At 36.3% G+C, this 72,089-nt stretch overlaps 1 protein-coding gene across 1 annotated transcript; it reads left to right on the forward strand.

The window, feature by feature from the left end:
- The first annotated feature begins 20,007 nt into the window (after positions 1–20,007).
- LOC125870217 (ATP-dependent RNA helicase DBP2-like) lies at positions 20,008–48,437 on the forward strand. The gene is made up of 14 exons (XM_049550593.1): positions 20,008–20,373; positions 20,923–21,015; positions 21,116–21,280; positions 21,402–21,497; positions 22,204–22,278; positions 22,491–22,652; positions 23,367–23,447; positions 24,128–24,226; positions 34,905–35,000; positions 43,292–43,423; positions 46,949–47,023; positions 47,468–47,557; positions 47,652–47,726; positions 47,862–48,437. Exons 1-14 carry the CDS (start codon positions 20,110–20,112, stop codon positions 48,033–48,035), a joined length of 1,677 nt encoding a protein of 558 aa, XP_049406550.1. The 5' UTR covers positions 20,008–20,109; the 3' UTR covers positions 48,036–48,437.
- The last annotated feature ends 23,652 nt before the right edge of the window (positions 48,438–72,089 follow it).

Consider the following 72,089-nt stretch of genomic DNA (forward strand, 5'->3'; position numbering starts at 1 on the left):
ATTCTTGCAAAGACTGTGAATGCCAATAGAACGGACTGGTCAAGGAGGCTTGATGATGCTCTATGGGCCTATCGCACCGCATTCAAGACTCACATAGGTATGTCCCCCTACCAACTTGTATATGGGAAGCCATGTCATTTGCCGGTAGAGCTAGAGCATAAGGCCATGTGGGCGCAAAAAATTTGAATTTGGATTGGGGCACCGCATCGAGTCAAAGAGTGAATGACATAAATGAGCTTGATGAGTTTCGCCTAAAAGCGTATGAAATTTCAGCCTTGTACAAGAAGAAGATGAAGAAGTATCATGATCAAAATATTAAAAAGCGTGAATTTTTGTGGGTGATCTGGGGCTTCTATTCAACTCAAGGTTGCGCTTGTTTCCTGGCAAATTCAAGTCCAAGTGGACCGGGCCATTCATAGTCACTCAAGTGTTCCCACATGGAGTGGTCGTGCTCGAGAACAATGAGGGAACAAGGTTCAAGGTGAATGGGCAAAGGATCAAAGTATACAAAGGGAAGTTGGAGAGTGTGCAAGAAGTGATTGAGGCCTACTACCTTGATGAAGTCTGAGAAATCAAGAGGCCTACGTCGTGCCGCGACGTTAAATCAAGCTTCGCTTGGGAGGCAACCCAAGATGTACAATCTAGCCAACTATAGGTTTTTCTCTTCGATTTAGGAGTTTTCTTCTTTTATTTTAATTTTGTAATTCTTTAGATAGGTGTATTATTTTTGTATTAGTGTTGGCTAGATATAGAAGAGGGTCTGTGTCTAGAAAATGTTTAAAAAAAAGGAGTCCTAATGGTTGCTATGTGTGCAGGGGCGAAAAGCTGAATCTGCAAAAAAAGCCCGCAACTCAGCCTCCACTTGAGGCTACACTAGTTCAGGGCTTTTTTGTGGACATCTCCGAGATCATCCTCCGCAGGTTCATCTATGGCCCGGATAGAACTTTGCCCATCAATACAACAGAGCTAGACTATCGCAAGGGCATCATCCGGAGTAGGGCATTTCAGAGGAATGTCGAGAAGCGAGAGTCACTTATTATGTGGCTAGCAAGACATCTTGCTTCTAATAAAGAGCGTGCCGAGTGGGTCCAGACCCCGAGTTTGGGTATTAAGAAGGCGACCCTAACCTTTGTCGTTAAATTTTTCTGGTTGCTGGTGCATAATCGAGTATCCCAAACTTAGGCGGATAATTTGCTCACATGGGACCGAGCAGTGATAGTTGTAGCCATGGTAGTGGGAGTTGAGGTTGATTTTGTCTATATACTGATCGAGGTGATCCATGAGAGGGCCTTCAAGGCCACCAACACTTTGCCTTTCCCTTGTCTCATCTTCCAGCTTTGCAGGGACTCCGGTCTACCAGTTTGGCATTGTGACCGGTTGCTTCAAGCAACCAAGACTTTTGATTTAAGCCTTATTTGGGATGAGGCCAATGCAGCTGCACCTCACAGGGAACCACAAGTTAAGGTGCCACCATTGGGTGATGATCTTGTAGCGGATGTGGATCAGATGCAAGACGATGACACTACTCCTCCAGCCACTACCACAGATGCCTAGGCTTCTCTGTCTCCGGCCACCAGCCAGGCCCCTACCTCGTCCAGAGCCACCCACTCTTCCGGTTCCACTGCCATCCCTTTAGCTCGAGTACAAAGGCTAGAGGCACATATGGCCACTCTGCTTCAGCATGTGAGGCCATGGATGCAGCGTGCTATAGCGGAATCTGAGGTTAGGGTTGAGCAGCGGATGGAGGTATGATGGACCAGAAGGTCCAGGCCATTCCTTAGTGCATGGATGCCTTTGAGTTGAGAGTCCTAGATAGGTCGGCCCCGACTATTGATCTGACCACTCTCCAAAAAGAGATAGAGAGGCTCTGTGTTGATGTCATTGTACATCTCTCTCCACCAAAGATTGAGCCAGAGTCTACCCCTATGGCACATGTTGATGATACGGTGTTAAGTGCCCTATTCGAAGATGGTATGCCGCTGCCAGATTCTTCCCGTACTGCTGGGAAAATCCCCCACTCCGGTCATACTTCTGATGACACTGAGGATGGGAGAGCTAGCAAGAGGGAGTGCCAGCAGACTAAGGTGGCCTAGAAGGCATCCATAGTTGACAAGGAGATGCGACAACAACGGTCTAGGGAGAAAGGTGTTGGTGCCTCTAGCAATTTGAGCACTACTGATGGTACGGTAAGAGTTTATGATAGCACTACTGAAGGTGTTGAGAGGGTAGATGGGAGTGCTACTGATGGCGTTCCGAGTGTTGATCCAGTGGGCTCGGGGAAACTGGACCCACCCGTTGCTTGAGTGGTCTTCGGCGCATATGCGCCACACATTTGCTTCACTCTATCCTTTACTTTGTATTTTTTTTGCATTGGATACAATCTCACTTTATTTTGTTGGGGGGTGTGGTAAACAGATTGTGAGTGATAGGGTGAAGTCTGAGTAAACCCAACTCATAATCCTCTCTTGGGGTTTTCTTGCCTGTGTTATTTTCCCCCGAAGATACTGTTTTAATTTTTGTTGAACCGGCATGTTTAGGAATGTATGTGTAGGAGTAAGTAGAAAAATGAAAGCATGATGGCATGAATAGCATGAGAAAAATGATCTTTGTCCAAAAATGTTCAATTATGCTAGATTTATAGTCTTGATGAGTTGAATGTGTTAGATCTCAATGTGACATGATAAGAACCGATTTGACCTCATGACTTAAGCTTAAACTTGAACTGGGTAATCTGATAATGAAACAATGTGCCAAGAGTGTGTGAGAAAAGTTGAATGTTCAGACAGTTTGTGCCAATCTAGAACTTGCCATGTTGGTCCTGCTAAGATGATCTAGGCTAGAAGTTGGGAAGTGATCATAGGCCCTTGTTCAAATTAGTCCACTTAAGACTAAAATGATCCAACCAAATGAAATCAATGTTCCCTTTGATCCAAATGTTTGAGCCTTAAATAGACCATTTCTTTTGATTCACCTAACTCACCTTCCCTAAAATAATTGCCTTGGCCCCGGTCCCTCCTTGGACATGTGCACCTTGACTTAGGCCAAAAGCCTAAGTTAAGGGTGACTAATGCAAAAAAAATTACCTCAATCTTGGCCCTGGTCCGACATCGGATATTATGCACCTCAACTAACGTAAAATCCATAAGTTGAGGGTGGTTATGAAAGAGGAAACCGAAAGAAAAAGAGGTATGAATAGAGTTTTGTGTTGAAAAGAGAAAAAGAAAAAGATAGAAGGGGATGTGACTTAGTGCAAAAGAAGCAAAAAGATGATAAAACAATTGCTGAAAAAAATTAAGTGAAAGAAAAAAAAAAGTGAAAATTAAGAGCCGCAAAATCAAAAGTCACATCCATGTTGAAAAGAGTCAAGGGAAAGAAAGTAAAAGGAAAGTATGTCAAAATAGGTTGAGAAAAGAGGTAAAAGCCAATGTAATATCAAGGAGGGAAGAAAGTCACTAAAATGTACCCAAATGTACCACACCTGACCCTGAGCCTACGTTACAAGCTAAAGAAAGTCCTATAGCTATCCTAGCAAATAATTTGGAGATTCTAAGCAGTGAAAATAAGGGCAAGCCTATGGTATTGAGCACTAACTGTACTTTAAGTCACTTCTGAGCCTGAGTGTTGCATGAATCCTAAAAAAACTCAAAATTCATATATTCTGTGTGAAAAGGATTTTGTTTGAAGTGAGGGCACTAGTTACATTGTCAGAAAGTTGGTACATTGGTGATTGTGAAAAGTGTATGTTTTGGTGTCTATTGGTCGATCTTAGTCATATCTTGATCTGCATGAGTTAGCTTGTTGAGTCTAAGAGAAAAAGATTTGCACTAAGAAAATGGAGTGGATTGAAATGGCCATGTGATTGCTTGAATTTGTATTGCTGCTTCTACAGAAGTGTCGTTTAAAGTGTTAGTGTGTCGCTTGAGGATAAAAAACATGTTTAAGTTGAGGGTGTTGATATACTGTGAGTTTACGGTATTTTTAATACATTTCACTTAAGAGTTGTGTGTGTCTAGGGCCATTTTGTATTAGAAATAATGGGTTTTGTATCATGTTTGCAGGAAATAGGCTTGGACGTGGTAAAGTGAGATGACAACTGAAAATCTGCAGAAGTGGCCACCCACGGAGGGACCTACAGACCGTAGGTCCTATGACGATCTGTCAATGGTGGGCGTAGATAGGAGCTTCAGGGAAGTCTGACCAAGTGTGGAACAACAAAGCAACCTACGGACCGGAGGTCGACCTACAGGCCGTCCTGCACATCCGTAGAAGATGAACTAGGAGTCGAAGTTCCAATACTTGATGAAAATCCTAAGTGTGGAGCCACGGAAGAGGACCCACAGACGGTCCGTCCTGCACGTCCGTCAGTGATGAACTGGGAGTTGAAGGTTCCAGGTCTTCCAGAAAAAGTCTAAGTGTTGACCAACGGAAGGGACCTACGGACCGTAGGTCGACCCACGGTCCATAGGTCGAGTCGTCGATCAAAGCCGCGTCGAGAAAGTTTATTTCCTTATTTTGTTTCCTTTTTGTTTAAGACATGTTTTTTTATAAATAGGGTATGTAAACCTCATTTTTTGGGGTTAGACACTATTGTTTACTTTTAGTCCTTGGTATTTTCTTGGGAATTAACTTGCAAACTTTAGCAATTTGATTTTCGGATTTCGGTTTATAAGATTTTTGCTACGAAATTCAATTGGAGATTACGAGTTTCTTCTACTCTAAACGTAAGTTCATGAATTCTCTTTATCAAAATATGAATTGTGTTCTTTCAAGCATGAGTAACTAAATCCACAACTAGGGTTGTGGTGAGCAATTAACAACGTATGAATAGTAACTAAGTAATTCTTGAATAATGTTTATGCATGTATTGGTAATTCTTTCGCTTAGAAGTCTTTTTAACAAGTGCACGCGTTAGAACTCGCCTTGTTGCTACTTGTCGGACCAAGGAGGTAGTTAATAAGAAAAGAATTATCAACAGAGATTTAGTGTGATACTATCTAATAGTCTAATGTCAATTGGTGTGAGGGTGAAAACTAAGTCATACATTGATGTGATGTCTAATATGAAGTAAATGTAAGGGTTATAGTACAAGAAAAACAGCCTAAGGAAGGGATATATGGTCCCAGAAAGTCCAATTCTGGTCCCAAATAGTCTTTTGAGACGGGAAATGGCTGGTCGCCACCCATCCTAAAATGCATCTTCGCTAAAGTCAATTGGGAAGGGTCTCTTTAACTAGTCGCTAAATGTTTTTAAAGACGGAATCAAAGCAGGTCGCCAAAACATTTTTAGAGACTAGATATCTCGTCCCAAATAGATAATTTTATTCTTTGAAAACTAGTCATTTTTGGTCATTAAATCCCTTTAGAGACTAGCAACGAACTCGTCCTAGATTACTCTTTAGGGATGAGCAACTACCTCATCCTAGATTACTTTTTCTTGACGTGCAACCACGTCGTCCTAGACTATTTTTTGCGACAAGTAACACCTCGTCCTAGTTGAACCTTTAGGGACAAGTAGTTGTCTCATCCTAGATTAAACTTTTAGAGACAAGAAAATATCTCGTCTTAGATGAACTTTCAGAGACGAGCAAAAGTTTTGGTCTTTAATTGACCACCAATGATTCTGGATCTTCATTTCACAAATGTATTATATGTTCTACCAATAAATATAAGATTTCTACGTTAAATCTCCATAAAAAAGGCTGATATTAATATAAAAATAGGTAAAAACCCTATGGTGTAAGTTTCAATATTTAATTAACAAAATAAAACTTAGCAAATTAACAATATCCCGAGCTAGACTATGATTAAATGTTTCACACAACTTTCCTAGCAAAATAATAATGGTCGTGTGCGTCTTCTAAACTGGCATCTTGAGTTGTAGCTTGAATCTTCAAAAAAGAACTCTAAAGTACATCAGGGGCTATCTAGAAATATCAACAAGTTGCAAGAGCATAAGAAAAATTGATTAAGAAAACTTTGAAATGCATTCACAAGGAATCCAAATCTATATCGGAAGCACAAATTCAGTGACATAAGCTAGTACAAATGGAGAAAATCTCCACCAAAAAGATTTATATTTTGTTTTAGGGGAAACAAGTTGTTGTGGAGGAGGAACTAAACAAGTATGATATCGGTGTTTCAGGAAGACACGAGCAGGTTATTATTGTAGCAAGGGAAACAAACAAGTTATCATTGTTTTCTTCTTATCATTAATCCTTGTAGGAGCCAAAGAATCTCAAACTGTGTGCCTGCAATTGTACGTGTAGAAAATGAAAAACAGAGATAAAGAAGGCAATAATATTTTAAACAATTCTAATGATACATGTTTTGTTCTAGACTGTTAAGGAATTTAGTTTCGTAACTTGGTGCTTTTGTAGAAACTCTACATGGACAAGATGAGTGTAATAACATAACTGTTAAAGTACCTACATTGGCTACCAAGATCTAATAGCCCTATTGTCTAGCAAGCTAATATTACAAATCAAGAAACTCGTTTAGGTAGTCAAAACTTAGTTAAACAAGAAACATATTAGCCGGCACATCAGAATGAGCTCCAATCTAACTGTTATAATTCACTTAAAGGCTAAAGCTGAATACATATCAATTTTTCAATTTCTGACTGGAGAAGAAACAACACAAACAGTAAAATAACTTGGAACAGCTGAAGCATTTCAGATGTGGTAGCTATTACTACTGTTATAGCTGCTATTGTTACACATTTCTCAACAATATCTGTAACATAATTCAGTTTCCTCGAATTTTTTCATGTTTTATCAACGAAATCAGCTCTATCCCAACATTTGTATCAAGATTCATAAGCGACATAGCATTATTGAATGCGTATCAGTTTTCCAATTTCTGACTGGAGAAGAAACAACACAAACAGTAAAATAACTTGGAACAACTGAAGCATTTTAGATGCGGTAGCTTTTACTACTATTATAGCTGTTATTGTTACGCATTTCTCAACAATATTTGCAACATAATTCAGTTTGCTCGATTTTTTTCTTGTTTTATCAACGAAATCAGCTCTATCCCAACATCTGTATCAAGATTCATAAGTGACATAGCATTATTGAATGTGTCATCTATATATGAACACCTTGGAGATGTCCAATATCTAAACCATTTTCCATTATCAATCCAACAAACAAAAAATTTCCCAATCCATATAATGAATCATAATAGAAAAACCTCAAGCTATAAAGCGTTTGTCCAGTAACTGAGGGACGAAGTTTATAAACTATTAATTCCATTAATGATCATTAATATTTATATTGAGCATCACTTTGTATATAGGTGATCAAACAGCCACTGACTAAGAGAAAAAAATCACCCAACAAAGAACCTCAGAAGTGAAGAAATTCCTTTAAACACGATCAGTCATCTTATTCTTGTAAGCATGACAGTAATATAAGAGTTCATACATACACTAAATGCTTAAACGACTATCCACAAATAGAATTTGGTATATTTTTACTTACTTGGTCGGCAAAAAAAAGTCAGTGGTCATTCAAATGATACTGGTGATGTCATATGCGGGTCATGCGAATGTTGAGCAGTAAAAAATTCCTTCATTTTTCTTATTTCTTTCAGCTCATCTTCTATGGTAGACAAGCGATCATTCAACAATTTGTTTTCCTCATTCAACTATTAAAACGTATTAGAGGTAATTTGCATCAGTTCTATTACTTCTTTTATCTTTCATGAGCTTGAGTAAATTTCATCGTGAACATATGATCAATTCTTTAGGCACACACTATAAACTATGATATAAGAAGAAAACAATCAACAAATCAAATTTAAAGAAGAAAAAAATAACACGTCAAAGAGGAGGAATAACATAGATACTAGAAGACAGAAATCAGAGAACCAGTTAGAAAAAAATAGTTGAATGTTTAAGCATCTGTTAGAATGTATCTTCTTGAAAGATATTGAGTTATCAAAGTTTAAGACCCAGACGAAACTATCACTTTTTGAACCTTCAATGTGCAGCACCACATGAGGTCATTTGCATCAATTCTATTCCTTTTGACATATTTTATCAGTTTCAAAACCAAACGAATATATAACTTTTTCACTTTTCAAGCTGTAACATATTGTATTCACTTTTCTCTCAGGCTCTTTCAGTCTTAAAAGTTGTACAATAGTTCACATATAATTCATAATGGATTTCTCAACTTGAACGCCACTCTATTTATATTATCTTTGAATATTGTTTTACCTAATTGAGTTCTTAGTGCCTCTTTCCAAGTGAAAGAACTTATGCAAATGACTAGCAACTATTAAAAAAAAGAGCTGATGCAAATGACCACCAACTATAAAACTGAATCTTTCTAAAAAAATGATTAGAAGCTATAACTCAAGTAGCTATTAAAAAAAGAGCTAATGCAAATGACCAGCAACTATAACACTGAATCTTTGTAAAAAAAATGATCAGCAACTATAACTCAAGCAGTTATTACAAAAAAAAAAAAAGAACTAATGCAAATGACTAGCAACTATAAAACTGAATCTTTCTAAAAAAACTATCAGCAGCGATAACTCAAGCAGTTATTACAAAAAAGAGCTGATGCAAATGACCAGCAACTATAAAATTGAATCTTTCTAAGAAAAACATCAGCAGTTATAACTCAAACCAGAAGATCTATAATTCGAACAACACAAACAACAAATCGACTTTATAGAAAGAAACAAAAAAACTCACAGAAGTGGATGCATACCTGAGACTCGATTGAATAGAAGATATAGATTGAGTTGAGATCGCTACTAAGCCTTTGCTTTCTATGTTCTGAGAAAACACAGCTTAAACACTAAGACCTGGGCTTTCGTTTGTTGTTATAGACAGACCTGTTCTTTCTCTGTTTTGAAAAAATACAAATTTTCAGTGGAGAGTATACACTGAGATGTGTACGTAAAGATCAATTTTAGGAAAAATCTTGCTAGGGTTGTCTGATTCTCAAGATGAGTTTTGAGAAATAAAGCGTCTTTTATTTTTTGTTTTCCTTTTAGAATTTTAAACAAAGAAGAGGAGACAAATGCTAATGAATACACAGTCCTTAAGAATTCACAAGGAAATAGTTTTTAAACTTCAATGGCTAAGGATTCAGCTGATAAGCCATTCAAGCATAGGAAGCTTGTGCGTCCAGCATTTGATGAGAACAACCGTAGAAGTGATTTAAATCACCAACTTCCTTGTCAAACACTTGACACGGGCAATGATAAATCTTGAGAAAAATTACATATGCTCAGTAACTATACTATGAAGATCTGGGAAAAAGATAGATAGTTTCTTTTTCTGGAAATCGTGTCTGTTATATGATTAGAAGATTCATTAGATCAAACATGTTAAGTTTTAAGCCTGCTTTGGTGGTTAACACAGATTAATTACTTAAACAAAAATTGACTTATCAATCGTCGAGCATAAAACATAGTAATCACTATCTTTAATTCACTCGTCAAAGACTCCAAATACAAGTGAATCACTCAAGTTAAAATATTTATCGATTCACGACCCGCAACACATAAATAAAAGAAAACAATTACTTGTGTTGTAGTATATAGAAAATAATTAGTTTTGTTACTACAAGTTGATAAAGACTTCAATATGAAAAATCTTTGTGTTTTCTAATCATCAACTAATTAAACTTTCAATTAGAATCTGGACTCAACAAAACAAGATAATAGGGCAAAGTTGAGTGACATATCAGTAAACATGAAGAAGAGGAAGAGACATCATACTCGAAATTCGTAGTTGAGAGAATGAAACAAAGACGTTGTTGCTGCGAATATGTACAAAGGATTTGAGGCAGAGCTAAATAATCCTAGGTCGCTGTTGATCAAAATGAAAAATAGATGTTTCTGTTGAGTTGAGCAAAAGATCAGTAAACAGGAAGAAGAAGAAGGGACATCATACCTTAAATTCGCAGTTGTGAAAAGGAAATAAATATATTGCTGCTAAGAATAGTACAGAGGATTAGAGGCAGAGCTGAAAAAATCTAGGTCGTTGTTAATCAACATGAAAACGAGATACTGCTATTGAGTTGAGCGAAAGATCATCAATAAACAGGAAGAAGAAGAGACATCATACCTTAGATTCACAGTTTAGAGAACGTTGCTAATGAGAATACGTTCAGAGGATTTGAGGTAGAGGTGAATAGCCCTAAGTCGCAGTTGATCGAGATGAAAAAGAGATACTTCTGGGCTTGAGAATACGTATAGGGCAAAGTTGTGACAAATGGATTTTGAGAGAAAAAAGATCTTTTTTTAGATTTTTAGAAAATAGTGTTTCTTTTTGGCGCCTACTTTTCATATTATTATTTTTTTGGCATTCTAGTAAATTTTTTAGCTATGTTTTGGCTCTCCTGCTAAGTCTCTCAATTACAATTCGAACGAGTTATTAGTTTTCTTAGGGACGAGATTTTTTGCCTTCCCAAAAACATATAACATTTAGGACCGAAATATAATCTCGTCTCAATTATATACTTTTTGTGATGGGATTTTTAACTCATCCCTACATGTTGGTCTAAACTGGACCTTTTTCTTGTAGTGTTAGTAAATTATACACATGTAGCCGGACCAATGTGCGGGGTGAAATTCTCTATTTGGAGGACCAATCACTTAGAGATATCTATCTTACCAACTTTGCATGTAAAACACTAGGAAAGGATTACTATTATTAGGATTACAGCGTTAAGAGCTTATGGTGAACACATACACCCTAGTTTGTCTCTCTCATTGATAACAACAAAGTTTGAATCTTGCTCTCCTGTTATTTAAACATCAATTAGTTATTTGTTACACAAATACCCCCCCCCCCTTTTACTTACTTGTCTCAAAAATAACTTGACTAAACAAATATAATAGTGAGTTAAGTTTAAGTCTAAACCATATTCCTCGTGGGATCGACCCCAACCTCCAAGTTGGGTTCTTTACTTGATAACGATCGCTTATACTTATTTAGGGTGGTGTAATTTGAGCGTATCATGACCTGACCTACGGTCCGTAGGTCCGGCCGTGGGTTGATACTTAGATGAATTTCTGGGGGTTTCTGGAGAAGGGTCGCAGGTAGCCATCCACGGACCAACAACACGGGTCATGGGTCACTTTACGGTCCATGAGTGGCAACCGTGGGTTGCACCTGCAAATCTGAAATCTACATTTTGGTATGTTCTAACATACAGGGTGTTACAATGTATTAGTTTACGGTGGAGCTGGGGCAACTGCATGCTGATTGACCTGAGCGATCATGGCTTGAGCAAGCACTTGGAAAACTGCCCCAAACTCGACATGCGTGACTTTCTCACTCATGAGTCTATTGGAGCTGCTGGCTAATTCCTTGCATTAGCTCTTTTGGAAGGCATTTTCCAAAATGCGAAGAGCAGGAGTTAGAAGGAGATTAGATAGAGTTCATACTTTATAGCACGAGTTGGAAAAGAAAGAAGGGAAGTTTTTCTTAGAACACTTAGTATACTCCCTCTTATATGTGTGGCACGCTTCACACTCCTGAAAGAGACTCTACATAGTTCGGTATCCAGACATCCCATGACTCTTGAACCTAATGCTTTGATACCAAGTTTGTCACGCCCCGAGGCTACCCCCTAGACGTAACATGTGAACTAGGATCACTAGTGACCCCAATCTAACCCTGAGTCTGGCATATATCAAGCATACTGAGAATAACTAAGTAAAACATGTACTATGCGGAAGCTAAAACAGTGGAAATCTAAAATGGGTAATAACCCAACTAGTCTAAAAATAAATATAAATAATAAAACTTTAGTGATGACTGAAACAACTACTTAACAACTTGAGCTGAATGTACTACTATGTCTAAAAAGCGTCTAACTGAATTGAGTTGTTTGGACATGCCCCCAGCTAACACTAAAAAATCTGAAAAATCAAAGTACAGACTAAAATAGAAAGCATATCTATTGTCCTCCAAGTATGAGGACTCACCACTGAAGTTGTTGAAGTCGAATTAAGAATCGATCTAAGCATGATTTGGAAGCTGAGTGCCTAAACCTACATCATAAAATGATGTAGCGCAAAGTATGCATCAATACTTGGAATGTACTGAGCATGCAGGATATAGATATGATAAGTTGAACAAAGTATATAAGTTGATTGAACAAAGTATATAAGTTGAACAATGTATAACTAAGCAATGATATAATATGAACAAGGATATATATATATATATATATACTAAAGTATAACTTAAAACTGAATTGAATGCAATGACCAAGTACTAATCGTGAAGGTAGCATGTTGAACTGTATACATATGTAAATGTTGAATTTATAAATTTTGCTTCTACTTGAGAAAGATATATGAAATTGGGTGAATCTTCAATAGTGAGAATTTAAGGTTGAAATATCGTTTAAGAGCTCAAGCGAGAGATAGTTCATGCCTACTCAAGCAAATATTTGGTTGTTCATTAATTGTGATTTTGGGTTTGAGAAAATCCAAAATAGGCACACTTTTAGGTTGAGAAACCTTGAATGTTAGCTAAAATCAAAGTTATTCATGCGATAATTCCTTCTAAGGCATTTAGTTAATACCTATCAAAAACTTTACTCTATCGAATGTACACCCTTGGTCACTCTAATCTTGGTATCTAATTGTGTTACTTTGTTACGATTGGAAACTTAAATCGATTACTTCTTCAAATCATTCCCTTATTTACTTTACATTTATACAATATATTTGCTCTTGTGAATTTATTTACACTTTTGGTGCATCTAGCCTTTGATCTTTGGAATTTGACCTTGACTCTTATTGGGTAATTTATTTTGCATACGACTACTAGCACCTTTTTGATCAGAGAGTTATTTTGGATGTTACCAACATTCAATGTACATACATCAAAAGGTATTTATCTATTGACATAATTTAATGTCTACATCATATTTTTTTTATTATATTAATAAAACTTCTAATTCATAAACCAACCCCAAATAGTCATGATCATCACAATAACCAACCATACTTTCCATACAAAATCAATATACATAAAGCATATGTTTAAAAATTGTAAATAAAATAAAATAAATATTGCATACATATATTTTTTTAATCATTCGTGCATCAACAACATCTGAGAACTCCTACATAAGTTTATGCGCCGCTAGGACTATAATGCTTGAATTCACGAGGTTGTTTTTAACATGCTTAATCGACAATGAATTCAATTTACAAAGGTCAAATTCAATAAAAAAAATTGTGACTATTTTACATTAACAAAATATATGTTTCTGGTCCTTCGATGATCTGCAGATTTTTTCTCTATTGTGAACCAAATTGACCCAGTAAGGGCTTACGGGCTATTAGAGAGTTTTATTTGGGATCCAGGCCCATTTAGCTATTGTTAAAAAGGTCTAGCGATTAGAAAGAACGGTTATGGAAATTATGTCGAAGCCTTGGCTTTCAGTCATCTCTCATCCCCTTTCTTCGTTCTAGTATCTCATCCCCTTCTAGTTACCTTCTTCTATGTTAATCTCTCCTTAGTTAGCATGTTATTACTTTGTTGAGCGTATTATACGTTGTAACTTGTATTTAGTGATAACAATTTATATCAGTGTTTGTATTGGAAATCGGGTTTGTTACATTAGTGCTTTCATCCAGAGGTCTTCAATGGAGGACCAAAAATTACAAACTCCTTACGATTCAATTAACCCCAAGAAGGATTTGTGGTCAAATGAGATGTCTGAAATTCGTTCAATATTACAGGGGTTGGTCGGAAAAATTGCAACTGCTACGCCCCAAAACAAAGTTCTGATATATGAGAATAGAGATTTGTCTTCGGCACCACCGATGTGTCGTCATAAGTACGCATCCATAAACTTTGGACGGTTCTATGGTGATAACCCAGAGGCATGGATTTTCCAGGCTGAACACTACTTTGAATTCTATGAAATCGCAGAAAAGTATAAGTTATCTCTCGCGTCATTGTATCTCGATGGGAAAGCATTGGAGTGGTATCAATGGCTTTTTCAGAAAAAACAATTATCAGATTGGAAACACTTTACAACGAAGGTAATGATTTGATTTCGTAAACAACATCTCGAATCACAAAGATGTCACTTGCTCAATAATCAGGTAACCTCCGTGATTGACTACCAAAGTTGTTTTGAGGATGTCTCGTCGGGATATGGTGACTTTAATGTACTCACGTTGGATATTGCATATGTTTCTCCGCAATGGAGCGATATAATCAACTCACCTTTGTCGCAATACTATGACGAACAATCTGAAGGCAACAGCAAAACCACTACGCCCAAGGTGTTTGATGACTTGTCTGAAAGACCCATAGATGCAAATTCCATTAATATATCATGTAAGCTTAGTCAACTTGAAGTTGAGGATCCCCACAAGGTGTGTAAGTTGACAATAAGAGATACAATTGAGGCAATTTTTTCTTATGATCTGGCATATTATGTCTCTCCTACTGCTGAGGCAACTGATTGTGAAAATGATGTTAAAAGTGAAGACAAGAATGATGATGAAGAAATTGTTACCATCAGAAATGGAAAGGTTTACCCTCAACATGGACTCGGGATTGCTCAATGCTGGAAGAAGATGTCTTCAATTCCTTCAACTTGCAGTTATCCTAACCTTATAACTAGAGGTATAACCAATAGACTTGGCCATGATGTGATTATCTTGATTTTGAATCTTTTTCCACCTGATCAATTTGGCTTAGAGTTTCCATTTGATCCTTGCTCTAGTTTACATACTATGTATAATTTGGTATTATGTGTTGCCTCGAGTGACTTGGATCAGGATAAGTTTATTATATCAACCTTGAGAAATTCTTGCAACTGGGTAGATACTGGGCAAAGGAGAAATATTTATGATTTCTTATTGTCTAAATTGAGAAAGAATGTTATGGAGGAGAAAGTGCAGAGAATGCTTCATGAATTTGTTGGAAGTTACTCCAAGCAGTCACCAAATATTCCGGTCAATAGAGTTGTTAAACTCTTGTGTGCTATGTTTAGTCTAATTCATAAATCAAGGACTGTTCGCGACATATTCACTTTAATTCTGGTCAGTTTCTTGATTGTGGTGATAGTGTGTTAAATCATTTCATGGTCTCTCTTTGGGTACAAACTTTTCAACCTCGGCTGCCACAACCACTTCCAAAGCCACCTTTCTCAGTTTCTTTATTGAATTTTCTAGCCCAAATTGAGAAATTTGTTCAAATAGAATCGAAATTTGACTTCAATGGGCTTGTCATAATTGGTGAGGTTGATTCCAAGACAATTGTTCATCTATACGCTGCAAATTTAAGTAGTAAAATGTAGTGGAAGGTACTAAAGTTACGAAATAGATATAAGGTGAAGCTTCAAGTTGTGCACCTTACTGGTTACACAATTTATGGTGCTATAGAGAGGGTAGATTTGGTTGTGCTCCATATATTACTTTATGACTTAATTGCAATGAAGAGACATGGGGAAGAAGGAGCTTCTAAAATTGTTCGTCGGTATTTGAAGGTGGACAATTTTATCTTTGACGGGTTGGAGTATGTTAAGAAGTATCATTTGCATCATATATCAAATTGATAGAAAAGGAATTGATGTTGAAAACAAATGGAACGAGGACATCGCAGAATTTGTAAGCTATATCAATGAGTTTCTGTTAGTTAATAAGTTACTTGTTCCTTGTGTTGCTGCCAGTAACATTTCTAAGATAAAAATCATGATATATGGAAGTTTGAATGACATCATTAGGTGGTTTACTCTTTTGGACACATCTCAAACTATTATACATCTTTGCCATGCTATCTTTTACAAAGTGATGAAGGTTCAGAAGCTAAGCAAGAGTGATGGAGTTAATTCTGCAATCCTCAAAACTGCCAAAAAAATCATCATAATGGTTTTCACCTGTAACAGACAAGGCAATTATAATACTCCAAACTGCCGAATGAAGTTTCCTCACATGAACCTTGAGGACAAGGTTCTTTTTGAGGGTGGGATTATTGTTGTGAACCAAATTGACCCAGTAAGGGCTTACAGGCTATTAGAGAGTTTTATTTGGGATCTAGGCCAATTTAGCTATTGTTAAAAAGGTCTAGCGATTAGAAAGAACAGTTATGGAAATTATGTCGAAGCCTTTGCTTTCAGTCATCTCTCATCCCCTTTCTCTGTTCTAATATCTCATTCCTTTCTAATTACCTTCTTCTATGTTAATCTCTCCTTAGTTAGCATGTTATTACTTTGTTGAGCGTATTATACGTTGTAACTTGTATTTAGTGATAACAATATATATCAGTGTTTGTATTGGAAATCGAATTTGTTACATTTTCACTATCACATGGCTACAAAAATAGAACACTAGAGAGATCATGTTCATACTCAATAAACCTCATTCATTTTATAGATAGATCAACTACAAGATTAATAACAATATTTATCGCTCTCACATGAATATCTGATGACACCTTACTAACCCAAGGCTAGAGGTAGCATCCTCCGAAGAAAGAGCAATAATAGAATCCTTAACATCAACAACTTTTGCAAACATATCATTTGCACACTCTTTACCAACATATACACTCTCTCCAAGACTATCTTCTACCTAAACAACCATATTAGTTACTTGATATGCAACAACATTTAGGTGAACCAATATTTTATACACCTTAATCATTAGAAGTTTACTAATATATGTTTCTTGTGTGATTGTTGTCATTTCAAACTCACTCATATTCATACAAAAAAAACACCGTCCATCAATTTTTCAAACTTCAACTTCAAATCAAGCTCATATTATTTGCACCTTCTTTTCTCTTGTAAGAAACATGTGTGATGGTAATAACAAAAGGCTTACACATAAAAACAAAATCATATTTAGGTTGATAATCATGATCTTTGACATTAACATCCTTACTATGTTTTTCAACCTCTACACCAGTTATCGTCGTGATAATTTTCTCACCACACACACCAATTTCACAAATTTTAGGAGAGTTTTCTAACATAACTTTATATTCATCTTTGTTGTCATTTTTTCTCAAATCAACAAATTATGTATGGACACTCTATAGTAGGTAAACATCTTTTTTTTTTCTTCTGAAAAAGTTGTGTACGAAATGAAAAAATAAAAAAATGCATAGACACAAAATATGCTACGTATTAAAAATTTAAATTTCTCAAAAGCATATATGATACACTTACATTGTATACATTAGTGTATCACATAGGATGGAGATTTATTTATTCGACAATCTATAAATCAATCCTCTATGATATCCATAAGGTATGCCTCATATACTTGCAGAGTATCATAGAGAAATAATAATTCATTTGTAGCAAAAATTATATCTAATAGTCTCATTATATTTAATAGGGATAAGGCATAAGTACCCTCTAGAATATGACCAAAATCCTAGAAACATACCTAAACTTAACTAAGATCCTATTACCCCTGAACTCATTTTTTTCGTATTTTTGTGCACTTTTTGTGTTGATGTGGCACCTTTAATAACCCAAGTTGTTGTGTTTGTACACACTCACCCGCCACGTGTGCAAATTTAAAATTATTAATTTATTTTTTAAAAAAATATTCCTATTTTTTTACTTGTATTTAAATTAAGTTAATACACATATTTTTACCTTGTATCGAAACTTTTTTTACCAAATTCATTGTTTTTCTCTTTTATTTTTCTGTTGATTTTATTTTCTTTGTCTTTCGTTTTGATTTGATTTCAAATGACTTGTATTTAAAATAAGTTAATTTTGAACAAATACCAAAATAAGTGAAGAAAATTATATAAAACATTAAAAAATTAAATGACACTTTTAAATTATTTTTTAAAAAATACACATAATTTTTTAAAAATAATTAAAAGTGAAAAGATAATAAATTAATTAAAAAAAGTTTAAAGTGAAAAGAAATTAAAATAAATATTTTACAAAGGAAGAAATAAAAATAATTATATATATATATATATAAGTTTTATTATCAATAATAAATATGTGTACTAACTAATTATTAAGTTACCAATCAAAAATGACACGTGTTCAATTTGTGCACTCATCACTTGCCTTCGAGCACTCTCTATGCCATGTCAACATTTGTGGTGTATTTATTCCATTTTAAATTAGTTTAAGGGGGGGGGGGGGGGGGGNGGAGGTAATAGGACCCTACTTAATGTGTCTCTGGATTTCGGTCATAGTCTAAGGGGTACTTATGCATTATCCCTATTTAATATACACTATAAAAAATTATATAGGATACCCACATGATATATATAATATACTCACAGTGGATCAGAGAAGATTAAACTTCATTGCTTTTCACAAATCTTTATGTTATTTGGGTATTAGCATAAATACTAATAAAATAATTTTTTAACCTCTAGTTTTTTTGTAAGATGATCAAAAACATTGACAAATCTCTCATAAATTTACGTCAACATGAAATCAAAATCCATAGAGCTCTTTTTTCGAGTTAGAATTTCTAGGAACACCATCATTGCAACTACTCTGAACTATATTTACCTTTGACACTTGAGCGTAAATAAATCCATTACTTAAATGCTAGGATTGCAAAGCTATGGGGTAGCTCTTGAAAGTTAAAATAATCTAATCTAATAACACCTTGTTGGTATTGATGTGTATGATATTTTAACTCATTTAAGACCCTTTTTTGTTCAATAATTAGTGACTTCAATGTCTTTTTAAGTTCATATCTAATGATTTATTGTGTTTTACAGCTATGAAGGCCTCAAGGACAAAACAATGATGAAATCACATAAAAGAGGCTAAAAACTTGGAGAAAGAAAAAAATTGTGACATTGATGCTCACCAAAAGACATTCGATGACTCGCATAATGTGTCAGACCATAGACCATGAAAATTTTGACGGAGTCTTTGACTGAAATGATCAAGATAGATCGACGAGATAGAATATTCAATCTTTAATTTATAGTTGATATTCATCTTGACATAAAAAAATCTCCTAGCTGCAAACACAAAGACAATACAATCAAATCAACAAAATAAGACCCAATAAAGTAAAATCAAGTTCATTGAAAGCCCATGCTACACAATCCTCTATGATTGTCAATGGTATATAAATATACTATCAATGTATTTTAGAGGATTAAAATGTGAAATTTTAAATCGTATAACTACTAAATCATCTATGATATTCAATTAATATATCTCATATACAATCAGAGTATCATAAAATAGAAAGGGTTACCTTCACAACACTTTCATCACCAACTTGCTCTTCGAGGTTGAAGGTACAATTTCAGTTTCAAGGATTATTTTACACGAGGGGTGTATCAACAACAACTCCTCTTTTCCTACTAACATTTTCATCACCTGAATAATGCTCAATCACTTTTTCTTTTGTCTCTCTCACCAACACAGATTCCCAACATCAGACATAACATTTAATAGCAGGAGTTAATTTCACCTTGATAAGGATTAGGACTACCAACAACAAATAATTGCAACTCATGCCCAAGCAGTAAAAAATTTGAACGCGACATCATTGACACGATATAATGTTGTTCACCTAAACCATCATTCGAAGTATAATAAAAAATTAGTAAAATCTAAAGGACAATAACTCCACTATCTACTCTCCGCATGACACTTACACATAAACTAACCACAATAAAAATCAAGTATTGAATGTTAAATAAACTACAAAATAAGTAAAATTTATAAAGGTCACAATGTATATACAACAAATACTTAAAAATACAGAAAATAGATTACATATTTGACTCGGAAAGAGTAAGTAGTCTCTACATTTTTTTTTCATTTAAAATTTTTTGTGAATAGAGAATGAAGAAATATTGTACAAATACGTACAGCTACGAATGGGCCTCTTAACAAAAAGGCCATTGATACTTACAATAGGGCTTTAAGTGAGATGCATGAATAAAAACACTATTTGTGGAAATTACATTACAAATTGGGATAGATAAATACGTTGTGTCGTTTTTGGTTAAATAAAATCGAATTGTGTTCAAAGCATTGTGTGCTTAATACACTCTTTTGTTTCTCGTCTCCAGAAAAAGAAATACAGCCTCATCTTATCCCGCGAAAAAGAAAGGAAATAGATAGTAATACCCTAACGGCGACGGACAATGTCTTATGTACCTCCTCACCTGAGAAATTCTGCTGCCGGAAAAACCACTACCACCCCTACTATAAACAGTAAAGGCGCCGAACACTTCTCTTCCAAACACACATCCAGAATTCCTTCTCTCGAAAAGTCTTCCAACGGTTACTCCAATTCAGCTCGCCGGAGCTCCATCAATTACTCCTTGCCCAACACTGTTGCTGTCCCTGACCCCACGTTTCCTCACTGGAAGCCTTCCGAACGTGTTCTTCGTCTTAAATCCGAGCAGGTAAGAAATGGTTGCTATCCATCCCTCGCTAAAAAGTTTATTGTGTACATTTTTATTTTTTATTTTTAATGTTCTTAGGGTTTTATGAAATATATGTGTCATCTGCTTCCTTTATAACTTATTCCATCTGAAAGTTCTTTCACTGTTGCAAAATGGTTGCTTAATTTAGTTTGTGTTGCTTTAAATCTTACCTTATTTCTTGTTTTGCTTCAAATTAGTGTCAGTTGAAGTGGATTCTAGAAACTATTGATATCAGTTTTATTGAGAAGCTTCATGATATGTTTGTGCTGTAATTTTCTTAGTCTCAGATTCATTTCTCCTAGAGCAAGGGTTATTCTCTGGTGTGTGAACATACTTGTATCTTTAGGCCTTCACTGCAGCATTATAATTATTATCATTTTCTGATGAACTTTGGATATTTCAGTTTTACAACAGTAGTTATATAACTTCCAAGTGTGCAACATTTGCTAAATGTAATTTGAGGGAGTGCTACAGAAAGAAAATGTTGTGATCCTGATTTACGTCCTTGATGTGCATTTTTATCTGCAGATAGAAGAGATTCGACTGCGGCTTAATGTAGATGTCAATGTTTCTCCAGGCTCATGTCCTGCACCCTCACCTATTGAGTCATTTCCTGATATGGTTAGTTGAATTCATCATTCTGACAAATCACTGTATTGGGTTTTCTATATAAGGCCATAATTTAAAGTACTTGTACCCTGGTTGTTTGTTCTCTCTGCAGTGCTTGGATGCAAGTATAATGAAGGATATTGAAAAGCATGGCTACACTGCACCGACTTCTATTCAGGCTCAAGCCATGCCTGTTGCTCTTAGTGGCAGGGATCTCTTGGGGTGTGCAGAAACTGGTAGTGGGAAGACTGCTGCATTCAGCATACCTATGATACAGGTTTTGTATTGAATTTGTGTTATTATCATGTCATAATATGAGTTTGTCAGTTTTGTACTTGTTCTTACTTATAGGAGTGTTTACTGTTTAATAAATATTATACATATTTTTATCGATATAGCATTGCCTGGCTCAACAACCTCTTCAACGTGGTGATGGACCTTTGGCATTAGTGTTGGCACCTACAAGAGAGCTTGCACAACAAATAGAGAAAGAGGTGGGTCTGCGGGCACGTTAAAACTTACTGCGTTTTTTCCATATCCTGCATATATATGTTTCATTGACCCTGCTTTCAATGTGGTTTCTCACATCTCATAATCTAATCTCCATCAGACCCTTGGAACACCCTCATCTGTCTTTTATTTTGTAATTCATCTATATAAAATAACTGGTTTCTTTTCCTTTTTCTCAGTTTCATAAAAACATAAAATACTTTCTCTAATGTGATGTTAACTGTCTAATAACCATATCAAAGGGTACTGAAAGGCATAATATGCTGCTACTCTACGGTTCCTTCGCTTCTTCCAACTTGAATAATGCTCATCTTTCAAGAAGTCTGGTTTAGTCAATTACATAAATTACTATCTTTTGCTAGTGAAGCATGTTGTATCCCCTTGGCTTTCTTTGGTCGTGTCATTGTTAATAAAGTAATTGGGTCTCCGTGATTCATAAGGAGTGGACTTCAATATCACTAGGTCCCAACTACTCATTGTGTTGCTGATGCCGTTTTATTACTGTGCAAAGCTCATCGTCTTGCTTCAATAATTTTCCTCATAACCAATAATTTCGCATGTGAATGATCCGTGTTTATTATTAGCAATATATATAGTTTGGCTATGGTGTAGACAAGTAAAAACTCATTTTTTTGTATTTGCCTTTAAATATTATGTTTATACTTGAACTGCTAAACATCATCTTTTCAGGTTACGGCTTTCAGCATGTCTTTGGATTCCTTTAAGACCGCAATAGTTGTAGGTGGGACAAACATTAGTGAGCAGGTAACTTCATTTTTATTATAATTATTAGGGTGCTATCTGTGAGGTTCATACGTCTACAGGGTGATAAGTAAACCAAATATCTCTTCGTTTGTTCTGGACTTGTTACTGGGTTGTGCCTTGGAGCATTCATTTTCATCTTTATGTTACATGATGATGCAAGTCTAGCCTTACCATATTTTGTAATTGTGGTTTTCCATTGGATGCTAAGACAGAGGTCTGAGCTTCGAGCAGGAGTACATATAGTTGTTGCTACTCCGGGAAGACTTATAGATCATTTACAACAAGGAAATACTTCCCTCAGCAGGATTGCTTTTGTAGTTTTGGATGAGGCTGATAGAATGCTTGACATGGGGTTTGAACCTCAGATAAGAGAGGTATCTTCTTTTTCAATTTGTTTATTTTTTCTTTTCAAGGGAACATTATTTTCCATTTTACCTGTTTGTCTGGTCTTCTGTAACTCATTTTTGAATCTCCCTGATGTCTTGAGGAGTATGCTATTGTTTTCTTTATTCTTACACGCATTTGCCTGCCAATGTAGTAGCTGTTTTGCAACCATAAACTATATAACAGTGCTTGATAATGCCTTTTAATTATTTAACTTTGCTAGTATCTTTCTGTAAAATTAGAACCTCTTATGTCAATTGACTCCTGAATTATTATCTCTGCCTTTTGTTCATTGACTATTGTAATATGTTACAGAGACCAGATTGGCATCAAACTAGAATGATTTAATTGTTGTTTTTGCTTGTTCTGCATGACTAAATATGCTTATCGAACACCATAAATGACAGCTTCCAAGTTCGACTGTCTGCTTTCATTTGCTTCTTGGTGTTGACTGGTTATGTAAAGGATGCTGATACCACGCTGGAGGCTTTAGGACTTCTACATGTATATATGAGGCTCTAATAGTCAGCCAAATCTACTTTTGCTTCTATTTTCTGCTCGCTCATCTCCTTTCTTTTTACCTTCTCTAGTGTTAATGTTGTATATAGCCCAGCACTTGGTGCTGTTTTGACACCAATGAAATACCATTTACCTTTTCAAAATTAAAATATAAATGGAAACTTCCAAATGTTACTTTGTCATAGGTGATGCGAAATCTTCCGGTAAAGCATCAAACACTGCTCTTTAGTGCGACCATGCCAGCAGAAATTGAAGCATTGGCACAGGTTAGGTCTCTATTTACTTCTTCGTTATATTAGCCCATGCATTTAAAATGGTATCCTGGTTGGCTTATTTTGTGGATACTAGGATTCTAAGATCGTAATGGGTAATTCTAAGCATGATCAGATTCTGCAGACATCTATCATTGAGTTTCTCTCAATTGAGTAGTCTCCGTCCCCTTATTTTCTTTTGGTGTAATCAGAAATTTCCTTGTTGTATAGGGTGATTGGGAGGAATTCGTAGAGAATCATATTCTAGAGAATCTTTACTTTTTGGTATACCACTTGTATACGGCCTGTTTGGCCATTTTATGAACGAGAATACCTTTACTTGATGAAAAAATGATATACCATGTGAATTCAGTGTCTGGAAAAAGAAAGCAATTACGTTAAGCTAGAAATTACTCTAGTTTTGATGTGGCAATTCTTCTTATAAAGGGTAAAGCTCTTAAACGATAACAAATTCACTTAAAGGAAACTTATATGGCCTAGAATCTTGAATTCAGTTTGAGATCTCATTCATAAAGCACTTGCTTCCATATTTTGTTGTTTTTCTCCAACAATGTCATTTTCCATGTATATGCAATTCATCATCACTTACCAGGTCTTCAGGTTTGATAAACATATGATGTGGTCAATGCTATTATTCTGTAAAAGAGGTGTCACATCTCTTTTGATTGTTGCAGGATTACTTGACTAATCCTGTGCGAATAAAAGTTGGAAAAGTAAGCAGCCCGACAGCAAATGTTTCCCAGATTTTAGAGAAGGTACCCGAAAATGATAAGGTATGTTCATTGTTGAACTTAAACAGCAAAGTAAACAGATTGATTCACATTACTTTTAATGGCTTCGATGGCACCATTTTTGTTGCAAGCGTTCTTTATTTTTTATATTATTCAATTTTTCATCTTGCTTGTTTGTTTCTTGTATACATAGTTGTTTGAGATATGCATCTAACAATGTTGCATTCTTCATTCTTTGCCGATTGCGTGCGCCTTTTCCGTCTTTGACATTTATGGTGATGAAGTATAAAGATTCAATACTAAAATCTATCTCATCATTATACTGGATACATCCACATTAACGTTGATACAAGTTATATGTGTATGGTTTTGGGTTGGTCATAGTGGGTTATTAGGCTTGACAATGCTGTCTCAGTCAAGAATTCTCTAATGCATAAGGAGCTAACTCTTACTGTATGAAGTGATGAGATCCCAATCAGCATGAGTGGCTGTCCTTTCTGGTAATATTTTTCAGAGCTTCGGTCATAAAAGTGTTTTGTATCTTTAATATGAAATCCTTGCATATTATTGTATTACTCGTGAAACAACTGTAAATCAGCAGAAGAACCACATGTATCTTGTCGGAGAGTCTGCTGTCTTCTCCCCATGTTTTATCATTTAAACTTATTCTAACCCTATTGATGTCATTGTTTTATAAAAATAATTAGGTTGAATCCTCATTTCTTAGGATATTATTCAAGTCTTGATAGAAATATATATAGGTATCATATTGCACAAAAGGGGGGATATAAATGTAGATGAATCCATACACAAATCTTTCTTTCTAAGAAATCTAACAATCACCTATACAAGAAGGGATTTATTGAAGCACAACTAGGTTGAATCCTTATATTTAGGATGCTATTCATGTCTTGATAGAAATATATATAGGTATTATCTATATACTTATACTTACTACCATAAAAGCATGAACTCCCTAATTTGAATATTAAATTACTATAATACCCCCAACTTAAAAAACATTCAATTTAATATATCTTTTATATTATATTTATTTATTTATATTTTGTTATATTAAAAGGAAAAACCTTTTCACATTGAATGGGTGCGACTTTTCCGAAGGGTTATGACTTTTTCAAAAAGTTGTGACTTTTTTGATGAGTTGTGACATTTTCGAGGGTTGTACCTTTTTTGGTAGGGCACAATAAACACATGTTCATACTACCCTTTGTTGGCTATAAATAGAGGTGTTCCTCACATTTTTAAACTATAATTTTTGTAAGTTTTCTATTCTTCTTTCTTAAAACACCAATTTAGTATATCTTCTATATTTTATATTGTATATATATTTTTTTTTATATTATATTTTATTAAAAGCAAACACCTTTTCAGATTGAAGCGTTGTGACTTTTCCAATAAGGCCTAATAAGCACATGTTCATACTACCCTTTGTTGACTATAAATTGAAGGGTTCTCTCACATTTTGTAAACTAATTTTTTTTAAAGGTTTCTATTCTTCTACTTTCTTAGAACACCCAATTTAGTATATTTTTTATATTTTATATTATATTATATTTATTTATTTATGTTACATTATATTAAAAGCGAACATCTTTTCACATTAAAGGTTTGTGACTTTTTCGAAAGGTTTTGACCTTCCTCGAAGGATTGTCACTTTTTTCAAGAGTTGTGATTTTTCTAATGAGTTGTGACCTTTTCGAAGGGTGTTACTTTTTAACAAGGTACAATAAGGACTTGTTCATACTATCCTTTGTTGGCTATAAATAGAGGGATTTGTTCTCATTTTTAAACTAATTTTTTTTAAGTTTTCTATTCGTCTTTCTTAAAACGCCCATTTTAGTATATCTTCTATATTTTGTATTATGTTTATATATATTATATTATATTAAAAGCCGACACATTTTCACATTGAAGGGTTGTGACCTTTCTGAAGAGTTGTGAATTTTTTGATAAGGCACAATAAGCACATGTTCATTCTACCCATTGCTGGATACAGATAGAGGGGTTTTCTCACATTTGTAAACTACAATTTTTTAAAGTTTTCTGTTCTTTCTTAAAACACACAATTTAGTATACCTTCTATAGGTTATATGATTACATTTATTTATTGAAAGCAAACACCTTTTCACATTGAAGGGTTGTCACTTTTATGAAGGGTTGTAAGTTTCTCAAGAGTTGTGACTTTTCTGATGAGTTGTGACCTTTCCACATGGTTGTGACTTTTCTAATAAAGCACAATAAGCCTATGCTCATACTACGCTTTGTTGACTATAAATTGAAGAATTTTCTCACATTTTTAAACTATGAATTTTTTAAGTTTTCTATTCTTAAAAAAAAACTCGAGTGTGATTTGCAGTCACTGAGTGAGTTAGATGTTAAGTAGAATGTTAAATTACTACAATACCCCAACTAAAAACACCTAATTTAGTATATATTCTATATTTTATGTTTACTTGTTTATTGACTTAGCAATGAGAGAAGGTATATTTTAAAGTTGTAATTAAGAGATGTATGACTTTTATTTTTACATATGAATTAATTTTAAAATGAGAAAAGTCAAAAAAGGATAAAAAAGATAAATGCAATTGGAGGCTATGGAAAGTGTCACATCACCTATATCTAGCTTTATATATAAATATATATAGATATTTTCATATACTGATTTAACAACTTTTAATATGCGCAAAGTTAATAATCATAAAAAAATTTACATCCATTATTCATAGGAACTGATACTTTATTATTCCATTTATAATTGTTCACTTAAATTTATGGTTTAATAATAACAATAAGAAATTTATGGCCTAATCTAAGTAGAAACAGTCTACAAGGTGGGAAATGGGACGAAAATCCTATTCTGGAAAGAGAATTGGAATGAAAATGAGGCACTGATGGTCTTATTTCCTGACCTATTCTCCTTGTGTACCAATCCGGAAGAAACAGTGGCTGAGGTATGGTCTATTCATGGATGAAATATTGTGTTTAGAAGGCATTTAAATGACTGGGAGATTGAGAGAGTGGCTGAGCTATTACATGTTCTCTATGGGTTATCGGGAAAAAAAGATTCTATCATATGGAAACACTCTAGAGATGGAAGCCTTTCTGTTAACAAGCTATATATTAAGGAGGTGAAAGAGCATCCAGGTGGTAAGCTTGGCCCCTGGAAGCAGATTTGGAGGAACAAGGTGCCAAGGTTGGTAAAGTGTTTCTCTTGGTTGGTTGCCAGAAGAGCATGTTCCACACATGAGAAATTGAAAAGGAGGGATTTCTATATTGCCTCTTGGTGCTCTCTCTGTAATGAGACTGACTGAGGAAACCAACAACCATTTGTTCCTTCATTGCAAAGAGACAACACAATTGTGGAACCTTTTTTTGGGACTAACACATACAGAATGGATTATGCCTGAGCATACAACAGATCTACTTAGTTGCTGGATCGCAGAGGGGGGAGAAAATCTAAGAAAAAGTGGAGTATAATACCATCATGCATTTGATGGTGTACTTGGAAAGAAAGAAATAGCAGATGCTATGATAACAAAGCTAATTCAATAGAGAAAGTCAAATGGAACTGCTTGACTACTTTTTATTTTTGGTGTAAAGAGGAAGGGTTAGAAGAAGCTGCACAAATTTTGGATTTTATAGGCACTTTGTAATCTATTGGCCTTTTTGTTTTTTCTCTTGTTGGAAGCCAATTTTTCGAGGTCTCCAGCATATCCTTAATGCTGATGAATACAACATTATCTTCATCAAAAATAAAATAAAATAATATGAACATTATTTTTAAAAAGTGTACTACATAGTTTGGCATTCAAATGCAACACACGTGCATCAAAAACTAGTATTGCACAAAAGTAGAGATATAAATGTAGATGAATCCATACACAAATTTTTCTTTCTAAGAAATCTAACCATCACCTTTACAAAGAAAGGATATATTGGGGCTTCAAGGATAAATAAGAGGCATTTGCAACCTAAGGTATGACCTAGAGGTCAATAAAGTGGGCGACAACTTTGGACACCTGGGTTCAAACCCCAGTAGAGACAAAAAATGCTAGATTATCTCTTCCATCTGCCTAAGCCTTAGTGCGCAGAGTTATTTGGTACTTGTGCGGGTGATCCTGTAGTAGTACCCTATGGAATAGTTGAGGTGCATGCAAGCTGGCCCAGATACTACTGTTATAACTTCTATAAATAAAGAAGAGGCATAACAATACTATAACTTTGATAAGAGTATTCTCCTTTGTCAAGGGTTCTTCCATTCACTAGGTTGTGCTCATAGTTACATGAGGACAATCCTCTAGTTCTGTCCCTGCTATCAATTTGCCAGCAACTCCTTGGTGCTGTGTCTTAAAAAATAAACTACTAACGATTCATATTTTTATCTGTCCTTTGTTGGATAGTTTTTTGAAATATATGAAGGGCCTACTGGAACATTAATATTTTTGTTGTGCTAAAGATCCAAAATATATACCATATAATGCACTTTCTCTGTCCTACTTTCTAGGGCAGTAGAAGACCATTTTTCCGGCAGCAACCACCGGAATCTTAGCCTTTTCTTTCTAAGCCAACAATTATCACCCACTGTTATAATTGCTACACACTTTAGCCTAGGATGGAAGAGAATAGAATTTATTTTAACGCTGGGTTTAAGTCATTCGACATCACTAGATGGAACTCGAGCAAGTCTGAATGGTATGAATAGGTTGAAAGAAGCAGAAAGATGATGACGAGGTCAGTTATGAGCAAGAAAGCTATGGAATGGATATGTTTCTGCCTGAGAGAGGCTTCAAAGGAGCACAAAAAGGAGACGAGAAGATGGAAACTAGCAGATAGAGAGGCAGAGCTTTTTTGTACTAAGAAGCAAAATGAATATGGGAAATTTATGAGCGTGATAACCTTAAATAGTGGTGGAAGGTCGGGCTTAATCATACCGGAACTTGCATTAAATGCAGGGTGGGTGGATATTGCATTAAAGATTGAGAGATTCATTAAATGTCAGCAAAGAGAGAAGGAACATTCTTTCTCAAGGGTGACGGAGGAAGAATACTCTTATGCTGAGGCTGTCCAACAGAGTAAATGGGGGAGCAGTAATTTAAGAAGAGCCGAGATAAACACCAAGAAAGGAAGCATTCTGATTACTAAGCCAGTAAATATTAAGGAGGAAGATCTCCTCAAGAGATGTCTTATAGGATATTGCACTGCAGGAAAGAAGGAGAAACCAACTCTGGCGGATATCAGGAGCTGGTCCTCAACAAACTGGAAAAAGGTCTTTGGAGTCAACATATATGAATTGAACAGTGAAATGTTCCTTTTCGAATTCCCCAATAGATACATGGCGGAATTGATCATCCAAGGCCAATGGAGGTGGAAGAGTAGCATATTTCATCTAGATTGGTGGAGTCCAACAACAGGTTGCACTCCTAGCCCCTCAACTGTGCGTGAAACTTGGATTAGAGTAGTGGGGATTCCATTGCATTTGTGGTCTAGGAAGGTCTTCCAAGAAATTGGGGATATGTGTGGAGGTTGGATTGAGACAGAAGAAGAAACTGAGCTAAAAAACCACCTGAAGTGGGCAAGGATTCTGGTGAAAAACAACGAGAGAAACCTTCCGAAAGAGGTCTCTGTCGCTTGTGATGGAATTACATATTTTTTTCCAATTTGGGCAGAAAGCAAACCCAGATTCGAAATAAGGTCGGAAAGTGGAGGCATAGTTGCCGGGGAAGATGAGGTCTTTTGCCCAGGGAATAGATTTACCCAGAGGTCTGATGGCGTAAATATCTGCGACATAGTACCAAAATCCCATCCTTTTAGGGATTTTAGTACGTCGAAGCACGTGGGCTGTACTTCGACAGCTGGAAAGACAATGGGGAATGGAGCACATGAGAGGCATGTGAGTTTTTTAAATGAGAGGGCTGAACTGGGCCCATCAGGAAAGCCCAAGAAGAATAACAATTCTAAATGGCCCAATGGCCCTGATTTTGCAGCACTTGTCATTTTTAATGATTTACAAGGGACAAAGATCGGCTACACAGAAACCCATAAATTGGCTGGTGACATAACAGCCTTGCACGTGTCCAATTCAGGCGAAGGAAAGCAGAACATGAACACAAAAGTCGTGACAGAGCTGCTGGAGGAAGAAATCAGGGGAGATTTGATGATAACGGGAGAGGAAGAACCTAACTCCATAGATAGGGGAGATGATAGAGAAATTACAAAATCAGGGGAGACTGGGCTAGCAATACAGAGCTCAAACACAGAAATAGTTAATTGGGAGGTGGAGGAACCTGTACCAAATATGGTGCAACAACAACAAAGGGCACAAGATGTAGATAAAGCGAATTCAACATGGGTACAACAGAACTTGATAAAACTGGGGAAAATCTTTGGGATCGATTTCCAAGGGCATGAAGAGGAGGCAACAGAGTTACTGCTACAAATAGACAGTTGCAGACAAGCCAGGAGAATGGAGCAGGATACAGAAGTTAAGAAACTCAAGATCAAGGTGCATAAGAACTTAAAAGTCTTGTAGCTTTTGATGTAAAATTTAAAAGTTCTGGAAGTAGGAATAAGGGGAGGAACACAATTTTCAACACATGATGATGTTTAAGCTAATATCATGGAATATTAGGGGATTAAACGATAGGGAGAAGAGAAGGGTTGTACATAGTTTGTTGTCTGGATGGAGAGCAGATATAGTTTGTCTCCAAGAAACAAAAATTGAAGGGGATATTTCAGAGATGGTAAAGCAGATTTGGGGAGGCAGGTGGATTAGATATGCCTGTCTAAAAGCAAGTGGAACAAGAGGAGGTATCTTATTGATGTGGGATGCGAGGGCATGGATGGGGGAGGTCTTGGAAATTGGTTCTTACACCATTACTTGTAAATTTGAATCACAAACCCAGAATTTTAGCTGCCATATATCTGGAGTGTATGCTCCTAACTGTTACAAGGAAAGGAGACTTGTATGGGAAGAATTGAGCTCAGTAAGGGGGTTGATGGAGGGACCCTGGGCAATGTGTGGGGACTTCAATGTATCTAGGTACATATCTGAGAAGAAGAACTGCAACAGAAGAACTAAGGGAATGAGAGAGTTTTCTGATTTCATAGAGGACATGGAATTAGTTGACATGCATTTAGAAGATGCTGCATACACATGGTTTAAGGGAGATCAACAAGAGGCAGCCTCCAGAATTGATAGAATCATGATTTCTAAAGAATGGGATGATACCTTCAACAATTTGAAACAGATTCCTCTTCAAAGGCTGGGCTCAGATCATATACCAATAGCGTTGATTACTGGTTGCTGGGAGAGGAATAAAAGCTACTTCAAGTTTGAAAATTGGTGGCTGCAGTCAGAAGGATTTGTGGATAGAGTTAGAGAGTGGTGGAGCTCCTTCAGTTACACAGGAAGACCTGATTATGTTTTGGCATGCAAACTTAAAGCACTGAAACTTAAGCTAAAGGAATGGAAACAAGAAGAGGGTGGAAATCTGGGCAGTCAAAGAAGGAGATTGTTAGAGCAGTTAGCAGAATTAGATACAGAAAGGGTAAATAGAACTCTCACTGTGGAGGAAACGACAAAAAAGGCTGCAGTCTTACTTGAGTATGAAGAGCTAGTCAAGAAAGAGGAAGTTTCATGGAGACAGAAATCAAGAGTACTATGGTTGAAGGAGGGAGACAAGAACACCAAATTCTTCCACAAAATGGCAAATGCTCACAGGAGATATAACAATATAGATCAACTCATGATACAAGGAGAGGTTACTCAAGAGAAAGGCAGAATTGAAGGGGAGATAATAGCATATTATAAGAACCTGTATAGAGAAACACATCAATGGAGACCTTCTTATAATAATGTTGAATGTCCAATGTTGACTGAAGGGGAAAAAATGTCCCTGCAAGGCAGATTTGAGGAGAATGAAGTTCTAAATTGCCTAAAGCTATGTGCAGCCGATAAGGCTCCTGGTCCAGATGGGTACACAATGGGTTTCTTCATCAAGTGTTGGGATGTACTGAAGAAAGACATCATGGACACATTTCAAAACTTTTATGAGCAAGAAGTCTTCGAGAAGAGTTTTAACGCTACCTTCATTGCACTCATTCCAAAGAAAAAAGGAGCCAACGAGTTAAGGGACTACAGACCAATTAGCCTCATAGGGAGCATTTACAAAATACTCTCCAAAGTTCTCACAGAAAGGTTGAAAGTTGTGATAGACAGACTGGTGGACTCACAGCAAATGGCTTTTATAAAAGGGAGACAAATTATGGATGCAGTGTTGATTGCTAATGAAGCTGTAGATTCCAGGATTAAGCAGAAGAAACCTGGCATTCTATGCAAGCTAGACATAGAAAAAGCATATGATCATGTGAATTGGAAGTACCTTCTGAAGATTTTAGAGATGATGGGATTTGGACAAAAATGGTTGAACTGGATCAGCTTCTGCATTTCTACAGTTAGCTTCTCTGTTCTGATTAATGGGTCCCTTGCAGGGTTTTTTCAAACTCAAAGAGGACTCAGGCAGGGTGATCCATTGTCCCCTTTCTTGTTCTTAATTACTATGTAGGGGCTGAATAATATGCTCAAGACAGCAAATATGAGAGGATGGGTAAAAGGTTTTGATGTGGCTAGAGAAAATACAGAAAGCTTGGAGGTGACACATCTTCAGTATGCAGATGATACACTGATTTTTTGTGGAGCTGAGGAAGACCAACTGAAATACTTAAGGGTGATCCTGGTGCTGTTTGAAGGGGTATCCGGGTTGCACATTAATTGGATTAAAAGTTCTATGTATACTATCAATGAGGTCAACAACATAGACTTGTTAGCTTCAATTCTAGGGGGTGAAGTAGGTACTCTACGTACAACATATTTGGGTATGCCATTGGGAGCAAAATCCAAGTCCTTAGAAATTTGGAATGGTGTGATAGAGAAGTGTGAGAAGAAGCTGGCCAGATGGAAAACTCAGTACTTGTCAAGAGGGGGCAGACTGACCCTCATTAACTCAGTCCTGGATGCTCTCCCAACTTACATGCTGTCTCTATTCCCCATCCCACCAGGGATCACAAAAAGACTAGACAACATAAGAAGGAAGTTCTTGTGGCAAGGAAACAAAGAGAATAGAGGCTTTCATCTAGTTAAATGGAATGCAGTGACAACTGGAAAGAAGAATGGTGGTCTGGGAATAAAGAATATGGAGCTACATGGCAAAACACTCTTAATGAAGTGGTTGTGCAAATACTCAAATGAAAACCAAACACTTTGGAGAAGAGTGATAGGTGCCAAATATGAGAATGAAGATAGTTGGATGACTAAGATTGTGACCACACCTTATGGGATTAGTTTATGGAGGTCCATAAGGGCATTATGGGAGAAAGTTAAACCCAAATTCAAGATGAAAGTGGGGGATGGGAACAAGATCAATTTCTGGAAGGATGAATGGCATGAGAAAGGTAACCTGGAAACTCTTTTCCCTGATATTTACAATCTGGCAATGTTCCAACAAAGAACTATTGCAGAACTATGGACACCACAAGGGTGGAATTTCATCTTCAGGAGAGAACCAAATGACTGGGAAGTGATGAGGTTGGCAGAATTCCTCAACTTGGTTGGAAACTTTACTGGACTTCAAGCATATGAGGATATGCTTTGGTGGAAAGGCAACAATAAAGGAGAGTTCAAAGTGCATTCAACTTACAGGCTGATGGATCAATCAAGCCAATAGAGTCCCATCTGGCCCTGGAAACAAATATGGAAGTGTAGAATCCCACACAAAGTCTCATGCTTTATTTGGCTGCTAGCTAAGGAAGCTGCCCTGACTCAGGATAATGTAATGAAAAGGGGGATAACCTTATGCTCTAGGTGTTTCCTATGTGGGGAAACCTTAGAAACGGTAAACCATCTATTTCTACACTGCAAATACACTCGACAGCTTTGGAGGATTTTCTTGAGTCTTAAAGGCATATCCTGGACTATGCCTAGGAAAGTTACTGAGGCATTGTACAGCTGGGAGGAGACAGGTGCCCTTGCAAAAGACAGAACTAGATGGAGAATTATCCCTGCTTCAATATGGTGGGCAATCTGGAAAGAAAGGAATTCCATTTTGAAGGCATAGAAAATAGTGTGCAGGATGTTAAACTAAACTGCATTTTGTTGTTATGTTTTTGGTGTAATCAGTTATACTCAAATAACACTGCCTCTATAGTTGATGTTTTAGACTCAATATAGAAATAGAGTAGGAGTGTCTAGAGTGCATCTGTATATAAGGTTTGAGTACAACCCATGTACTTTTGTGATATAATACATCGTTACCATTTTCAAAAAAAATATATACCATATATTTGTCTTGCAGTTGTACTTTTGTTAGATTTCTTTTCCAATATTTGTTCATGGAGACGACAAAGTTGAGCCAGGGGTATTTCGGAAACAACCTCTCTACCACCAAGAGGTAGGGGTAAGTCTGCTTACACTCTACCCTCCCAGACCCTTTCTATGGGATTACACTGGGTATGTTGTTATTGGAGAAGACATAGTTATGCCATTAACTATCTTGTGCTTGGGGTCAATCTTAGATAGATGGAAAAACTAGTTTTCAAGAACATGTATTCATCATCACCTAAAAAAAGATAGTAATTGTCACCAGATATATGGGTCTTTTATGAAGATTATAGCTTGATGTTATTGTAATGATAAATCTTGTAGATTGATCGCCTTTTGGATTTGCTGGTTGAGGAGGCTGCTCAAGCTGAAAAATCTGGCCATCCTTTCCCTTTGACCATTGTATTTGTGGAACGGAAGGTATAATTTCTTGTACTCTGATTTTCCTTTTCTGAGTTTTCTGTTGCCCTATCTATGCTAATGTTGCCGTCCCAAGGATTCCCTGATAAAAAGTATAGAAGATCACTAAAGGAAAAAGCGAAGCACAATAGTTTAAATCACCTGCTACTTTTTAAGTGTAATTACCATCTTTAAGGTTTCTCATCCAATATTTATTCTGTGTATTTGACCATGTCTTGTTTTGGCTGCAAGGGAACAATAAGTGATCACACAAATGTTATTAGCCAACCGACCTTCTACCTGCAATGTGATCATGTTGACGTCTAGCATCACATCAATGAACCGTGTGAAAGATTAATGGTTTGTTGATAATGGAAAAGTTAATTGTCTGTTGACTAAGCTACATAGGCTTGAAAATCCAACTTCTAAGCTAGCGTTTGGCCATAGATTTCTAAATATTCTTGGCAAATATTATTTGGGTGAAAATTTGGGTGAAATTTCACCATGTGTTTGGCCATAGTATTTGGGAAATATATTTCACTTTTTTAGAAAAATATGATTTATACCCATAAGTTTTAAAATCTATCAAAACTAACCATAAGTTTGTATTACAAGTCAATTGAATCTTTGTTGCAACAATAACAAATAATGTCCATGACACTAGAGCAATGTGGTAGTTTGGAGTGAGTGCAACAAGCATCATTCCATAAATCGTTAAGTAGACAAAGCACATGACTTTGTTACCCTGAGCCTATTGTTCATCATTTTCATCAACAATCATATCATCATTTAATATTCACTGAATATTTCATCACTACTTTGATGTTCACGTGAAAAATTATGTAATACGACACAAACAACTACTATAGAGGATGTTTTTGTAAAAGATAAAAGTTTGGGGTAAAATTTCAATTTTCAAAAGATCCCAAATAATGAGATTTGGTCCAAATACTAGAAAAAACTAGTATTTGGGAATTTGGGATATTTGCCAAAAATATTTGCCAAATAATGGCAAATTGTATAGACAAACACTATTTGCCAAATTTTTTCCCAAATATTATTTGGGAAATCTATGGCCAAACGGGCCCTAAATGTGGTAGACCCCGATTGTGGATAGCCAACAACATGATAGTTTATTGCTGATGAGATTGTTTCATGGAACCTTAGTTGTCAAGATCATTTAATCTTGTCAGGACTTGTGAGTCCAATGACAAAAATTCCATAGTGGATTTGGAGTTCTCATAAAGGCTAGGATTGGAAGTCCTGTTATCATTCACATTGTTGGATTTGTCCCTGAGCTACAACTTGGGTTCAACACAACATCATCAAAATTAAGCAATGAATATGGGGCATTATTTGGTGCTCTAGAAAAAGAAGCAGAGGTTTGGTTCAAAAAACCTAGACCAATGGAGGGGGCTGGCAAAGGAACCAGCCAACAACAATAATTTGGTTCCAAAAGAAGTCATGAATTTAATTTTCGAGATGAAGTAAAAGAATGGAGAATCAAGAAGTGAATTAAGAAAAGGGAGGAGACCACCAATTAATTATCAATGATAATCAAGATCACATCTTGGAATGTGAGGGGTCTTCAATAGGAGGTCGGTAAAACAATTAGTCCAACAATGGGGAGCCAAACATTCATGTTCTTTTAGAAACCAAATTAGAAGGAGATGTCAAAAACTTGATAGGGGAGTTATGGGGGCCAACAAATGGGTGGGGAAAGCTAGGGGTAATACCATAATAGTGGAGGGATCCAAATAATGTGGGACAAGATAGAGTAGGTAGGGGAACTGATTGAAGTTAGCAGTCAAGTGATCCCCTGCAAATTCATAGGCATAAATCATGAATTGACATGGTTTAGGGGAGTTGTGGGCCAACAAATGGGTGGGGGAGGCTAGGGGTAGTAGTGGAGGGATCCTAAGAATGTGGGGCAAGACAGAGTGGGTGGGGGAACTGATTGAAGTTAGCAGTCAAGTGATCCCCTGCAAATTCATAGGCATAAATCAGGAGTTGGCATGGTTTCTCAGTGCTGTCTATGCAGACTAGAACATGGTTATCAAAAGAGAGATCTGGGGTGAATTAGCAACTAGCAGAGTCAATTATGAGGGGCCTAGGGTGGTATGTGGTGATTTCAATGTCACAAGGTTTGTGTCCAAAAGGGCAAATTGTAGCAGAATCTCAGGAGCAATGGATTAGTTCTCTTAGTGCACAAATGACTAAGAACTAGTTGACCATCCTTCATTTGGAGGGTTCTCACTTGGAGGAGGGGAGAAAGCCATAGGAGTGCATCCAAATAGACAAGTTCTTGCACTCGACTGAATGGGGGGACACATTTTCATAGGATAAACAAACTTTGCTTCCAAGGTTGGGTTTTGACCACAACCCAGTCTTCCTAACATATGGGGATTGGGACTTCAAAAAGACTTCAAATTTGCAAATTTGAAAATTGGTGGCTAGAGGTAGAGGGGTTTAAGGACAAGGTGAAGGAATGGTGAAATTCATTCCCAAATACAGGAAGACCTGCCTACATCCTAGCTAACAGACTCAAGCTTCTAAAAAAGAAGCTAATAAAGTGGAGCAGGAATAACAAGGTGAATTGGAAATTGAGGAAAAAGGAAATTCTATGCAGATTAGCTCTAGGGAAACTATTCAAGAACAAAGAATTCTATCGGATCAAGAACTAGTACAGAAAACCCAACTAGCTATAGATTATAGAGTTTGAAGAGGTTGCTAAGAGGGAGGATTATGGGCACTATGCAATATTTGAAAGGAGCATGAATGCTACTTATGTAAATCTCATCTTTTAAACAGCAGGCACAATTGAACTGAGAGATTTCAGGCCAATTAGCTTGATAGTTGGAATCTACAAGATAAGGCTAAGATACTGACGGAAAGGATGAAGATGGTGATTGACAGCTTGGTAAAACAAAGACCCAATAACATTTGTCAAGGGGAGGTAGATAATGGTTGACAAATGGAGATAAAAATATCAAATACTTCCACAAAATGGCCAATACCCTCAAGAGATACAATTTTATCAACACTCCAAAAATGGCAGGATTCAACACCACTAGTTCAGATGCTATTTAGAGTGTTGTACAGAGCTTTTATCAGACTTCGTATAAGAAAATTGTAGAGTGGAAACCTGAGCTCACTATCCATGATGCAACAGTTATCACCCCAAAAGATTAGACATGGTTGCAAAGGAATTTTGATGAAGGGGAGAATATGGAGAGCTTCAAGTCACGTGCCATTGACAAGGCCCTTGAGCCTCATGGTTTCCCTAGAAACTTCTACCCAACCTTTTGGGACTTGGTCAATGGGGAGATTATGGGCACTATGCAATATTTCTATGATCATCAGGTATTTGAAAGGAGCATGAATGCTTACTTATGTAGCTCTCATCCCTTAAAAGGCAGGAGCAATTGACTTGAGAGATTTCAGGCAATTAGCTTGATATATGGAATGTACAAAATAATGGCTAAAATCTTGGCAGAAAGGATGAAGATGGTGATAGATAGCTTGGTAAACAAACACCCAATGACATTTGGCAAGGGGAGGTAGATAATGGATGCAACTCTCATAGCAAGTGAATGTGTAGACACAAGAACTAGAAGTGAAGTGTTAACTGATGGACTAATGTGTAAGCTTGACATAGAGAAAACTTTTGATCTTGTTAACTGTGACTATCATCTGAACATCCTCAACAAATGGGATTTGGAGATAGATGGTTAAAGTGGATCAACCTTTGTACTAAATTTGTCATAATGGAAAACCTGTTGGTTTTTTCCCTTCTAAAAGGGGCCTCGGCCCTCAGGCAAGGTGACCCCTTAGTTCCTTTTCTATTCATTCTTGCAATGGAAGGCCTCAGTAGTATGGTGAATACAACACTCCAAAATAATTGGCTAAGGGGTTTCAAGTTAGCTGATAGAGGAGTGGGTGAGCTGAAGATTTGTGAAGATAAAATGGAACATAATGGATACATCGGAGTTATGCTAGTCGTTTTTGAAGTTGTTTCGAGTTTGAAGGTAAACTGGAGGAAAAAATCCTATTCCCCATTAAATAGGTTAACAATATTCAGGCATTGTGGCATTCTAGGGTGTGGAGTGGACAAATTACCTACTGTTTATTTAGGTATGCCCACAGGTAGGAGACGTAAATATGTGGAGATCTGGGACTATTATAGAGAAGGCAATGAAGAGCTTATCCCCATGGAAAACTCAGTACTTATCTGTCACGACCCGAGCCTACACCCTGGACGTTGCCGGCACTCGAGAACCATTGTTGGTCCCCAAGCGAACCCTTATCCTGGCTGACTACAAGCGGAAGACTAATTCAAACATACATAAGCATCAAATTGAAAGTAACGTTTAAAAACAGTTTACTCAATCTCAAAACTTCACTGAATATACTGAGTATGAAAATAAGTTTTAAATAAAACATGTGAAACTGAAAGGCTCTCCAAAATTGTCTATTTATGAAGCCTCTACTATCTATCTCCAAAACTGAAAGACCTTCTAGAAAATCTGTGGAGCACACTAAATAAGGAGGTGGAGATGGAGAAATAACTTATTGAAGCTTGATTGGTGTGGCCGGAAATTGGATGTTTATCGGCCACTGCTTATCTCAAATGGGTGTAGATAAAGGGCTTTGGGGTTACCTCTCCCTCTCTGGTCTCATGAAATGTTTATGGAGTTTGGGTTAGATGTGGAGGTTGGATTGAAACAAATGGGCTCAACTGAAAGTGAAGGGTCATTTTGATTCAATTCTTAGAAGTATTGAGTTGGAAAAAAATGGGTTTGTCTTCACGATCCCGATTTGGTGTGAAGCATTGATATTGTGGAGTTGTCTCTGTTGTACTGTGTGTAAGGGAGATACAACCAAGGTCTATGGCAGAGGCACACCCAGCATATGGTGCCTTTAAAAGTGCTGGGCAAGCACGCTCTGGGCCACGGAATTGGAATCTTTAGAAGCTTATCTGGAAGGTTATTTTAAAGTTGCATGCTTTTGTTGGCTAGTGGTTAAAGAGGCTGTTCTAACACATGATTGCTTGATGAGGAGAGGTATGTGCTTTCTATGTAGTAAGGAGATTGAAACAAACAATCACCTCTTTTTACACTGCAAGCTGACCTGCAAGCTGTGACTTCTATTCATGAGTATGAAGGGTTTAATATGGACAGCACCTAGGGAAACTGCAGAAATGATAGCATTCTGGAATGATCCAGGTGTTTTACTAAAGAAAAGAGTTGGTGGAGCCTCATCCCAGCTTGTATCCGGTAGACAATATGTAAGGAAAGAAACTTTAATATTTTGATTATAGAGCTAATTCTGAACAGAAGATGAAAGATGAATTGTATATTTTTTTTATTCACTTTTGGTGAAAAAAATCCCTGGTAGAGGAGGTAGAGTCTATAGTTGACATCATTGGATCCTTATAACTTGCACTAGACTAGGTTTTTGCTGTTTCTTGGGGTCTTGTAACTCTGTTTTATCTCTTACAGTCTTTGTGCGAAGGATTATTTATTTATTAAGTTGTTACCTTCTCAAAAAATAAATAGTTGCACTGACAATTATGTTGAAACCAACTGTCCGTCAAAACCAAAAAATATTATGAACTTATCCAGGTTCATAATGAAAGGTTAGTATGACCCTTCCCATGTTCAATTTTCAAATTTCATCGTCAAAAAATTTTAAGCCTGCAGATTAGCCAGAAGAGCACTTGCATACTCCGAGGCCTTTGCCAATTCAATACAGGCCACAAACTTATAATCACTTTAATTATAGGGACGCACAGTACAATTTCCTATATCTCAGATCGAGATCCCATTCATGGTTTATTAAATATGACAACATCACAGCAACAATGCCTAGATGGATTTATGATTGTTGGGAAGGCTAAAGAGGTAATGAAAAGGTCTTATCCCCTTCCTACCAGATAGCCTTCTCCAAGTTTCTTTGAGAAAAGAAAGCAGTCAATTACGAGCTCATATTAAATATTGCAAGTTTCTAACCAATGAGTTTCATATGAGCTAGAAAATTTTGCAATAACTGTTATTTGTAAGAAAGAGCAGATCTCACTTGGCAATTCTAGCTTTCTTAAAATATTCTTGGAAACCTTTCATGTGTTCAAGCTCTCTCCCATTTACTAATTTTCTTGGGTAAAAGTGCTCTCCATATTCAAAGTAAGTTGTGAAGTTCTTTTATTTATGGCTGTTTTCATTTTCAGTTAATATTTTTCTACACCACATTTTTATAGTATCAATATTTAAAATGAGAAAATACATAAGTACCCCATTAAACCAAGACCTGTTTTTTAAAAAGACACTTGAACTTTGCGGGGGTCCTATTACCCCCTTAAACAATTTTAAAGTGTTATAAATATCCCACTTTTCAGCCACCCTCAATTGCAAAAAAGGAAGTGCAATCACGCACCAATTATTATCTGCCACGTGTTATGTTTTAATTTTTAATCTTTATTTTCATTTTTGTTTTTTCTTATTTTATTAGCTTCATTTTTTTCTTTTTTTTTCTCTTTCTACTTCTTTCTTCATCACTCTTCTTCTTCGCTTGCAACCCTCCATATAGCCACCATCACTACAAGTCCTCGACTTGGCCACCATCGCCGCCAATTCTACGGAGTAGCCTTCATCACGCCATTATTATAATCTCATCTCCACCATTAATATCATCAAATCATTATTAAATCAAAATAAAATTACTAATAAATTATACATTGAAAATTAATAATCACCTTCAATCTACCATCTTCTTTTCAATATTAAAACAATTATTCAGCGGAACTCCATTACGATGGAGGTAATGAAATACTATAATGCTCTCGAATCGATGAAATTTGTTTATTTAGATGCTAAAGAACTATATAATAATTTATTTTATTTTATTTTTAAAAAATAATATTATCAAAGGAGGTTCACAATTATTATTATTTTTGAAAAAAGAAGGGATAAAAAAGAAAAGGGAACAAAGAGAAGCAAGAAGATGAGGAAAAAAAAAGAGTAAAGTAAATGGGTCTTCTAAGTTGAAGAAGATAGAGAAGAGGTAGTGGGTTCTTTTGAGTTTTGGGGAAGAAGATAGCAAAAAAAAAAAAAGAATGGAGAAAGTACAATAAAATAAATAAAATAAAAGAAAAAAATAACATTTCTAATTAAATAAATACTTAAATAAATATATATTTACATTTTTGGCTCAGCTCACTCGCTATCAAAGAGTGAACTACACTCTACATGCCACATAGGCACGTAATGGGACAATAAATTCACTCTACATAGGAAGAGGGGGGTAATAGGACCCCTGCAAAGTTCAAGTATCTTTTTAAAAAACAGGTCTTAGTTTAATGGGGTAATTATGTATTTTCTCATTTAAAATCAATATTAGTAGTTTTTATATGATCCATGATCCTATCCCCAATGGTATACCCATTGGTGAAAGTGTACTATACCTTGATGCCTACGCTAAAGCATTAGTTAAGCAAGGCAGAATGCACAACCAGGGCTTATGCAAGCTTTCTGTCCCAGTAGTTTAGTTGAATGCTTGCTGCATTTAAATGAAATGGACAAGTGGTGTTAACTATTAAGTAGCATACATGTGAAAGTGCACAAGGGCATTAAAGAGTTTATTTTTCAGTAGCAAAAACCATAAAGTTCATTTTGGTGGCTAACTTAGGGGCTGTTCTATGTGGGGTTCTTGAAGAAGATACAGAAGACACTTGTACTTTTCCAGTCAGCTCCTAGTTAAACTAATTTTTCAGTGTAAAGGATGTCACCATCACTTTTGTCCTACCTTTGTCTGTCACTAATCTGATTTGCTTCATCCTCCGTCCATCTTATTCAGTTAGGCAAAGACATGCTCATTAGCGAAGCCCATTGTACACATTTGAGAAACTCCTTAGGATTAGTACAACTACTATTCTTTTTTTCTTGGATCAGTTATTACAACCACTATGTTTGTGCCACTTGATTGTTGTGAATGAGGCGGCTGATCTCAGTAGCACAGGTTTGAGATCCTAGAGGGGAGAGTAAGACTAAGGATTCCTTTGATCTGATAATTTTCTTCCCTGTTAGAACTGATGAGTGATTACTATCCAGTCCCTTCTATATGCTTTTGTGAATGGCTAGGGCTTTTTCAGCATGTACATCCTTATGGCCATGTTCCTGATAAGGGCTTTTAGTTGGTTCTTGCATGACTGTTGTATAATTTTGATTTATCCTCTTGAAGACCTTCAGTCTCTTTTTTTTTTAAAAATGTATAAGTGCATGCTTTTAACAATGGCACTATGCACCATCATCGTGTAGACAAAATGTGATGAAGTAGCAGAAGCTTTAACACAGCAGGGTTTGCTTGCAACTGCACTTCATGGTGGTCGAAGCCAAAATGAAAGAGAGGCTGCTCTTCGTGATTTTAGACATGGACCTATCAATATCTTGGTATGTTTAAAACATCTACTGCTGTAATATTTCATGATATTTTCGCTTGTTGAATACAGATTACTTATGAATTTCCTTATCCCTGATTTATGTCAGGCAATAGGAGTAATAATATCCCCAAGCAACATCAGTTGGTAGTGCTTGAGGGTGTAAAACTTTTTTGTTTTCCTTTAGGATGAAGTATGTTTTCTTGAAATCAAGTACTCTCTCTGAGAAAAAAAGTGGTCTCTTCTGTCTTTCCAACCTTTCTTTTCTCCTTTTGCAATCTGTCAGCATTATTTCCAGATTGGAATAGAATACAAGTGTCCGCTTCACCCTTTTTGATGCAAAGAGATGATCTAGGTTCTTATATATTTGCTTCTAAATTGTAGGAAGAGGAAATGTTTTGGGGGTGTTTGGATCTCCTCTTCTATATCCTGTTCTTTACACCAAATTCCTAGAGTAATAATTACTTTCCATTTGATCTTCTGTATTATACACTCCTTTCCTTCAAATATTCTTTGATTCCTTTCCTTACATATAATCGACCATATACATGTTGGAACTGTTCTCTGCCATCTTTTCTAGCTCTTATTGCCTCCCCTTTTGATCCAACATCTTAGGAGGTCAGAAGTGTATTTTGGCATAGTCTAGTATTCATTGGCTATGCTAGTAAGCAGAGCCCACACCTGTGCAGTAACCTTACAGTGCATGAATTGGTTCTTGTTAGTCTCTCGAGCCCCTTTACAAAGGAGGTATCTAGATGCTATGTTGATGCCCCTCTACTGAATGAGTAAGACAACTCTTCCTAGCAACAAGTCAAGTGAAGCACTTCACCTTGGTAGCGACCACACTTCTCCACATTGTTCCAAAGTCCTGTGGATCTTCCTGTACCTCCTCTAAGTCTATAATCAGTTCACAGAAAATATCCCATCATTGTGATGTCTCCATGCTATTCTGTCTTGGTCTAGATTAGTACCATGGAATCCACCAATCAAGCTCAAGAGCTCCACCAATATCAGGATTTGTGCATATTGAGAGAAGACCAGGGAACAGGTCCCTTGACATCTCATTGCCACACCAATCATCTGTCCAGAACTTAGTTTCATCTCCTTTGCCCACAATAATCTTTGAGCTGCTATTGAGAGCCAACCACAAGTTCCTGATGGTCCTCCACACCCCAATACCTTAAGGGGTCGTTTGGTGATATGGATAAGAGAAAGTTATCCTGGGATAAAAATTTAGTGTCTCTTAATCCGTTGTTTGGTGGACAGGATGGGATAACTTATCCCAGGATTAACAAATAGTACTGGGATAAGTTAAGGGTGGAATAGTAATCCCAGGATAACTTATCCTGGGATAAAGTATGTAAATTAATAAAATTACCCCTTAAACTCTCTTTTATACACCACTTATACATTCATGTATATTAATATAATTTTAAACAACTATAATAACATTCACAACCTTACTTAATCGTTGTTTTTATCATAATATATTTTTCTATTAAAAAATTACATTTTATAAATACAAATTTTATTTATGAATATATTATAAGTTGATTTTTTTGCCTAATTTTATATTTATTTATATTTTGATTTCTCTTAAAATATTCACTCCACTACTAAATTACATATTTTGAATTACATAGTTTATTACTCACTCAAAAATTATATTCTATGTATCCATTAAAATGTAGATAACTTTAATAATAAAATTTCTTTTACTTTGATAAACTTAAAATGAAAGTTTTATTTTTAAGCTAAATAAGATCGAAAGTTTTATTTTTAAGCTAAATAAGATCGAAAGTTTTATTTTTAAGCTAAATAAGATCGAAAGTTTAATTTTTAAGCTAAATAAGATCGAAAGTTTTATTTTTAAGCTAAATAAGATGAAAGTTTAATTTTTAGGCTAAATAAGATGAAACTCTAATTTTAAGCTAAATAAGATGAAAGTTTTATTTTTAAGCTAAAATAAGATGAAAATTTATTTTTAAGTTAAATAAGATGGAAGTTTTATTTTAAAGTTAAATAAGATGAAAGTTTAACTTTAAAAACACACGGCACAATCATGGAAAATGCACATATAAAAATATTTAAGCTAAATAACATGAAAGTTTGATTTTTGAGAATGAATAACTAAAGTTTGCAAAGAAAATGTAAAAAAAAAAACAAACTAAATAAGGTGGAGGGTATTTTTGTAAACAAACAACTTATTATTAAAAATTATGCAATGGATATAAGTTTGACTATGACAAACCAAACAAGCAATAAAAACTACTCCCAGCAAATCCCAGTATAACTAATCCCAGCATAACTTATTCCAACATAACTAATCCCAGGATAACTTGTATTCAAACCAAACGAACCCTAAGTGTCAATGACTTCACTAGTACCCCAGTGATCCAGTTGCCCATATTTGTGATGTATTAACTCTTTCCTTAGAACCTGCTCCTTGACATACCCCCACAACCATTTTGAAAGTAGGCTCTTGTTATGAAGCTTTAAGTTCCTCACTCCCAGTCCCCCATTTTCCCTACTTTGTTGTACTATAGGCCATTTGACCAAGTTGAAGCCCTTTTCTATCTTATTTCCTTGCCAAAGGAAATTTCTTGTTAGAGCATCCAGAGACTTGAAAACCTTACTAGGAATAGGGAAAAGGGACATCACATATGTGGGTAGAGAATCCACTACTGAGTCGATTAGTGTAACTCTTCCTCCCAGAGATAATTATTGGGACTTCTATATAGCCAATTTCTTCTCAGATTTCTCAATTATGCCATCCCAATTTTTTTCTGCTTTGTGCTTGGAACCCAAAAGCATGCCTAGGTAGACTGTAGGCAACTCTTCTTTCTTGCACTTCAAAATATTTGCGAGAGTCACAATCTGCTTCACCTCCTTTGTTGGAAAAATACTACTCTTTCTTCATTTAAGTTTGAGTCCAAGCAAAGCTTCAAAAATCACCAAGATCACTCTTAAGTAGCAAATTTGTTCCCACTCTGCTTTATGAAATACCACTGTGTCATCTGAGAAATTTGTGCTTCCTTTAAAAAATTAAATTACTGTGAATCGTCTTTATCCAACACTTCAATGTGTCCGTCCAAAACTGTCCTTGGGTCATATACAAGCGTGGATAGTTTTCTGCGATGTGAACTTGGTTCTTCATGAACCTACAACATCGGGTTTTGGCGACCCATGTTCTGCTGACCCTAACTAAGAACATTTTTTTATCAATATAGATACGACTATAAAGAAGAATGATTTTTTCTGTACCCCCAGTACAACTTGCATGCAGATTGCAGAGTCTCATAAAAGGAAAATTTCATGTCAAATTTGAATTGATCTCAATGGATTAGTCGTTACAGTAATAGGTAGGGATGGAAGGGTTTGATCATTTTTCACCCAAAACAAAGGTGCTACCAAACTGCGCTAAATCCCTTTCAATTCGGTGTCGAAAAACAATGAAATGAATTTGATTCGATTATTCTTTGGCGCCTTTTGAACTTCCATCTATCTGTACAATTAACTTCTTACGATGGATTGGCAGGTTGCTACTGATGTTGCGTCTAGGGGATTGGATGTCACAGGAGTTGCACATGTAATTAACCTAGATCTTCCAAAGGTATTGCAGACTGCAAGAATAATAAGTTACATTTAGAGCTACTCTTTATGGAAAAACACTATTAACTTTGCTAAAGTTGTAGGTACACATTTGGATTAGTTACTCCTACCCATATTAGAATTGTACCCCTACCTGAGTCAATGTAACATAGATTTAGAAGCTTCACATGCATAGAAGAGCTTTCAAATTTTGGTATTTTAGTTCTCTTCACAATGTTATTCTAGTAACCCTGGCATATTTTGTTAGTCGTCTTTAGTTCTCCCCCTGGCAACTCTTCAGTTATCCATTTAATACAGGTCTAAAAATTCAATTTGTTATCTTGGATATAAACAAGAGCTCATGCTCTGATGACTCTCTGAATCCTCCTAATTATTGGACTTTTAACCAGTTACCAGTGTGTGGAACTGTGTAAAGTTTGATGCAACTTTTCCTTTGTTAATTTAGACCATGGAAGATTATGTACACCGGATTGGAAGGACTGGTCGTGCAGGGTCAACGGGCCGAGCTACTTCATTCTATACTGATCGCGATATGGTCTTTCCTTTTGCTATACTCATTTTCTCTCTTGTTCATATTTGTTGATGTTCATGTTTTGACTTGTGCTTTCTTGCTTTGTTTAATTTCACAGTATCTTGTGGCTCAAATAAGAAGAGCAATAGCTGATATTGGTTCTGGCAATGATGTGACCATTGCTATGGGAAAGGTATGCCTCGTTGGTTCTATCTCATTCTTGTGTTTGTTCCCTATCCACTCCTATTTCCTCTCACTATGTATATCAAAGTGTTTCTGTCTTACATTTATTTTATTTTGAGGAGTTGTGTTATTTTCACATTATTAGACTGCAAGAAGAAAGGAGAGAGAAGCTGCAGCTGCGGAAAAAGAAGCATGGAGTGAATTGTCTAAGCTCTCTTTAGTAGGGTCCACGGTAAATGTGGAGGATAAGTATAGGCACATGATTGCCCCATCAATGATCAAAAAGGAGGGAGCCGCAGATGACGCTTGGGATGACTGATGTTTGTTGTCCATATCTTATGTGCCTCTACTCCGATAGTTGTAGCAGTGGCAATGCCGTGATGCTCCAATGTGTGTGTACATTTGTAGTGCAAAAACATCTTTAACATGCAAGAATAGAAATCATCAACATAAGGAGCTGCTAGCCCTTGAAACCCTTTCTGTGTGTAGTATTTGGTGTTTCACACGTGCTTTGGTTCTTATCCATGAAGGGAACATTGAGCACAGTTTTGCAGGCCGAGTAGGAAATGTGCTAAAAATGACTTGTCAAGTCTCAATTCCATTTGTCTGGATTTTGGTTATTGGTTTTTGATATTACCTTTTACAGTGTTTTATTCTGCAGAAGGCTGTAGTAGTCACACTTGTATTGGGATATTCTTGAGCATTTACACCAACTGCTTTCTGCATTCACTGACGCTTGACAAAAGAAAATTAGAAAAAAAGTAGTGAAGAATCATGAAAAATGAACTAACAAATGTGATGATAGTTGACAAAATCCATGGCTGTTATGGAAAGAAGATTGGGTAATTTAGCAAATTTATTAGTTTTGTAAATATGTTGCTGCAATGCACGAGCAAATGGATGATGCACGACTTGTGTCATTTAATTGTAGGAAAATTGCGTTTAAATTGATGGTCAAATATAAAGTAGAGTTATTTATATCAAAGCTCAAAGGTGAAGTTGTGTTGTACGGCAGTCGGTGGTTACAAATAATGTGTTTTATATGTAAAAACTAAGCCATTGTTATTCCTTGAATTGGCTTTTAGTTTAAAGAGCTAGTAATCATAAAGTGCATAGGGCATTTCCTGCCTTACCCTCTGTTTTATTTTCTAAATATACTATATGATTTTTGCCCGTGCTAAGCACGGGCCCAACATTTTTAATTCTGATGTTATTTCAGTTGTGCTTGATCTACCAGAAATATGTCTGAAATCCAAAATAGCAATAAATACTTTTCATTAACCTAATTTTAGAAACATAACACTCCATCAGTAACAAATCATATTCCTAACCTACATACATAATAATAATAATAATAATAAAACAATCCACACAATAAGAAACAATTAAGGTGCATTGTCGTTTCTCTTAAGTTTCAACGATCAATTCAATATTAAGTTGGTCAGATTCAGAATCTGTTGATAAAGAACTCAATATGGAAATTTACAATGTGTTTACAAGTGTTTCCTTTTCGTTTTTTAAAGAAAAAATTAGCATTTTATCATCAAACACCCTACTCAAAAATCAGAACATGGCAATAGGTGTCGAATTTAGTTAATTCATTCAAAGTACAAAAGATAAGGGCGCCTAACTACAGCTCGTGAGCAAAAAATGTACAGGAGACTCGCATCCATTTTAAAATCATGAAAGAAGCGATCTGATTTAAGAGTTGTTATCCCCCTAGATGTTCATAAAACATTCCCTTTTAGAGTCGCCATCAAGAGACTTGTGCTAGCTCCTTCCAAATTGTTGCACTATAAGGTGTTATCAGTAATACGAAAGCTTGAGACAAGCAACTCGGAGGTTGTTGGGACCATTATTGTAAGTTACACTTTCATCTAAATTCATCTTGCACAATACTTTCCATCTCAGTAGCCAATGTTTGCTATTCCACAAACCAAATCTTTTGAGGAGGAGTTTTGAAGTACCTTTAAAGATCCAAAAAATAATAATTCAATCAACTAAAAATATAAAATAAGCGGAGTGCAAAAATGGATATTAGAGAGTTATAAAGTAAAAAGAGACATTTGTTTTCTCTTTGCACATACATTTTGCAGGAGAAAATTCAATGAATAGACCCTCGTACTAAAGTTGATGACAAATTGACAACATTTTTTACTTGAAAATAAACAATCAGTAAAAGAATTTGATATTTACAATGACCTTTTCAAACCATACAAGCCTACAAGGTGTGGGACATAAGAAAAGCTGAAGAATAGGATGACAATTTTTTACCTGGATGTAGCTTAAAGATACACTCCTCTTTACATGGAGCATCTCGCGGAAGATATCCTTGTTACCATGCTGCTCCTCTAACTCATGTCACATGTTCCAGAAATCAGGGTCAAATCTAGGGTCTGTGAATTGAGATGAGTGCTTGTATAGTGCACGGGCTTGATCAATATCTTCTAGCCACTTCTCAAGTTCAGCATACTTTAAGCACATAACTTTTGAGTCCTTGTCTGGAAGCCCAGACTCAATTACATGTTAATATATCTTATGCGTTCTTGGAACACTAAATATCTCAGCATAGAGTTGAGTGATAGTTGCAAATGCCACATCAAATGAAAAAATAAGTACATCAGATTGTATTGATACCAACATATATATTCAATTTCAAAAAGTAATAACTCGAGTTGTACAAATATAATATTAGTTAGCAATAGAATTTACCTGCCGACATATTAAATCCTCTTATCTATATAGTTGCTTATATGTGAATCTTGCAGTAATGTTTGGGTCATGTTGCTTGAAATCTCCCAAAATATTGCCACTCTCATGTTTGATTCTCCAAAATGTATTATTTTTTAAGTATCCACGATAATTTTTAAAAGTCTCAGTAATATAGATTTCAAGATATCTCAATTTCAGTCAATCGATTACAACTTCAAGTTTTAGAAATAGCATATCCAACACAACATGATAAAACTATGCAAATGCTACTACATCCATCTATGTAACTTCAACTGCAGGAAATTCACGATGAAACTACTTCTTTTACCTACTTATCATGTGTATGCCTTAGGAAATTCGTTCTTATTTAATTTTTTCATTATGCAGTCATATCTCTTGGACCAGCTTCTACTATCTTTACACTTGGATAGATCTAGGAATCTACACAAAATTAGCATAAATTTGAGCAATTTAATGAAGTACATTAAGTCCATCATCCACAAGTTAGATCATTATTTTTTTTAACTACAAGTAGAAGAAGCAGCATATCTACATCACCAATATCGATAAATACCAACAAATAACAGAAGAATGTGTTTCTAACATTCTTAATACGTTCATGGATGCTAATAGAAGATAGTAGGCCCGTCATGGAATTAGTTGCGGTGTGCACAAGATGACTGGAACACCATAGTAATCAAAAGAAAATACCCTAACGTCAGCTCCAAGCCTCCCACCACACTTCTATTCCAAAAATTACAAGTTTTGCTGGTGCATCTAAAATATACAGAGATAAGGATAGAAGTTATCCTAAAAATAGCAATGGTTTCTTCACATGGATATTGAGTGGAAGACATCATATTCTACAAAAAAAAAATGTCTTTTAATTTGTTTTGTTGACATTCTATAGCAATTTTTTAATAAAATAAAATTAACAGTGTAACAGTAACTACAAAGAAATAAATTTCTACTTTTATCATCAGATAATATTTTTGGAGATAAAGAATCTTTAAAAAATATTTATAGTTGAAGCTTGTTTCCAAAATGGAACAAATAATGTGAAGTGATTAATAAGTCTAGACCAACATCTTCAAAAAAAACAAATAATTATCACAACAATCAAAATATAGTTTTGATCACTTAACATGTCATGTTTAATATTGAGGAAAAACAATTCATATCAATAAGGATGCAAAAAAATTACACCACTTAGACGTGTTAGTATCTTTAGATCAAGTAAATCATGATCTAATTAAGTTTCTCATATCAACAAATGTTTCTTTATTAAACTTCTTCTAAGGTTACATTTTAAGCATACACCAAATTTTATTTTTCTCTATACAAATAAAGAAGGTACTCATACTATAATTCTGATGATAAAATGATATAATAGCAAAAAAGGGGACATCGAAGAGTAGTACTTACTTTTGTAATTGTCTCTTTTCACAACAAACCAAAAAAAAAAAAGCAGAACAAAGTATAAGCAACTTATCTGCAGTCAATTTTGTATAACCCAGAAGAAGAGAAAACTTACTATTTTTAAGCCAATACCATTGTGAGACCACAAAACTACTAAATCATGTTGAGAGGCATATGAAATGTAAAACCAGTTAAAAAGATCCTTGAGATGTAGGCAACATATCATCTGAAAAAGATTTTTCTAAAACAATAGGGAGAGAATTTAGAAAGACAACCCTATTATCTTGTTATACATGACATGCTTTCAAAGTACCCTTTTTAAGACAATCCTTTGTTCAAACTTGCACAAAGGGTAGTGATTTTAACTATTAAGAGAAAGTTTTAATGATCTCAAAGTAACTCAAAAATACAAGCATTTGTGGATTCAATGCAAATGTTAATTTTTCTCCCTTCATCAAACAAATAAAAATGATTGAAGTTTTTCTATTTCGAATCGTCTTGGATTTAATTCATGTTACTTTGGCTGGATTAGTGTAACTGCATATTTCTAGAAAAAAAGATCAAAAGTAAATAGAAAGATGATATTTAAGCAAAAGTTCGAATTAAAAGGTAAAAGGTGGATAAAGCCTCCAAAGACCATTGGAAAAACAATATATAAGTTATTAATGATTCAATATCTATTTCTTGTTCTTCTAAAGCTTTACTTTTATAAACTAGATCACCCATTTTTAATCGCTATTAAGATTTAAGAGATAAGAGAAATAATTAACATTATGTTTTAATTGATGTTTAAAAAATAGCAACACAGAAATTCAATAAAACAGAGCAGATAGTAGAGGATAACAAAATACAGCAAAAAATAGAGGAAAACAATAAAACATAATAAAAGGAAGTAGAAGAAGAAAGAAAAGAAAAATCAGAGACCGAAGTAGTGCAGACAATAGAGAGCTCTAGAGAAGGAAAAAGGAAAAAAAAATATAGCAGGCCTGAATATCGATGGAGAAGCAGGACAAGAACGAAGATGAAGATAGAAAAGATGCTTGCCTGAATGTCGATTATCGTAGAAGATGTGAAATCCATAAATCTTTTGAAATGTTAAAAATACAAAGGAGTGCTTCTGCCATAGAAGCACATTTCTCTAAGGTGCTTCGCTTCAACACCTTGCAACATTGTCATATCACTTCGCAACACTTCACCTCTTCAAGTGACAAAGCAATCACTTTTCTGGACGCCACTTCTTAGCACAACAAAAGCTTTACAAAAACAACAAATGAGGTAAGAAAGTGAAATCATTAGATATTTAGACAAATGTTTATGCGAACTCATAATATTGCTGCAAAAATGGTTGGTGCTCTTGCTAGTTCTGATAATAGAACAGATGTATTCTTAATACCTTATGTTTTCTCCCAAAATTTGGATACCTGCTAAATTTAAGGATCTATTTATTAGTTTTTTGTTGTCAGAGGAGGCTATGCTGGCACGACTTGGTGCTTTGGAAAGTGGTAATGTAGCAGTGGAACCTCAACTACTTGATGATGATGATGATGAAGCTTCTATTGACGATGAGCAACACATGCAATTGAATATTCAGTTGGATGCCATATAAGATGAAAGAATTTGTCTGTGAAATCATATGAGTTTCTATTAGCATCAACCTTAGGACTTTCTGATCATGAAATGCACAGAAAAAAGAAAAGTTGATCTCTCTTTTTTCAAGTTTTTTACATTACAATTGAGATATGCATCTCAACCTGACACCTTTGCACACCTGACCATTCCCCTATCCCACCAATACAAATCTTTACGGATTGTCTCCTTTTCCTTCGATGAACATAAAAACAAAGAATGTAAATTTACTATAATAGAACATAAGAAAGATGCTCAAGGAAAGGTTGGTTCTAACAACCTTAGAACAAGACTGATTATAAAGGAAATAGAAAATGATATACTAAGAAGCTAAGGACATATTTCTAACTAACAAATTATTTCATCCATAAAAGACCATCATCCGATTACGATGTCAAGTGAAACGATTGTTTGGTGTTAAAAGAACCCAATTATAATTCCCTTGATATATATGTTCTTAGCAGACATCAGGAAAGGTGTTTACCATTTCTATAGCAAGGGGTTGATTTTCTCTTAAAGTAATATAATTGAAGTGACACGAATGGCAAAAAATAATAATTTTGGAAGCAATTTTTGTTAGTAAAAGATAAAAGGATAATCAGCAAACAACAAAAATGAGACCTTTCAAGAATTTAATGTGAGATAAACACAGTGAAAGCTGCAGAGTAGGTTCATTTGCATTGTCTTCTTACACAGAGAGAAGTGTTGTCACTCGGACTCTCCTATTGCGTTGTGTCTGTGCTTTCAAGTAATAAGGCTTCTTACTAAACAAACAACTGTTGATGAACTGCCTCTTACCCACATCAAGGAGTAACCTAAAATAACATGTGGAAAAAGTTCAATTATTTCCACTTGAGTCAGCTTAAGGCGTGTTGTAAGATGTAAGACAATTGTAAACAGGGTAAAATGCCGCTGATGAGTAAAGACACCTAAAATGTGAAGAAGACAACATGGGGCTTGCCACAATGAATACATGTGGTGAGCTAAAAGTTAGTTGAAGAATGAACCTTTAGTTATCCTCAGCTTTCGTTTTATTTACAGTACTGTAATAACTTTCGTCGTCCAAACGACTCACACTTATTATTAAAAAAAATAGAAAAACTTTAAACTCAAGTTCATTTGGAACAAATAAAAGTATTCAAATAAGGGAACATGTAATCCAAACATTTTTGCATTTGGCAAAGCCAGTTTATTATGTTAATTAATACACCAAGACAAAACATAGTTCAACTTTTCCTCATCAAATACTAACAGCTAATATTATCAACTTCCATGTCAATCTAAAATGGGACCATAAATTCAAGGTATTATGAAGAAACTCAAAACATTACAATGTAATTAATAATAACAAATTAGAAAGATTCTTGTGGTTGAATTTTTTTTTTATTGTAACAAAAAGATAAGCAGTATGCATAGAAATGTCAAATTATCAACACGATCATAAAAAACCCATGTAGCAGAGAAAACAACTTAGCAAAAATTAGAGAAGACTAAATCCCCAAATTTTACTTTGAAACAAGAGTGAAACAGTTCAATGATTTTATATATATATATATATAAAGCAAGGAACATAGATATTTTCCTGCTACTTTGTGGCATGAAAATCGAAAAGCCGCGCCGATGAAATTCATACACTACATAACTAAGCAAAGAAAGAAGAAGATTACCTAAGAAAGAATCTCTAGAAGAAAACCTCAATGCTAACCTCTTGGATCACAACACGTAAAGGCTTCTCAGAGAAGGTCTTTAGGATGAATCTGGATAGAACAAAGGAGTTTTGCACAAAAAGAGAACATAAATAAGTAAAAACAGTAAAAAGAAGAGCTAAAGGCACAAGTAACTCTAGATAGAAAATTTATACCTTCTATAGTTATGAAGATGCATCATATATTCTGTTGAACTCAAAATGAAAGAGGAAAAATCCCCATATCAGGAATATGTCTTTTTCTCAGCTGAGAAATTTGCAAAGAACTGGACAACGATTAAAGCAGAAATTGAGAGAAGAGCTTAATTGAAATTGGAACATCTTAGAAGAGGAATAGAACTAAAAAATTATACTTGAAAGTGCAAAGAAATTAGGAACCATGTGATGTGCATTGAGATTTTCCTAGTTAATTAGGTGTTATCAACCGTGTGGCATTCAATATTTGATGGTTGCTTAATGAAGTAGTAAATTCTACCATTTATGCCATTGATACAAGTAGCTTTATTCTCGAAGATGTTAGGAGAAATAAAAGTGAAAGTAAATTGCTGCAAATATTGAAGAAGAACGTACCTAGAATTATAAACACTTGGGTTGGGATTTGATTCACTGTTAGTGGAACAAGAGGGATGGAAGAAGTGAGGCTTCTAGAATTATGTGTGTGTTTGTGCATAGGGTGAGTTGAAATATTGCAATTTCACTGTGAAAGATTGACAGATGGTTCTAGAAGTACTGATATAGTGCATTTGTTAATGTAAAATTATTGCTTTGCCCTTGGTCGTCCTAGGCGTCATGTTTCTATATAGTAGAAATAAAAGATGAACATACAATATTTACAGGTAAAAATATGGAGTATTGGAACACAAGCATCATTATATTAAGAAATTACGGAAGCTATACCAAAGAACAGAATTGTCCAAGGTAATAGTTACCTTCTCATTAACTTTTGGCAGAAGTTGTAATCATTTCTCCTCAAATTTTTCTAGTAATATTTTCACCATCAGATGAAGATCACTCCTGCCATCATTGTACTCCATTGCATTCTTGAACAACAGCTTAACATCAACACTACTCTCTATGACACGCCTATACCCGGAGCCATCCTTGGCCTCCATTTGGTTCTTTATTGTACTTAAGTCCACGGGTCTGTCAATAATAAGTGTTCATCAGAAAATAACTTAGTAGCTACATGTGATCTCTGGATGACGCTGGTTAAGGCTTTGATTCTAGAATCTGTTGTCCGATTTTATTGATATGTTTCCTAATTTTTTGTTGCAGGTCCTCGATTTCTGTCTATATGTTAGATAGAAGCTTTGGAAGTTTAATAAACATATCAAATTATGGAGAAGAATATTGAACTACATTTCTCAAAATTCCGTTGTAGGCATTTGAGACTTAGGATTGGAGCCTTCAAAGATGATATTGAAAGCTGAAAATTTGATTCGGTGGAACACATTGAATTGAAATTTCTTTGGTGGAAAACTTTGAATTCCAACATTGTTGAAGCTTGGGTTTCAAATTGAAATTTTCTAGGTTATTGACAACTAAATCTAACTTGGTGATAATAATTTAAGATTAAATTTGTCAACATGCAGCTAACAATGGTGATAATTGTTCAAGTCTCCATTGATTGAGGAGGTACTCTTTTGAGAAACTTCAGGTCTGAAATTTTTTGTTGATAAAATCGAGTGGGATCAAAAATGCAAAAAAAAAACAAATCGAACAAAGGTGAATCGAAAATTGATATAATGGAAGGAAACATATAAAACTTCAACCAAATATTAAAAGGAAATCATACCTGGCTATTGGTGACTCACTGATTTGAAGAAGATGAAGAGAAGAGTTTCTTATGCAAGCTGCGTCGCTGTGACTTTTTTGCTTCTTTTTTTTTTGGGAAGTTTGAAATAGAGAGAACCGGATTCCTCTAGACTAACAACACAATTACTATTTTTCCCTTATATGAACCTAATATTACAAAACTATCCTTGGTCGTCATTGCTCTTCACTCTTCTATATATATAATAGAAATACTCTAGTTCTCTATTTTCTCAGACAATCAACTCTAACTCAATTTTCTATTTTACTCTCTAAAAAAGTCTTTTTCTCTCTCCTCAATATTATATTATATTATTATTTCTATTTCAATTTTATTTTCTTATTTCATAATATAATTTCCTTTTTGTTTTCCAAATAACCACTTTATATAATTTTCATGTAACATAAAATTTCATTTTTTAAATTTTTTTATTTAATATAAATTATACTTTATTCTAAATTTCTAAATAAAATAAATTGCAAGCAAATATTATATAATATACAAATTAATGAACATAAATTGCTTGCAAAATTGTTGTGATAAAATTATTATGTTATGTATTGTATTGTTATCTAGTATTTAAATTATTATAATATGTATAGTATTTTCAAATTTAAATTTTCATCTTATCATTTTAATTTTGTGCATTCTTCATAGTGAAAATTATTAATAATATCAGATTATATTAAAGTGATGAAAATTTTAAAAAGTTGAAATATTATTAATTTGGGGATGAAAATAGTATATATTAAAATAATATATGTTTTTTTAAAAAAATGTTATATTACATTTAAGAAGAATTGCGTATGTTTAAGATTTAGTTAATGGCCTTATATGAAAAATAATATTGTTGATTATAAAATAATAGAACTAATAATAATAAAATAGTAAAATAGAGAGGTGAATGGTAGTTCTCCACCTCTCTATACATGGAGAATAGAGAGTGAATTAAAGTGTGGTTGGAGTGCCCATTCTCTATTTAACTCTCCAAATATAGAGATTATAGAGTAAAATAGAGGTGGGTTGGAGATGGTCTTATCAGTTATCTAAAATTTTCTCGCCAACTAAGTACAATGATGTGACCAACAATCAAACCATAAAAAAAACCAAGTCCATCAAAATATATGAGGGAGAGTAGATGGGATAGCAAAACCACAAGTAATATTACAGATATAGAAGAGCTACAATACTGAATAAAAGAAAAAAACAAAAATGCAAAGGATGTGTGGGACCAAAAAAAGAAGAAGAGATGATCACCATCGCTAATGGGCAGGTAGTCACAGATGCAAACCCAGAATTTGAAGATGATCGGTGCACCAACGATTACTACATGTCACCAAATGCTAATTCCTATGATAGTTTTATTACATATAAAACTAATGTACTAACGTATAAATATAAATTAAATAACTCTATTAGGTTAAGTTTCATCTGTGGAGTGATGGTTTTGAACTTCAGTTTGCACCATGAGGTCGCAATAAACCAGTGCACCAAAATAGTTTGTGTCTTTAGGTGCCTAGTAAAATATGTCCTATCGTAAGGTATATATTCATATATATGCATAATTTTTTTGAAGTTAACAGGTGCACGTGCATCCTTACATGGATACGTGGGTCTGGCTCTAGGTAGTCTCTTATGCTTCAAAGCCTTTGGTAACCATTTGTATAGTGCTCGATTGAGAAGCAAAGTTGCCTCTCATTTCTCTTGATAAAAACCTTCTAAAATTATTTCTTTTTGTCTCTTTACTTTTCTTTCTATCACGACCCAAGGGTACCCCCTAGATGTAACATGGCGTACTTTACCCTGAAGGGATCTCATACAAGCCCTTAGGATAATCATAACATAAGATTATAGAAAAGTATGGAAAATTTAAAATTTCTTTAAAACCAAACAATCGAAAACATTTTCATAAAGCAAACGGAAGTATTTACTATAACTTTGTCTCAAACCATCTATTAAACTCTTGAATAAAAGACTTGGGACGCAACCCATACAATGTCTAAAACATAAAGAAATGACATAAAGGAATAATGGGTTTGTCCTCGAAGCTATGAGGACTCACTAAAATCTTCAACTCTTCTTGCTCCTTAGAAACCTAGCCTTCAAAGGAACTCGATCTCCGAAACCCTACATTTGATTAGAATGTAGGCAAAGTATGCGTTAGTACAAAATGTACCAAGTATGAAAGCTAGCACAACATCATAAGAGCATCTCAAAATGGTTAGTCAACATAAGACATAAACATAAGAGATAATAAAATAACCATAGCATAATCTCCAACATAAGCATCATATCATCACATGTCAACCTAAGACATAGTTAAATGAGCATAGGAGATAAATCATATTCATGGCATAGTCTTTACTTAGACTTTCATATTTACATACATCAACCTTTAGTCTTTCATATTACAAGAGAACTACTCCACAAGCCACCTCAAAGCATACTTGTGCAAGGCAAGAATAGCATCCCATAATACCATTCAAGCTAAGTACCTCTTCTTGGTCATTCTTGGGCATAGTCCACATTCATAGTCAAGACCTAGGTTTTCAAGTCATAAGAGCATTATACTCCTAAGCAACCTCAAGGAACACTTGTGCAATGCATGAATGGCATCCATAATACCATCCACACTAAGCATAACTTGACATCACTCTATTCATGCTTACTAGTCATAGGTGTCATTCTTGACCTACTTCATAAAGACAATGAACTATCTTCTTAAGTCAATCATACCATGGAAGGAAACTATAGCAACAATCCAAGCTAAGTATACATCACATAAGAGGACACTTCATAAGTAGCTTCAAGTCATACTTGTGCCATGTATGAATGACATCCCATACTACCACTCACACTAAGTACTTCTTCAGGCTAGCTAACTCAATGCTTACTATTTATCATTCTAGACTATCAAAGAATAGCACACTACAAGGCTAGACCTAACTACCATGGAAAACACACTAACATGTAAACCAAGCTATACAACGAAGAATACAAGTATTCCAACCTAGCTACCATGCAAACATTCAATATGATGCATGCTACCCTTAGGAGAGTATAAATCCTCAATCCTAAGCTACCATGAAATGGTCTTGGCCTAACCAAGTCATGTTACCATGAAGACATTCTAACAATGCTAGTTCGAGCTACCCTTATGAGAGTATATGTCACGCCCCGAGCTACCCCCGAGATGCCAACACGGGACCTAGGACCACAAGTGATCCCAAGCTAACCTTGCTGGCATGATCATGAGCATACTAAAGATAATAAACTAATGCGGAAGCTAAATCATAAATAAATCTGAAATGATGGGGAATACCCATATATTATAATTGATATAAATGATAACTGATGAGTTTAATACAAAGAAGATATTAACTCAATACTAAGCTGAATCTAACTATGTCTGAAATAAGCCTCTAAACTAACTAGAAATGTTGGGACATTCCCCAACTAAGTCTAGCAAAACTGAAACTAAAGACTAAAAGCGATAAAGATAAACATGTCACTAGTCCTCGAAGAATGAGGACTCATTACTGATGCTACTGAACTGAAGATCGGGAACCAACCTAAGCGTGATCTGGATGCTGGAACCTGAACCTACATCACGAGAAAATGTAGCGCACGTATGTGTCAGTACTTGAAAGGTACTGAGCATGCAGGATAGAGTAAAGCTGAAATAACATATAACTGAATAAAGCAATAAAGCAATGAAATAATCTAAACATGATATAAATGCTGAATACTGAGTTAACTGAATGCAATGACCAAATTTATAACGTGCTGAAACTGAATACTGACTGTACTGTAAATGAAGTCAATGCAATAGAATCTGAGTGACTTGTGGGAGCTACTAATGACTGACAATAAAACCACATGAGCTAAATATGGAGTCTGATGTATACGCCCCATCGAGAGGACCCAATATACCAGGCCAAAGGTATAGAAGAATGACTGGTGTGATCACTAAACTGATGTTGCCCATAGAGGGGACTTACACCTACGTGGTTCGTAGTTCTGGAACTATATGGGTACGCCGAACCCTAGTCCAACTCGGTATTATGCTACTCCCAATAGATTAAGTGATTAACGCATTATGAATGAATTTCTGTAAGTTACTGGATAGCTCAAACTGAACATGTAAACTTAGAATTCAACAATTAAATTGATATTGATGGATTAATAACTGAGGCATGTATAACTGAATAACTGAAATATCTGACCTAGCATGTGTAATTCAAGAACTAAAGAAATACATAGCTAGGGTTCTGGATTTCATGCAATAAACTGAATATTAACATACTAATCTGATTTGGATCATTCTAACTACTAAGAACCCAATAATTCTAACATTCAAGAAACCCTAGGTCTAGTCATAATAAGAGAATCAAGAAACTGACTGAAAACTAGGGACATAATGGGCGAAAGAAACCCACTAGTGAAATCCCACATACCTGGTGACAAATTTCACAGAGAAATCCTTTGATTTCTGGGCTGGAACTAAAGAAAACTTGGTGTGTCCTTGAACTAGGGTTCTTGACTTCTTTCTCCTCTTACGCTCTAATTTTTCTAAGTTTTGATTAATGATTTGACTTAGGTAAGTTGTAGTTATGTTTCTAGGTTTAAACTAACTAAAACCTCCTAATTTAGGGACTAAATGACGTAGCTTAGCGGTCCAATGAAATAGGAAAAGACCAAAACGACCCTGACTTAAAATTTGCTGAAGCGACCTACAGACTGATCGACAATCCGTCGATGGATCAACGATCCATCCTGTCAGTCCGTCGATGACTTCAGAGACCAGGTTCTGAGGGTCTCGACCTATGGACTGATCAACGATTCGTCATGTCAGTCCGTCGATTGACTTTAGAGACCAGGTTCTGAGGGTCTCGACCTACAGACTGATCGACGATCCGTCGATCGATTCACGATCAGTCATGTCATTCGACGATTAACTTTAGAGACTAGGTTCTGAGGGCCTTGACCTACAGACTGATCGATGATTCGTCGATGGATTCACGATCCGTCATGCCAGTCCGTCAATTGAATTTTGAATGTTTTTGTCTGAATTTCTGGAGATGGTTGCATATTCGAACCACAGACCACCAGTACGGGCCGTGGGTAGCAACCGTGGGTTGCTCCTGCAACTTCTGGAAATTTGCATTAAGTTCTATTTTCGGATAAGGGGTGTTACATTATCTCCCGCTTGAGAACATTCGTCCTCGAATGAAGACTAAATTAGCTGAAATAGAGGGAAAGTGCTGCATTCCCTACCACTAAACACTGAAAACTGAATTTCTGACTGAACTGAGTTCCAAGAACATGCAAATACGCTGAAAATGCAAGTACAAACTGAAGGAACATGATTCTAAGACTGAATGTACGCATGAATGACTGAAAAACTGAAGAGGAGCTATTACCTCAAGCTGGAGTGGAATAGGAAGGAAAGAGGTGAGGATACTTGGCTTTCATAGCCGTTTCTGCTTCCCAAGTAGCTCCCTCTACGGACTGACTCCTCCACCAAACCTTGACTGAAGCGACTTCTTAGTTTCTCAACCTTCTAACTTGACGATCAAGAATCTCAACTGGTACATCCTAATAAGAAAGGCTATCTTTTACAGCCACAATCTCTAATGGCATTACGAATACTGGATCACCCACACACTTCTTCAAAAGTGAAATGTGAAAGACTGGATGCACTGCTGCTAAATCTGCTGGCAACTGTAACTCATAAGCCACTTTACCAATCCTTTTCAAGATCCGGTAAGGGCTACATATTTGGGACTGAGCTTCCCTTTCTTGCCAAATCTCATCACCTCCTTCATAGGTGACACTTTCAGGAAAACCCAATCATCAACTTGGAACTCTAGTTCCCTTTTTCTCACATCTGCATAAGACATCTGGCCACTTTGAGTAGTCTTAAGTCTATCTCTAATGAGTTGCACTTTCTCCAAAGCATCAAGGACTGAATCTGGTCCTATCAAGGCTGCTTCACCTACTTCAACCAACCAACTGTAGATCTACATCTACGCCCATACAATGCCTTATAAGGGGTAATCTGAATACTGGAATGGTAACTATTGTTGTAGGCGAACTCAATAAGAGGAAGGTGATCGTCCCAACTACCATTGAAGTCGATTACACAAGCTCTCAACATGTCTTCTAAGGTCTGAATGGTACGCTCTGCCTGACCATCTGTCTGTGGATGAAATGTTGTGCTAAGGTTAACTTTTGTACCAAGACCCTTCTTAAATGACTTTCAGAAATGAGAGGTAAACTGAGGAACTCTATGTGAGATGATAGACAAAGGAACCCCATGCAACCTCACAATCTCATCAATGTAAAGCTTGACATAATCCTCCGCTGAATCTATAGTCTTGATCGCCAAAAAGCGAGAAGACTTAGTAACCTATCAACAATCATCCAAATTGAGTCATGCTATCTGCGAGTACGAGGTAAACCTGTGATGAAGTCCATGTTGATCACTTCCCACTTCCAAGTAGGAATGTCAATCTCTTGAGTCATACCTCCTGGTTTCTGATGTTCTACCTTGACTTGCTTGCAATTGGGGCACTTAGCCACAAAATCTGCTATATCTTTTTTCATACCATTCCACCAATAGACTTCTCGCAGATCGCGGTACATCTTAATGGCGCCTGGATGAATAGAATATCTGGAATTGTGGGCTTCTGCGAGAATATGCTGTCTCAATTCACCCACATCAGGAACACACAATCTACCATGATAGCGAAGTACACCATCTCCCCCTTGGGAGAAAACCTCCACTCTCTGATTATGGACTACACCCTTAAGCTCAAGAAATATTGGATCACTATCTTACTTTTCCTTAACCTCTAATACCAAAGAAGATTCTGCCCCATTTTGAACCGTTACACCACCATCTGATATGCTCATAAGACGAACTCCTAGGCGAGCAAGTCTGTGAACATCCTTTGCTAGATATCTTCTTTCTTCCTCAGCATGTGCTACACTACCCATGGATAATCTGCTAAGAGCATCTGCTACTACATTCACCTTACCCGGATGGTAATGCACGCTCATATCATAATCTTTGAGGAACTCGAGCCACCTTTTCTGGCGAAGATTTAACTCTTTCTGGGTGAATACATACTGGAGACTCTTATGGTCTGTGAACACATCTACATGAACATCATATAAGTAGTGCCTCCAAATCTTGAGTGCAAACCCCACTGCTGCAAGCTTGAGGTCATGAGTCGGATAATTCTTCTCATGTACCTTAAGTTGTCTAGAAGCATAAGATATAACCTTACCTCGCGTTTATGTGTATTTCAGTAAGAGTTGCCTATAGACCTTATGAAATGATGTTTTGAATATGATTTAGTTTGGAGTTGATGTTTCCTCATCGGATATGTGCATTTATGTGATTGCATTTGGTTGTTAGGTCTAGTTCCTACCCTCCCTATGATGGCTTGAATCTCAGTCGAGGACGAATGTTCCCAAGGGGGAGATATTGTAACACCTCGGATTTGAAAGAGGGCTAGAAAGGGCAAACGGGCAAGTCCACGAACCCAAAATGGACCATAGACCTTTCACGACATCCTAGACAGACCATGTAGCGGTCCATGGCCCATTAAGGGAATCGTGAGACCATCTAGGACTACCTCTAAGTAGGAGTCAAGTGGATTCTGCCCTGAACGGACCATGATTACTTAGACAGCCCGTCTAGGGGTCCATACAAGTCACCCAGAAGGTGAGGTTGCACCCAAGGTCACTTTGAAGGACTACGGATGCCTAGACGGTCTGTAAACCTTCAAACGGGCCATGAAGTCGTCCATGAAAGAGACTTATCAGACCTTGAATTTTGGGCCAACTTCAAACAATCATATCTTTCAGCATAAAATGGATTAGGTGGCCCATAATATATCAAATTAAAGATCTTTGAGTCTTCTTTCTAACACCACCAAGTTTTCCTAATTTTGAGACCGAAGTAAAAAGTTATGTCAGTATTAGTGAAGCCCTGTCGGGCTGGGCATCATCACGACCCACTAGACGAGTCATAATGCTCTAGACGGTCCGTGAGGCCCCTCGCGAGAGACACTTCGTCAACTTTAATTTAGGGTTGTTTTGGTATTTTCCCAATTAATTTAACCCAATACTATGTCATTTTACCCTCTAACCTAGGCCCTATATAAACATTTTTACCCCCCAAATCACCCAATTCAATTCACTCTCTTAAATTCCCAAAAGTTGATCAAGTTCATTCTCTCAAATATTTCTCTCTGTAAGGAAGAAGAACAAGTCTAGGGTTTCAAGATCAAGTCTCCAAATTCACCATTAATTGCAAGCTTTTGGCATCAAGGTATGATAGTATTCACCTATGGAGTTCTTTCCTTTATAGGATTCCTAAATTCTCCAATTTTGCAAGTTAGAATCTCCAATTGAAGTTAGGAATTTTACTCAATCTCATGGGTTTTTTTCAAATACGATCTACTTGATTGTTTTATGCATGAATTGAGATAATTGCATGTTTATAAGTTGAATTCACATGAACTCATCCATAATCCATGATTTCTAGAATTGATCTTATAAAGAAGCCTTTGAAAGATAAAAGATGAATTTATGAAGATATGCATGTTCTTTATGAAATTGATGTAAATATTGTAAGGATGTTTTGAGAGTGAAGTATCAATGTTGTTGTTGTGAAAGGATTTCTCACATACTACTCTAACATAAATGTGAAAGGGTTTTCTCACATAAAGGATTCATGAGGTTGAAAGGTTCTCACATAAGATGAATCAAAATTTAAGGAGTTATTCTAACAATAAGACAAGTGACGAATACCCATTCCTAAGGTGATAAGGCAAATTAAGATTAATGACTATTCTGTGGGATTTATGCTTAGCACCGAGTTGACAAGTGGTGATTACTTGTGTTCCATAAACTATGTGCCACCATAGGTTGTATTAGATAGACATTAGCTAGGGGATCCAACTAAGCTAGAAGTTCATGGTTCTTACCTTGGCAAGTAAGGACATTTCTTTTCGGTGTGGGATAGACACCATATTCCATGTTATAGCTCACATGGTCTATATGTAGGTTAAAGGTAAATCTCCCACAATAATGAACTAAGGTTAATCTAAAATAAAAGTTTCTTGCAAGTGTTTTAAAGTTATTTAACTTGCTTTGACCATGATTATGATTTATGTTTTCTAACCCTTTTATCTCATGATTTGGCTTGGACATTACTTGTCATATAAAGTCCTTTTAAGCATGATTTCATATCTTTTATGCATTGCTATCATACTTGGTACATTCTTTTTACTAACGCATACTTGATGCTTATCGTGACCAACGACACTAACCTACGGTATGAGTGTCTACGATCGTTGATAATATAGTAACCCAATCGAGGGTTGGGATCGTGTCCCAAGGGAGGAGTTTTGACAATTGAAAGAAAAATAGAATTTACATTCTAACTAGTCGTAGCTAAAGATATTAACGAACAAAAACATAGTAAATTAAAGGGGGTGACACAAAAGTGTCAAATATCAAAGGGGGTATTGTAACAAGTAATAAAACAGCAAAATAAACAAGCAAATCAAGTATGGGGAAAGGTTCTTGGGATGTGATCGCAATACAAGTCGAGATAAATTGTTGGGTACATGCTTTCAATAGGACATTTGCAAAATAATAGTGACTAGGCTAAGCTTTAAATGGAAATAAGTTCCCTCTCAGGCAACTTACCCCGTTTCAAATGCGTTCCTCTCGGACACCCATTTGCCGCATGAAGAGCAGCCTAGGCCTTACCCCACTCACTCTCTCGAGCTGAGTGTTAGGATATGGGACTAGGGCTCACCCTCCCGGGTTGAACCTCATGTCGACCCACTCCTTAGGCCATCAGTCTAGTAGTTTAGATTTTGCGACCTCCCTCTCGGGTAAGCCGAAAACACATGGGTGGCATTGTATTTGCAACTACAAACCCTTTAGATTAAACCACAACCACTAGGTGAAATCACCATTAAAATACATCTAACCTATCAGCAAGCAAGACCCAACAAGAATATCAACCCATATTTGCTAAATCACACCCCAATAATGGGGTTTTTTAGCCACACATCAAGAAATAAGAAATTATACCTAACATGATAATGAAATCAACTGGGTATAAGAAATTAAACCTTGAATTAAGCAAAGGAAGATGAATAGAGAAGACCCACTTCCAACTTGGGGAAAAAGAACTCCTTTCTTCAAGTCTCCACAAAAACCCTCTCCAAACTTGAGAGAAAAATATCAGCTAGAATATGTTCTAAAGTGAAAATAATAATAATAATTGTTCCACTCCCAATATATCTCTTAAGACTACAATTTTAAATAGTATTCATAGTTTTCACGGATTGTGTTGCGGATGATTGTTCGGCAACATTAGTTGAGATCGCCGATGAACTTGGCGATCCATCCTTTGGTCAACTCATCGCCTTCAGTGTCTTGCAGTTAGCATCCTTGCATTATGGATCATTGGGCGGTACAGTACTACTTCGCGGAACTGATCCGCGACTCGCCGACTGCTCCTTTCCTCGCCTTTTGATCCACTTCCTTCAAGGCTTTGCGTACTGGAACGAAGGGCGGTTCATGTCGTTTTGGCGACTCGCCAAGTTAAACTCAGCGATCCACAGGATTCTATTTCTTGTTCTTTTCAGCCCTATTTGCTCCGTTTTGCGCCTAAGTGTCCATGCTTCCACTAAAACTTCAAATATCTAAAACTTCAGCATTTTAATCAGGTATTGAGATAAAATAAGCATTCAAGGACACTATTTCCATTAAAATAATGCCCTAAATGAGTCCAATTTGTGGACTCATCAACACCCCCAACTTAAACTTTTGCTTGTCCTCAAGCAAACTCAAGTTCAACCGTTCAAAAAGGGTGCCTCAAACAGTGCTACACAAGACTAAATCATGAATGTACACAATAAGACTCAATTTACTTATGCAAGGATCAATTGTGTACGCAAAGATTCTAATTGTGACACACCATCACCAAAGATTCTCATGCTCGCAATACTTGCTACTTGTGCAAATTCAAGCTCAACAAAACTATCTAAATGCCCTCGCAGAAAGAATGATTCCATATTCACTCACTTATATGAGTCAATTTAAGGTCAGGAATCAGATACAACGCTCACACTAAAAAAGAGGAACACAATGCATGTTTTCACCCATAGGTTTGCCCTTTTCCAATTGACTTTCAATCCATGTTACTCAAGATAAAAAAAAGGTCTTTCTAAGGCTTGTAATGGGGCTGAGTGCAAAGGTATGGTCATTTAGGCTTAGTGATTTTTTCCTCGTAAGATGTGGTATTCTCAAAGCATTCCCTTCTTTTCCTTTATCACTTCTTTTTCTAGCGCTTCTAAGTCATCCTTTTATTCACTCCCCATGAATTGCTTGGAACCCCAATATCCTTTATACTTTATTCCACAAATTTCTTTTTCAATCTTTCTTTTTTTGTGGAGGGCTCCATTGTTCTGCAACATGGGTAAATGGGGATTTCTTATAGCACTTCTTGACTTCTCCTTTTCCCTTTCACCACACCCCCCAACTTAGGCTTTTGGCCTAGGTTGGCTATTCATTAAACCACAAATCAAGAGGATTATAGGTAGCGGATCAAATAAGGTCTAGGGTTTATCAAGGTTCTTCCAAAGAAATGTAAGGCTCAAATGGTGTTCAAGAGAGTTTCACACGCTCACAGGTAGGCCACACAAATAGGTATATGTCAAATTGGCTCACACTCTTTAAAATTGCCTAAGATCATCTCAAGAGTACACTTTTCTAAATCAATCAGACTAACATGGAAAATTCTAGGTTTATTCATTCAAGGTTCAAAGTAAGCTAATCACACAAGGCATCGATACTTCAGTCAAACAAGACTAGACACGTTCGCTAGTGTGTACGGTCATCACAAGAGAATCAATTCGATAAATGGCTAGTCACAACTAGATGCAAAGAGTGCACATATTGTCTATGTAACTTCATTTGGTCTCGTCGTAGCCGTGCATTCATGTTTGTTCAATTGGTAGCACTATTCAAGTCATCGATATTGATTGAAACCGAGACTCAAATTTTTTGCAAAAGAACAGCCACTTTCAACACAAGAGGTGGTGAAAATTTTTCGGAAGGATCAAAATTGTTTTTAATTAAAACAACAGGAGCCATGAGCTCAAACATCCTCAAAAAAACAGTAATTTAAAACACAGTTTAGAGCAAACCAAACGACCCAATTTCATGTGCAAAATAGCAAAGTATTCACACAAACAAAAACAAAAACAAAAACAAAAGGGTGAGCCTCGCCCCACCCAATGAAATAGTTTTTTCCTCAAATGCAAGTAAACAAAAATATACCATAAGTAAGATAGGAAGAGATAACGCGAGAGAGGTAAGGAAGGGTCATGTCTATTCAGTCGCTCTATCTGTCAGGGCCTGAATATGGGCATCGGTGCCCGGTATATCTATCTGGTCGCGTGTATCAGTCTCAGGAGTAGCCTCAGACATACTACCAATGCCAGATCCACTGGGAGCTACTGTGGGTGGCTCAGCTGGCATTGTTTGAGTTGCCGACTGCACAACCATTTCCATGAGATTCGGTAAGTCTATAAATATCATGTCCTCTTTGCTCTCGCTCAGCACCTTATCATGCACTGCTACCTGCTCTTCATCGGTCTCTGTCTCCGACTCTGCATACCCTGCATCATCCTTCTGCACCTCTCCAGGAGTGGTCGGGGGAATCCCAGAGGTTTCAGGGATATCTGTGTCATATGCTACTCGCATCAGTGCTGTGAAGTTGGTGGCCTTCAGATAGGCTACATCCTTCTTCAGCTCAGCTATTTCAGCTTTTAGGGCTGAAACCTCGGGTGTCTCCCCCTGTCTGCTCTCACAAGCAATGACTCTGGCAGTCAGTTCATCAACAGGGTTTCTGACGGGGGTTAGTGCAGTCAAAATGGCACTGTCAATCATCTCTGGGACGGATCTCTCTAATCGTGTCACCCTAACATCCGCCGAGTAGGCTAGCCATCCCATTTTCAGGATCATGGCCTGAGTGATCCTGAAAGGCTGGGCTGATGATGAAACACTTGGGGTCTGTGAGGAAGAGGAAGGAGGATTGGGTATACCTGATGGCTCAGAGGCCGGAGTATGCGAATGTTTTTCTACTGGTAATGCATCAACATCGACCTCTGGAGATGTATCTGTTGGGGCTGCCCTCCTCCTGTCAATATCCTCTTGTGGGAACTCGGCCTCTATAGGTTGGATGTCGGTGGAAGAAGTTGGGGTAACCTCAACATCCCTCATAAGTCATGTGGTACTCCAACTCACCGGCATAGATCAATGATCAGTACAGGAAATGGCAGAGACGTCTGTGTCTGTTTGGCCCTCATAGCCATCTCCTATGAAACCAGCAATCCTAGGTCGATCTGCCTCCTGGACATGATACAACCAAGGCAAGCCGTCTTCGGATGACGCAGAATGGACTCGTTCAGGGACTAGATGATAGTGTTGCTGATGAACCCAAACCAATATCGAGAGGCGGTGTTCATATCCCTCTTCTCAATAGGGACTCCCGCGTCCATCCACCTCGGGGTGGTGTCAGAGATCATCGGAGCTAACAAACCCTTCAAATCATCGAGAGATGGGGCAATAGGCAAACCATGGTAGGGAAGTACCGAGTGTAGCGGTCGTCCCAATACAACATTTATGTGTTCGCTGTGACATTCTACTTCCTTGCCTCTAACCATAACCAATTTCACTAGTCGGAAATCACTGGCCTTCTTTCTGTTTTTCGGGACCAACTCCCCATAGGCTAAGTAGAATTCCCGGATCCAGGAAGGTATGTAAGTACCCCGTGGCCTCGTGAATTATTCAAACTCGTGATACCTGAGCGTGTCAAGCACCTCAGCATGCTTACCTTCCAGGCTTTCCACGGATAGCAATTTTTCTTCGAGAATGGTGCATAAACCATCTCCTTTCAATCTGCTCAGCAATCTCGGTGGGGTGGAACTACGGGAAGTGCAGGAGCCACTGGAGGTGGTGTTGAGGTTGGCACTGGTGCAGTAGTAGGCAAAGTGGCAGCTGAGGGGGTGCTGGTGGCTGTGGACTAAGACCTGGCACGGAGCGCTCTCCTTCGGTCAATCAGAGGCAGTTCATCCTCCGGTTCAACAAAATCTAGCTCCACAACTACTTCTTTCTTTGTTATATGTTTTTTCCTTTTTCCTTTATCTCCCGGTGGGAGATCTTGCTTTCTTTTTTGTAAAGGACGTGATCCTCCTTCATTTATTGTAATGCCATTTGTTGTTTTTTGAGGGGGCTCGTTTAGGTTTGTGCGTACCATTTCTGTAAAAGATCAAGAAGAAACTCAAATTCAAGTACAGAAAAGTTATTGTAGATAGACTCGCTGATCTGATCGGCGAGTCGCCGAATCTCTTTGGCGAACCAAAACGATATCGCCAAAGGGATTGGCTTAACAATGAGGAGAAAATAGCGATAGGTAGGATCATTCGACAAATTGTCGACTAGTTTTGGCGAGCAAGATGTGTCCGCCGAAAGTGACAGTGCAACAGAGTTCCAGGGATGCAGATAAAAGGCGATTATAATACCTTCGGCGAGTCGCCGAGAGTTTTTGGCGCCCTCAAACTTCTCGCCGAAAGTTACAGAATCAAACACCAATCGAGGCACCAAATCATCGGCGGGGTGGGGACATTAGGTGAACCGTCGAGTCGTTCAGCGAGCTCAACTTAACTCGCCAATCGACCCAACGTGCCTATTTTCGACCCACCTTCTCGAACTCAATCCCAGAAAATCAAATCAAAGCATGCACTCATGGAATTCAAACAAGACCCGCACTGCCCATCACTCTCGAGATACTCATACTTCCCCCGAATTTGTCATATTTTGCCCATTTGACGATGCCCGCTCATAAGATTGGTGTTACCCGTTCTTTCATCATTTAGCACACATATAGGGTACTCAGACTTCACCCAATCAACCTAACAACTAGCATGCAACACCCCTATCGATATCAATTAATTCAAAGTGTAAACACTAAGGCATTCAATCATTTAAGCATTTTA

This window comes from Solanum stenotomum, chromosome 7 (assembly GCF_019186545.1).
Source record: "Solanum stenotomum isolate F172 chromosome 7, ASM1918654v1, whole genome shotgun sequence".
In the NCBI taxonomy this organism is placed as follows: domain Eukaryota; kingdom Viridiplantae; phylum Streptophyta; class Magnoliopsida; order Solanales; family Solanaceae; genus Solanum; species Solanum stenotomum.

Excerpts from the sequence above, each read along its gene's own strand:
- LOC125870217 (XM_049550593.1), top strand. The coding sequence starts at position 20,110 with ATGTCTTATGTACCTCCTCACCTGAGAAATTCTGCTGCCGGAAAAACC. Across the intron at positions 21,281-21,401 it reads TCAGCATACCTATGATACAG|CATTGCCTGGCTCAACAACC; the intron begins GTTTTGTATTGA and ends TTATCGATATAG. Across the intron at positions 47,727-47,861 it reads TGACCATTGCTATGGGAAAG|ACTGCAAGAAGAAAGGAGAG; the intron begins GTATGCCTCGTT and ends TCACATTATTAG.